The sequence below is a fragment of the Ptychodera flava genome, chromosome 1 (genome assembly GCF_041260155.1).
Source record: "Ptychodera flava strain L36383 chromosome 1, AS_Pfla_20210202, whole genome shotgun sequence".
In the NCBI taxonomy this organism is placed as follows: Eukaryota; Metazoa; Hemichordata; class Enteropneusta; family Ptychoderidae; genus Ptychodera; species Ptychodera flava.
In genome coordinates, this window is record NC_091928.1 from 34,495,733 (window position 1) to 34,556,680 (window position 60,948).

Genomic DNA, 60,948 nt, shown 5'->3' on the forward strand with positions numbered 1-60,948 from the left:
GGCGTCTGAAATGACAATGATTCTAAAATTCTATGGCAACTTTCAAGCACGTACATCCACGTATATTGGTTACGCCATGTTAACTCTCATTAGTGTATCGAGCTATTTTCTCTGTCGGTGAATAGACTTGTCCGAAGCACTGACCTGCCATATTGTTCAATGTCACGGGAACAGGGGGTTCGTCACCATTCAGAATCACCTACGTTAATTCGTTGTATAACTGACAGTGAACAAAAGATTTCAAAGTTTCAATGGAAAGTGTTTGAGGAACCACAGACTTTCATATGGACCGTAGATTATATTAAATGAAACAAGTGTAAACGCTTAGATTTTGATTTTCCAGTTCTTCCGTAATAGTTCATCATTGCAATTGGTCCGTACAATCTGTGAAGCCAGGCAGTAGATACAAACACAAATTAAAGCTGCAAGCAGCGTTAAGCTGCAAGCAGCGTTGGCGGGGCCCAAGTGGTTAATATGGTTTAAAGTTCTTACACTGATGATATTATGTGCAAAATTTTAGCTTGGAAAGGTATTTTGAATCTTTTACCTAAAGAAGGATTTTGAACATCATCTCATAGTTACTGTAGGTTTCACTGGTAATCATATCTTTTATGCATAATCAAATATGTCTGCCAAACTACTTGATCGATCGAAATGCTTTTTGAAACTTGGAAGAGATCACACTTCGGATGACATGAGTAAAATTTCATTTCAATCAGTGTTTTGGTTCTAGGGTAGAAGATTTTTAAAGATTAAATTGTGATTTTTGCAAAATCCAATATGGCGGCCAAATCCCATGACCGATCAAAATTACGTTTGCAAACTTGAAAGAGATCACTCACAGGATGACATGAGTAAAATTTCAACTCGATCGATGTTTTAGTTCTGGAGAATAAGATTTTTTAAAATTAAATTGTTATTTTTCGAAATCCAATATGGTGGCCAAATCACGTGACCGATCCAAATGTCTTTTGCAAACTTGAAAGAGATCACTCTAAAGATGACAAGAGCAAAATTTCAGCTCAGTCGGCGTGTTGGTTCTCAAGTAGAAGATTTTTGAAGATTAAATTTGTATTTTTCGAAAATGCAATATGGCGGCCAAATTAAGTGACCGATCCAAATGCCTTTCACAAACTTGAAAGAGATCATTCTAAGGATGATATGAGTAAAATTTCAGCTCAATCTGTGTGTTGGTTCTGGAGAAGAAGATTTTCACAAATTAAATTGGTATTTTTCGAAAATACAATATGGCGGCCAAAGTCACGAGACAGCACGAGATTTCATTTGCAAATTCTGAAGACCTTAGGTCATGCTTGCTAAATGAAAAAATTCAAATTGACCAGGCACCTGGATCATCAGGAGAAGCCATTTTCGTTTTTGAAAAATCCGCCAGGTCACGTGACAATCAAAATTTGTATACCCAGGTACACGAGATCTCATGGGTACCTATTAGCCCTGCAAGTTTTAGAACTTTGCGGAAAGAGCGGAAGAACCGGAAGAAGAAGAAAGTTGAACTCCTGTAAAAACGATAGGGGCCCAGGCGGTAGGCTTGGGCCCCTAAATATATGAAAGGATAATCGTTTATTGTGTTATTGTCTTTAGGCCAAAGTAATTAAATTCTTTGTTTTGCGTCCCCACCCGCTTAGGGTTTTTAAGGTTTTCATGAAAAACACACACAGTGTATTTGAATAGGAAATTTTAGGGCATGACCGCTTAGCTTTTCTGAACTAAAATTTTGCTACAATTTTTTACTTGCTGCAATCAAATTACATTGTGTTAATTTTCTTGTGTGTGTTTTTCAGCCGCTTAGACGCGTACCTTTTCCCATTTAGAGTGGACGCAAAACAAAGAATTTAATTACTTTGGCCTTATTGTATAGGACAGTTGGCTAATCTCCCATATTAAATAATACCATACTAGGTAGCATAAATCAATTCTTTATTGATGAAAAAAATTTTATGACCCCTTTTGTGATTTTGTATACTATTCAATATGTTCATATCAATATACATCAGCCAGCCAAAACTAGGGCCATGCTTAGTATTCCCTCAGGTATCATGTAAGTGTGAACACAGTCGATCTCGTTGTCCAGTAGTCATTGATGCAGGTCCTCAAAATAAATCCGTCAGGTCGTTTTCATAATGCGCACTATTATCTCTTCATTTTGCAACCGTCTCAGCCCTACCAAAATGGCGTTTGTTTGTCAATGAAGGATAAAGTTCCTTTGATCAGAAAGCGACCTATTTTGTTACATGACCCTGGTCATTCGTTCCAGAGGATGCATGAACACAATGTGGCTGCACCTACACTATAAAGAGAGGTCATCTACTTGCGATTTGTTACCCACCCTTCACCCGATTGGAAGAAACAGCTTAGTCATGACATAATGCTTCCATTCCCTGCAAGTACTAGTGTTTCTCTTGCTGCTTTACATATTCACCTACGTTTTAATCGCGTTGAATTTAATTTCACTCCACGGTGTTGACACGACGGTCGCAGTCATTTTGTGTGACATAACGGTCAGTTTTAAATCATTTGTTTATCTTGTATCAAGAAAGAAATATATTGTTGTTCCGTTTACGTTCAGAAGAAAGCCTACAATTTGTATTGATGGCAGAGGAGAATTCATCTACTTTCTTCTTAAAAAGTTTTCAAACTAAAACCTTTGTAGGAGACCTACACATCTTTACCTTTGACTTTTATCAACATTTTCAATAATATAACCTTTTCCATCATAAGATAACTAAAAAAAATTCAGTAGTATTTAAATATTTCTTATTTTCTGATGAACGGGAGTTCGCTTCAAAAGGCGAAATTCTTGATGTCTGCTACACTTTAACTCGGGAAGTCATTCTCACACAAATCATTCGATAATAAAAGTGGTCATAGCGTTGTATCCCTTTGTATTTATTTTAAATAAATCGGGACAAAAATCATGTTGACGACTCTTGATGTCGCAACGTATAGCGTTACAAATCTCTGTAATTTTTCATTCACTTCACCGTCTTCCATCCTACAGCTGATACCCATGGAATTTTCTAGAATAGATGCGCGTGTTTGCCGTAGGCAAGTGTATGTGGGAACGTGTGTGGAGACCTCAAAGGTTTCCCAATGTTTTCAGTTGAGATTTCCTTGGAATGTAATTACATTTTTATTCATATCTTGCTATGACTTGAGTTTAACCCTCTATCTTACTGGACATTTAGCATGGGGACACCTTTGAAGTCAGGGACACCTTAGAGGTTTAACAAACGTAAAACGATATCGTGTTCTTGAAGTACAGTAGTGTTATATCTTTGTCGAAAAACAACACGAGGTACTTTATTTATGCTGTACTTGGTAAATCTGCTGATGAATGTTTCTTGTTATTGTGTTCCATAAATACCACCCGCCTTTTAGAAATTGTGTTACAGCAGGTCACGAGCTATTATTTCATACTACACGTATGATGATTGTAATAATATCATGTGATGACGTAAATCGTTGAACACTTTCCCACAGATAATGCGGCAGCCAGTGAAGTGAACCTGATTTAGTCTTTTGGATTTTTTTCTCGGTGAATATTGTTTAGTCTTTAAATGAATTCAAAAGTTTATATACTGTTTCTATTTCAGTCCTTACTACCAGCATGTTGTGATGGCCCCTACACCATCATGTGTAACTGTTGAAATCTTTGTACACCTCTATAATCTCAAACCCTTTGATCGCCAAGAGAATTAGCCTGCTTGCTGAGTAATAGTGCCATTGGCTGAATTCCTTGTTGAAGTAGCCCTTGAACAGGCATTGTGCCTTCTGATGTATTTTGAGCCCCTACCACACGATTTCACCACAAGCCTAATGTAAAATCCTGCCCATAGGATTACCAATGACGGGGAAACACAACGGACTGTCATTTGTAGCAAGGCCAAGGATATTGCGCTTTTCATCAGTGCACTATCGACCAAAACGACACAGGAAGAAAAAACATAAACGCACCAACTTCTCATGCTGGATTAAAACATATTTGGTCCTGTTGGAGAAAACTCTTACACAAAGAAATAAACGCCCACTATCAACTGCCATAGAACGAAACATGTATGCTGCAGATTGACCTTCAATGTGGATAATTTTCTCGTACTATGATAAATTTTAGTCTCGCAAGACCAAAGTTCATCTAAGAGGTAGGATGCGCCTCAAGACGAAGTAAAAGGATTTCAATGCTAGCATTCTGCTTGGGCGGACGCCATCTGAAGCTTAATCAATTAAAACATTTGTATCGAAATGTGTGTGTGCTTCGTTTAGCTGTGTGAAGCTTAGGGCTGTGGTCAAAAACTCGCATCCAACAGATATCGCTTGTAGAGATCCACAATTTTGAGGTGACTGGAGAATGAAGACATGTGAATTGTTCGCATATCTTAATGACAGTTAAGTACATGTATAGGTACGGTAGGTTTTGACTCCGAACCCGATGAAGAGATCATGGAATACCTGCTACTCCACCCCATCCATCTCAACCATCTTTGTAAAACCTGACCCCCACCCCTGGCCCCTTAGCATGACCACCTCTAATTGAATGATGGGTGAAACTGAAAGTACCTGGGAAGTACAAGTAGGGATGTTTCATTCAATTGCTCAGTGGTCAAAATAAATGCAAAATTACAATTTCTTGGCATGTGCAAGGGAAATGAAATGCACAATAGACGTGCGACGAAAGCTTCACTTGGATTGCCGAGCAATGTTCAAGCTTTAATTACTGTTACAATTACTCCTCATTATGTATCTTTTGATGTATTAGATACTGAAATCTACACACATAAACACAAAATTGACTTACACTGTTAGGCAATATCAATATTGGCTTCATGTTACATGACAACCTATTTCGTTGTCTCGATAATTGGAGTTAGTACACTTTTTTGTCAATTCTCCCTGATAAGTATTTTAACTTTTAAATTCCCTTCAGTAAATCGTTTATTTACCCGAGCTCGGTCGAGTAGGATGGAGCTTATGGTAACGAACTGAAAAAACAGAGTTCATCACAATAGTGTCATACATTGCAGTGTAGTTTTAATCACTCATAGAAATTAATGCTCTTTTACAGATTTGTTAGTTATCAATAATTAAATACTTGAAAAATACCAAATATCAACCTGTAACGTCCGTCAGATCTTCAACCAAAAGTGCATACCTGTCGGAAACTTTAGAAATTGTTCTTTGAAGTCTGAGAAAGTTGCTTAAACTACTGCTCGATGGAAATGTATTTTTACATGTTACTTTATAGAGCCGTTTGGTGATAAAATGTAATATGAACATTGGATTTTGGCTTAAAAAGACGTTCCCAAGGCATATCTCAAAGGTTGACAATGTTAATACTTTTACATGCAGTAAGGTATATAATTTTGTCAATAATGTTTAATGCAGTATATTCTCAGTGATTTTCAAAGCCCTTTCAGAAATCTTGAGTCTGGTTGTGTCTGGGTCTTTTCTTCTCAAGGATTATGCAGGATATTGTCTTCAGCTGGCACCAGAGGATCAACAGCAACACCATCAATTGAGATCTTCATCTTCTGTGCTGTAATACGATACATATGCCAAGAATTACTAAAAGTATTGACATGGGCTAGCAGAAAATATTGCTAGTCTGAGGCTACCTGTAATACAACCTGATATGGTTATGTATCGGATTTGATCGAAATATTGCATGAGGTGCATCAGCATGCCAAGTCACACCTACAGACTACGGCTCGTAGACAGAAAGGGGGAAATGATCGTTTTACTGCAAAGCATGGGTTTGATGTGGTAAGCTTTGTATGGTTAAGCCTTAGCGAAAAAAGAAGTTGAAATGGGTATTCGCCAAGCTTCACTTGTCTTATGAAGGTCCTTATGTAGTTTACCACATACAGAAAAGCCAACGAGCTAAACCCAAGATTAAATAAACGCTTATCAGGGTTAAGAACCTTCCTTCAGGGTCAGATCAGCTTTAACTATTATCACTTAGAGGTTGCAGAACTTGCAAACAGTCAAAGTTGATAACAGTGATTTTGGTGTGGTCACTTCTAAAAGTTTTGATACTGATGTGAGGGGATAGTTGGAGTTCTGCTGAGTCAGAAGCTGTGGTTGATTTTACTACGGTAGTCAAAGAGTCAGTAGGAGTACAGAAAGAAAGCAATGCTCTGGATTTACTTGAACTTGAAGGTGACGGTGATTGTCATTATTAATCTGTGGATGAGAGTCGGTAGAGTTGACTTTTCACATCCTCAGATCTCAGATCTCAGATCCTAAACTTAAATCAAGGTTACACCAGAGCAAGACTTGTCTCTACATTTATACACTTTTTTGGCAGGTATCGCAAGCTGGTAGATAAATGCAATATCTCTCTTCGACAAATGATCACTGATGGCATCGCTGACATTGGGCCTTAGTTAGTGGAATAATTGCGCACCCTGTCTTCGACTGATGACGTTCTGAATCTTAGTTAATCTATCTGACTTATAGATTGATATATGGCGGGTGCCACATGTGGGGCAGGATGCGCTTACTATTTTCGAAACACCTGACATCACTTCCTGGTCTTCTGGCCAGAGGTCCATATATCTTTCTTTGTTTGTGTGCCGTCTATTTACTGTCTGTTCTGTGCTGTTTTGTGTCTATGTTTACAACTATTGTCTTACGAATTCTGACCTACTGTCATTGGATTATGAATTGGTATGATTGCGATTATTTTTCAGACGCAGATTTAGAATTCAAATTTCACAACTTTCAAATTTTGATGTAAATATGCTGATAAATAAATTGTAATTTAGATTTTAAAAGGCTTTAGAAATTATTTTATTTCTATCTTGCATCCTGAACTTAAAAACTTCGATCTCAGAATCAGAACGTCATCAGTCGAAGACAGGGTGCGCAATGATTCCACTTGTTATGTGATCACGTGTGTAGGCAATCAAGCAATCGCAGAACAGTCAATACATAGAAATAAACACACCAGCGATCGAGCGATCAAGACTGCGACGATCCGACGATCATGTAAATGCCGGCTATCGACTGTCCATATTTTAATATCGGTCGTAATATTGATTGCAAGGAAATATAACTAATCAATGTTGGAGGCCAGTGACCCCGGGCTAGATCAGGAATTCAGGGGTCGGAAGACGCAAGTTAGGTATTAATCTATAATTGTAAACCTGTGTTCGTTGAAACTTGCTGAGCGAAAACGTTTATGTAGACAATTTTTTTATTTTCATACCTGCCTTGTACACATATTCAAATTATTATTTTAAATATTGTAACCATTCTGTTAATAGAGGTATTGTAAAAGACTTGTAAATTCGAATCTGCGTCTGAAATTATGGGATCTGAGATCTGAGGTCTGAATCTGATCTGAAGATCTGATGATCTGAATCTGAGGATCTGAAAAGTCAACTCTACCGATGAGAGTCAGTAAACCACAGGGCAGACCAGGTATCTTAGGCGACTGAGGAAACTGCCCAAATTTTATAGATATAATGCTACATTGCCACATGGACTTTAGATAAAAAATTAGAATTTTAATAGTCGCACCGGCGGCTAACTGAATATACATGCAAGGTTCAATATACCATTAGTAACCGGAAGTTGGACTGGTCCCAGTCGCCCTGCTTTTCTCGGAAGCAGAGTGACTGGCTGGCCGAGCTGTGGACCAAGCTTCAAGGCATTCAGCCCACTGTCTATACAACAGCAAACCACTTAGCGCGACGGTATGCGGATGTTTAGTCCTTCAATGTATTAAATGTTTTGATATTTACATGCCTACAGAATTGGAGAAAGTCTACCGGAAGTGTACCCGACTAATTTCATGGATGGAGCCATGTTTAGTGCTTGTAAAGAAACATGTAAAGTATTATTTTTAACACATCATTTATAAAATCACTACCCTCATTAAAGTATTATTCTCCACCTCGTCATTGCTTCAAGATATTGTGATTATCACGCCTAAAATATAGAAAACTAGTAACTGTCGAGCATTATGAACGAGAACACACGCCAGGAATGCTAGCATTGAATTGAAAGACACTGTTCACATTTAGAAGAGTTCCCTCTGTGTCAGTAACCAAAGATGCCAATAATTGCCATAGTTTTAACTGAACGCTGGTGTTTGGCTTGCAATCGGTAGATGGGCAGTACAGTTGCTATTGCCAAAATGATAATGGTACAATACCCCCAAATTAAACTCAATTGGTTACAAATATGGTGAAAATTGCCAACGTATGTCCAACTTTTTGACAGATTGAACAGAAAATCTATACATGCCAGGTCTAACAAAGCGTGTGTGAACTGTTTTCATTAAACAATTTTTACGCCAGAAAAACTTCCAGAGGGGTGAATTTAAGCCTAGTTGATTTCTTCTAAATTGTGCTCAAATAAAAACTAAGCAAGATATAAAAAATCTGAGACACACTTTTGAAGAGCGTTGTAACAGCTTGTATTCTAGCAAGTTTTAGTCAGATATTTTGAAGTATTGAGACGAAACATAGGGAAAACCGATTTTTGAAAGGTTATGTAAATTACCAGTCACGTGATAATTTACGAGGGTTCTGAGCTTATTAACCACCAGAGAATTGTTAGATTAAAGAGGTCAATTTCTTGTCTTGGAACCTTAATAGACGTCCCATATGCCGATTTTACAATCTCAGAACGGATTTTAGTAGCGGATTACGGAAAACGTTGAGTGAGTACAGCGTCGTAACTCGTTCTTGTATATTTTGTTGTAGTACCAGCAGTACGAATAAACCAGTTTACAATCAATCAAAAAAGGCATTCAAATCGTCTGCTTGCATATTTTCGTTACTGGCATGACTAAATGCAACTAAAACTTGATCAAACATAACAACCTACAGGCAATTTCCCGGGAATATCTTCTACATTGTATCCTAAACTTACACGGAACATGATCGTGACCTCTGACAGTGTCACTGTACGAATCGGAAACATTACATTTGTAGCTTCTCTGGCTAGTATTTTTAGTGTAATCGGATGTTTTTGGCCCATTTATGGCTTTGCTCGATACAATTTACAACCTAGATATTGAAGCCAGTCAAGAGGTAAATAGTCGGACAACGAGTACGTCATGATGAACTATCGACAAAGAGCGTCGACAAGCACCGTACTCTTCAGCAGCGCAAACGACATGACACGGCACAAGACTGTCAACAATGAAACTTAGCTTTCGGTCGCAACACATAGACATTTTCAATACGCGTTCGTTTGTTTATTTTTGGTACTTGAAAACTGTGTATGTACTTCAATGCAGTACCCCAAAACTGAAAGCAAACAACATTTTGACAATAATTATAAATGACATTTTGGAGTGTCATTAGTTCTGTTCGCTCGTTCATTCTGTGTATGTTGACATGAAACCGCTAACGCCAATCTGCAAGTAGTTCCGGTTACAGTGGAAATATGATTCACATTTCAACATGTTAAATTACGAATTCATGTCAGTACTTTTCTTAACAATATGATAATGGCAATACAGGCAAAGCAGTCATGATAATTGTGCTCATAGTGGAAGGGAATGTAACCATACTCAGGTCATTAATATGGCCAGAACAGAACATTGTTAAATGTGTTCAAATGTTGATAAGATAACCCTCGACATTAAAGAGGCACCCCCACTTGGTAACATTTTTAAACCACATTTTTTAATGCCAACGGTCGGTATTTGACGTGGTGACTGCGCGCGGATCTTGAGATATCGATAAAAACATGTCATTTGCCGAGCGTATTTTTCACATCCCGACGTTTTACGATCGTTTCTGATTATGACCCGAAAATTCTCCGAAGGTTTGTTGTTGTGCTGATTGACGATATTCTAGGGAGTCCATAATAAGTTCGAACGACGTAATTTTACCACCCACTGCCAATACTTTATATACAGCATTATGCCTTCACTTCAGTTTTTTTTAAAACTTCTCCTTAGTTTTTGTCGTTTTCATTATTCTCAGTCAGTTCTATTATATTTTTAACCAATACCATAAAGATATCAGTTTTTACGTGTAAAATATTAGCCGCCTCTGATGACTACATTTTGTCGTCTGCCACACAGTTACGCGTATACGTAGTTCGATACATAGCGGCCGCCGCGTGGTATCCACGCGGCGACCACTATGTATCAACCGCATGTAACTGTGCTAGTCACCTAATCGAATTCTGGTGGAATCAGCAAACTTTGTTTTCCGTTTTTTCTCCGAGTCAGAAAGACTCGGCTTTCCCCCACCGGGCATGACCGATCACCGACGCGAGTGATTCTGTGGCGTACAGCAGCGTTAGCGTAGACTCGTACTCCATAGCTTAGTTGACAATGGCCCCAGTGCCGAACGTTCGATGTTCGGAAGCTGAATTTAGGTGGGCCACCAGAATTCAAACTTTTGCTTTTTGAGGGCATGTTTTTTTCGATATCTCTTGATTCGCGCATAGTCGCCACGTCAAATATTGACCGTTGGCATTAAAAAAAATTGTTTTAAAAATTTTACCAAAGGGAGTGCCACTTTGAAAGTGTACTATTCGAAAACAACACAAATTAAAATTTAGCGTACCTTTACCTCCCCGCTGCCGACGACGATTGACATTAGATCCACGAAAACCTTCCGTCTCGCCAACGTAAATAGATGTAACGACAAGGACCAACAATAGGGCAAAAACCAGTCTTCGCATTTTGAATGTTTATGGAACCTGTAATGGGAAATGGGCGTGAGTTTAATGTTACAGTATCAAATAGGTATTCCCTTGACAAATGTAAGTAAGTAAGATTGAGATTGTCATTACCAGCCTCATCAAACAGCAGTCGTTTCTCATATGATAACGCAGAAAACAAGTTTGCGTAAACAGTGCCTATTTAGAGCATGACGAGTGCCTAGATGACAGAACAACGAGTCTCTGACTAAAGCATCAAGATTTTCTATTTCAACAGCAAATGAGCTTGAAGAGCTCATTGACAACAAAGGTTCAAGTGCAACTAAGGACGTCATACCGTCTGCTAAGGACGTTTTTGTTTCTTCTTTTGTAAAGAAATTGACACTAACGTTCCCACTGGCTGTGGAGGATGGCGTGGTACACTTCTCGTTGTATATTGCTTTATTGCCTATACCTCAAAGAACATTTAAAACAAACATGCAACATAATCATATGGTGTGCTATAAAACGCTAGTAGCCCGGTCTTTATTCGGGGTATATTACACCTCACTCATTCAGCGTGCACTGCCATTGGTTAAACACGACTCACGTGACATGTAAAAGAACGTGATGATGCCCTCTGCGAACTTGATGATGCCCTCTGCATTTGATATTACATGGATGACGTCATTTTACTTACTGCGCATCCTTTCTGCGCTTAACAAATTGTCGTTCGCTTGTACTTGCTACTATCGCTGCGAAACGTCATGCAGAGCTGTCACCGGCACAGTTAGACGATATTTTGATGCAAGTAAACAGCAAACGAACGAAAATGGCAACAAGGAATGCAATTTCTGTGTTCAGCGACTATGCAAGCAACAAATTTGGATACGCGACCGAGGAGATCGGCAAACTTTCAGCGGCAACCCTAGACTTAGCACTGGCAACATTTTACGCTGAGGTCCGGACTCATGCAGAAAGGCGAACTGTACTCGAAGAAGTTTGTTCGGTGTAATAAAAATAATAACACATGAGAGCTAGGGCAAGATCGCGATTTTTTGCCTGCGCCCGGCCTTGGGCAGGCAATAAATCGTGATCTTGCCCTCGCTCTCATGTGTTATTATTTAAATATCACCCGCTAACTACCCCTTTGTGGCCTTGCGTTACCAAAACCACATCGCTCTACCCCTCAGCGTAGGGTCTCGGGAAATAGCGTGTTTCTGGTAACGCATGGTTGTCGGGGTAATAGATGGGCGCTGCAGCCCTCATGACCAGGTGATCTATAATTAATATGTAAATGACACAGGGTGGTAAAACACAACGAAAGGAAGTTGTTGCTTACTTTATAAACACGTCACGAGAGCCTCAAACACCAAGTGCTACAGTGCGATTGAAGAAATGGCCTTCTGTGCTTTACTGTTGTTTAGACACACGAGACTTTCTCTGGAAGCAATGTTTTGACGCATTAGGCGAATCTATATTGAAGTGGATAAAATCTTTGAGGGGACTATTATTAATCTCCCTTATCGGAGGCAAAAGTCAAGTTACACACTATCATCGATGGTGGCGTCTGAAATGACGATGGTTCTAAAATTCTATCGCAACTTTCAAGCACGTACATCCACGTATATTGGTAACGTCATGTTAACTCTCATCGGTGTATCTAGCTATTTTCTCTGTCAGTGAAGTGGACTTGTCCGACTTTAAACATTAACCTACCATATTGTTCAGTATCACGAGAACAGAGGGGGTGTCACTATTCAGAATCACCTAGGTTGATTCGTTATATGAATGCTAGGGAACAAAAGGTTTCAACGTTTCAATGGATAACAAACAACATACTTCAGATGATCCCCACCTTTTGCAGACAATACTGTGAAGCCAGGCAGTAGATAAAAGCACAAAATATATATGAAAAGATATTCGTTCATTGTGTTGCTATATGTAGCTTCAAATACAATGGCGTCTGAGAATCGACTGAAGTAGGGCAAATATTTATAGGAAAGTTTGCTATTCTCCTATTATATATTGGAAAAAAAAATCTTGCTAGGTACCATAAATCAATTCTTTAGTGATCAGATATTATTATGACCCGTTTTGTGATTTTGTATACTATTCGACGTGTTCATATCAATGTCAATGTACATCAACCAGACAAAGATAGGGTCGCCTCGTGTACCCTCTCAGATATCCTGAACTTAGTTGATCTCTGCAAGTCTTTTCACAGTGGCCGGAATAAAGACGGTCATAGATCTTTCAGGTCATAATCATTTACCTAGATTCACGCTGAAGTGTAAAGCCGTAAGAAAAGTGCCCTCCCATCTTCGTTAAGGTATTTCGCTCCTCGAAAGTGAAAGACAAACTTTTGCTCAAACTTAACCTTGAGGAATATTTCAATCGTTCTCTTTCAAAATCAAGAATAAAAAATCATGGGTCACCGTGCACATTTTTGTACTAGGGAAACAAATAACTCAAGATTTACCGATATTTAAAATTCAAAATGGCCGCCATACCTGTGTTAACTCTATGTAGAAAAATAATATTTTCTAATTTCAAAAAACTAAGACGGTAGAAAGTTTTCTTACATCAAGAGCTTTAAATTGACCCCCCCCCAACAAGTGGTATATCAGAAAAGAATTGTAAAAGTTTGAAAGTCCAAATTTGTGTTTCCGTGGCTCGTTCTACCTTAACTTAATGCCTGCTGGCTTTTTTGGCAAAAGCAGCCGTTATGAAGAGGGTGCCTCGAAACGCACTCTCACACCGCGTATATAAGCCTTCTTATTTTGGCTTGAGGATGACAGGCCTTGAATGACTTTCAGAACTGAAGTGAATGCACGGTTTCCATCGTCCAAATATTTTGAATCGTGTTCCTTGATGTAATTATACAAGTGATAATATGTATGACAAGTATATTCATTCAATGTTAAAAGCCGAATTTGAAAAGTTCATTTTGTACGGTTGAGTCTGTCGTCAGTTCGGGTTGTCGATATAGTACCGAGATTCATCCTGGGATTCTCATTTACCTCGAACTTTGTAGAGTTCAACGTGCTTCCTTTTACCGATAGATATCCATACAAGGGAAGAGTTTACAATGTACATAGTCAGCATAATTGGTCGTTAATAGAGCGAACACTGCACTGAGGACGGACAATAAGTGACAGGGACTAGACAGGTACCAAAATGTGGAAAACATCAATGAATACAGTGTACCTGGCATTGTGGTCATTCATCATTGTGGTAATTCATTCATGTCTGCCATTCAAGAGACAGTTTCTCACGGCCAGCAACCGTGTTTACTTCATTTAAAGGACGATGAACGGAACGACACACATTTAGGGCATTGTCCTAGTTAAATGACTGGCCATAAGTGACCTTTAATACATCGAAAGATACTACAAATGGACACACGGTATGTTTTTTGGGAGCGGAGGGGTCCGACTTTATTTACATGTTGTCACAGGAATATTAAAAGGCCGAGTAAAGGTTGACGTAACTTTAGTTGATTCATAACGAAATAAATGATTGCTCAACCACGAGAAGAACGATATTTCCAAGAATATCGGACGAAAGTTGTCGTTCATACAATGTAAATTTCAAAATGTTCGATTTATTGTTTCATGGGTAATCATATTACCATTCGACGTTTCCTCTATGTAAGATTATCTCTCAGTCTGCATTCAATAGCAATTATATAGAAGTTGGGTTTCTTTTATATGCCTTCTCTTTCGTTTTTTGATTTGTTTTGTTGTTTGTTTTTTCAGGTAACAAAGCTTTAAAACTCAACATGTTGATCATTGAAACTTCGTTTCAGTCCATTTGACGATTAACAGAGGGGAAATGAGGTCACTGGCCACGCTGGCAGGTTATAGACAGCGAATCAGTCACCTTAAAGCCGCACTTTTCAACCCAGGTTCTCGCATTAGTGGAGTTCTCCTCCCAGTCAAACCCTTGGCCAGTACGATATTTGATTTCTATTACATGAATTGCACAAACTGATTCCAACCTTTTGTCACCTTACTAATCCTGCAAACAGAGTTTATACAAACGTTTGATTGACGGTCGGTTCAAATCGCCCCATTGATTCCCCACCACAAACGCTGGAATTTCCTAAAAAATTGTCTTCCAGCCGCGTTAGACTTTGAATATAACCACAGAGTTCGATCGGCAGCAACTTCCCGCTGACCGCTTGGCAGTCTGTCTGCGTTTTTGCGGCCGGGGAAAACTAAAAAGTGGCATTTTCTGCAGCGTTTGCCCGCGTGTTACCTGTTCGGTGTCCACTTACACAATGAACGCCTCCATAGCTTCGCGTCCTTTAATCACGCCCGTAACACAGGCCACCCAATAAGTATTACTGAGTTTTCTCTGTCATTTTCTCTTCTTTCTTCATGCTCTGAATGATCGGAATAAAAAAAATAAATGGTTTATATAACCTAACCTAGCCTCTGTGACTCTTTATTTATTTTACACTCCATTACAAGGATATATATCTCTCATACACACATGCTGTAATTAATTAGTCAACACAACTAATTATGCTAATCCGTGGACTTATCAGGGATTTTACGGGTTGGTCAACATCGCGAAAGATAGGAATGGTTACTAAACTTTTTCATTAACATCACTATCTTTCCGATGTTGACCAACCTCTGATAAGTCCACGGATTAGCATAATTAGTTGTGTTGACTAATTAATTACAGCATGTGTGTATGAGAGATATACGTCCTTGTAATGGAGTGTAAAATAAATAAAGAGTCACAGAGGCTAGGTTAGGTTATATAAACCATTTATTTTATTTATTCCGATCATTCAGAGCATGAAGAAAGAAGAGAAAATGACAGAGAAAACTCACTACTACTCCATGGTAATACTTATTGGGTGGCCTGTGCCCGTAACGGTCAGCTACTCAGCCCCAAGTGCAGCGCAAATAAATCGGTAGTTTTACCACAGGCGACCCAATAAGTTCTGAGTTTTTCACACTGTTTTCTCTATCATTTTCTCTTCTTTCTTCATGCTCTGAATGATCGGAATAAATAAAATAAATGGTTTATATAACCTAACCTAGCCTCTGTGACTCTTTATTTATTTTACACTCCATTACAAGGATATATATCTCTCATACACACATGCTGTAATTAATTAGTCAACACAACTAATTATGCTAATCCGTGGACTTATCAGGGATTTTACGGGTTGGTCAACATCGCGAAAGATAGGAATGGTTACTAAAACGGGCTCCTTTTTCATTAACATCACTATCTTTCCGATGTTGACCAACCTCTGATAAGTCCACGGATTAGCATAATTAGTTGTGTTGACTAATTAATTACAGCATGTGTGTATGAGAGATATACGTCCTTGTAATGGAGTGTAAAATAAATAAAGAGTCACAGAGGCTAGGTTAGGTTATATAAACCATTTATTTTATTTATTCCGATCATTCAGAGCATGAAGAAAGAAGAGAAAATGATAGAGAAAACAGTGTGAAAAACTCAGAACTTATTGGGTCGCCTGTGGTTTTACTAAAAACTTCATTAAGAGGATCGGTACTTTCTTGTCATTACTATATTTCCCCAGAGTGGCTCCTTTCAGTGAGATCACCTGAAGTGTATTGAGAAGTTGAGGTAATCAAAACTAAGATGATTTTTACTGGCGCCTTTATTCAGCTGTCAGCTCAGCAAAATCTCAAGATTTAAGCTTAAGGAAGGTCAGCTATTGTCTGTCTGCCCATTAATTACTAGCAACTCTTGATTAATATAAAAATCAACTGTGGTGACTTTGCGTTTCAAGGAAAACAAAAGTTTGTTGTTTGGGATCGACGGATGAGCACCATGAACTCACTTAGCGCAAATCTGCTTCAGCTACAAGACGTCGGCCGTCCTGACCTCACAGGTCATGATGTGTTGTCGCGATAATTTGTGCAAAGTGTATCTTTTGTTTTTCTTGTGATTTGTCAATCAACGCACACTAGCGCTCTTTAACGACTTGGCAAATGTAGTGATTCAATTGGCACAACTCATTTTTGGGCCAAAGTCATTCTTTGGTACCGGAGATCCATATAAAATACACAATTTTATCAGTCGAAGGGATATTTATATTAATTAGATAATTTATTCCTTTATTATAAGCGCGCACATTTACTTATATTGATGAGGTTATGCCGATGCCGATCCAAGTATGCAGCGTATTTTCCCGTCTGTCAGTGTACTTGCTCGAGGCATGCAGTGTACTGTGACAGAAACAGGAATAAATTAAACTGTCAAGGTCATTGATGTTATTTTCGTAATGCCCGTACAATATGTAGTTAAAAATCAACGAAGCAATTATCAACTCGGAAACCCCGTTTTATTCTCATATTATCAAGTGCTGTCTTCATCGTCGACCGCACTATAATCTCTTCACTTAGGACTCGTCTCAGCCCTGCCCCAATGGCGTTGTTTCTTGCGGAAGGATAAAGTCTCTTTGCCCAGAAAGCGACCTGTTTTATAACATGACCCTTGTCACTTGTGCCAGAGGATGCATGGACACAATGCGGCAGCATCTGCACTTTGAAGAGAGGTCATCCACCTGAGACTTGTAACCCACTATTGGCCCAGTTTGAAAAACAGCTTAGTCATGACATACCGCCCCCTTTCCCTGCCAGTTTTTCTCTTCACTGCGACTGCCAATGGCCATTGCACGTACGCCTAAATGACATTCATTTACCTGGAGCACTAACTATTTTACACAGTACTCTGGTGGCATGCTGCGTATCAGGTCCAATTTTGAAGTTTACTGATGAAGATCGTCGTCCATGACAGATCGACAGCTCAATACGCTGAAAAACATTGACTGCTTGTGTTATAGAAACTTCAGACTGACATATAATCTGTCAAGCTGATGAATATCTTTGGACGGTGTCATTATCGGTGACACAGACTCCCCAGGACGGGCAAATTCCTTTTGAGAGTCAATGAATATACCAAATTCAGAATCTTGAACCAACACATCTAATCCGATCCAATCAACAAATCAGGTAACTTTAGATTAATATCGACAATAGAGGAAGCTTCTATTGTTATACACATGAATTCCAAATATTAAAGGGACATTACCTGTAACTGTTGACTAATTTTTCACTACTCTGTTTCAATGTATCAACTACAGAATTTTACTATAATCCGATCATCGTGACCAATGCCCGGTGTCTTGCTTGCCAACACAGCCTGTATATGTGAAATGACCATTGTTATTGTTGATAAATGTATTCTAGTCCGGACCTGAATACAAACTTTAAACAATAACAATGCAGATTATACTGATATAGGATATATTTATGAGCTAAATATTAGGAATTTCTCCATGGTTCAGGGATTCAAACCAGAAACTGCAGATGATACACAGAAACAAACAAATAAGAAAATGATCAAAGTTACAGCCAATGGATCTTTAATGCAGCAGGTCATAAGATTCACGCTTAGGTTTACCTTATCATATCGAGAGTAGTTCTCACATTCCAAACCAAGTATTAACATAGGAAGTTGTTGGTTTAGAAATATTTGATGTTGCATTATTGTCATATCATAGGCATCTGTTGAATATTCTCCGGTTAAAGTTATTCATTAAGTTGCTGACGATTTTCCTAGAATGAAAATGATTGAATAAATAAGTGTTGTAATTATTGGTGAGAATAAGATTCTCAGACTAGTCGACGTTTCGCCAATTTGACTCTTGACTTCGAATTAACGCCAATTTCTTATCAACTAATTTCAAAACAAGTGATTTGGTTTTGACATCACCGGTAATTTGTCAGACAAAAGTTCTTCTAGTGGAGGAATCGCAACTTAGACTTTCTTCATTTGTACGTTTTATCGCAATCAGAGTCATCTGGTGTATAGAAGCGCCCTCATTACGAGGTCTTGGTCCGTACTTCGGCTTCCCGTAACTGGAAGATCCGTCGCTCGAGGGCGCTCTCTACGCTCCTCCCTCTAGAGGGGAGCGTGGAGAGCGGACTCGGGCGACGGATATTTCAGTCTAGGCTTTCCGACGCCAACTTCATTAAAGTGATTAGTTGTTTACCTTCCTATTACTTCATAAGAGAACGGTGGTCAAAGTCCCCGTCAGTCACACAGGACAGGTATTATTTTATGAAATTTCAGGAAATGTTCATTACACATGTTCAGCGAGGATGCGTCACTGTTCTTTCGTTTTCAGTCCCTGTTTCGACTTGAAGTAACACACTACATCGCAAAACCAGGTGAGGAGGCATGTGCCCTGTAAGACAACAACTTCACGTGACAATGTCATGAAAAGAAATCGCGACGTTAACACTAGTATTTTCACTTTGAGAAGGAAACTTTTCAAAATTTAGACAATGATAATAGAGAGATAACAGACAGATTGAATAACGTTTTTAACAGTGACAATCATAGTATTATATTTATCCGACGGGTAATGAAGAAAAGCTACATGCCCAGACGAAGAAAAGAGCCGCAACAGAGAAAACAAGCCAGTACTTGAATGTCGTGTTATCTCTCATACAAAATTTGAAATCGCTTTATTAGAGTCCCTTGTTTCAGTTACTGACATTCAGAAATCAACAGCTTGGAACAAATCCTACAATTGACAGATACACGTGTTTCCATCGTGTTTTCCAAATTAATGTATTGCGTGTAGTACGGCATCGGCACGGCCACTGACTCATGATCATATAATGTGTTTTACTCATAAATAATTATTTTTTTTTCTGACTCATATTTTACAAAATTTTAAAATTTCAAAAGGGAATGTCACAGCTTGTTTTGACAGCTCTCCTGCAACGATTTACAAATTCCCCTTCTGGAGTGTCTGTACGTTTTCCCTCTCCTCATAAGGAATATCGCTTCCCATGGAGAAAACTCCTTATTGCCCTACACTAACTACAGACTCCCAGTTGGCATTTCTTTACCATGTGCTCATCCCCCCCCCGAAAAAAAATAATCAAATTCCCTCAAATCCCCGCAGAGTCCGCCTGCTAATAAAAAAACTTGCCAGCTTCCCCTGACAACTTATTTTACGATGGTTTTGCATGAAGAGCTTTGTTAATAGCCCAGTGGTTGGCTTGGCCATCGAGGTAGAAAGAATGACTCCCTCCATATGGTTTGACCTGCATATTTTAAATCATAAGGCATTGTCTAGGAGGCGCTGTGTTGATATGCACACTTCTGTAGTTGCTCTGATATTGGGTCAAACGTTTTTGTTTGATTTGCTTGTGAATGTTATCGTCTGTTTGTTTGTTTGCTAACTACCTCCTCATTTACGATGACATCTCATCTCATTTTCTACTTTTGTGAAAGACATTAATGTAACCTGCAGAAGTTAATAGGTCGTGTAAACCAAAGATAATGAATGGGTGGACCAATTTCGTTGGTAACGGACTTTACTCTCAGAGCTTGGCCAAATAGTCCACTTTGCTTACTCAACAGCTGCACCCTGTGTTTTACTGTTTACAGAAACGCAGTCATATCCGACAACAGAATGAGTTCACAGTCCTCCTTACTCTTTTCTTCGGAAAATGACCACGACGAGGACAGTTTTGGTCAACCTATACATGCGTGTGAAATTCAAAGTTATTTGACTGATATATGTCTGCATGTATACATATCGGGGTCAATGTCGCTCGCCCAGGTAGCTCACGCAGGTAAGGCGTGAGCGCGGTGGCATGCAAACGTGTTCTCGTCAACTTGGTGGCTTGCAACCGATATTTCCGTGTCGAACATATATTTCATGACCACCTGTTTTGTTGTCCGCCTGTCTGTGTTTCTCTGCTCGTCTGTCTAGACTTACATCCTGTCTGCGAACTTTTGAAATGTCTGTCTGTCTGTCGGTCGGTCTGTCTGTCTTTCTGTCTGTTCTTTTATCTTACTTTCGCTCTTTCCAAACGCCACAACAAAGTTTAAGCCAATTTGTCCCATGAAGGCGCGACATAGGCTTTTTCTTTATTATCGGATAATATCGTCTAAAATTTCTAAGTTAGAGAGTTCCAGTAACATGAGATCAAAGTGATCTAATAGGGAAAATATTATCGATTTCATCCGATAAAACAGTGTTTTTAGAATTTTCCACCCATCTGCTTCTAATATTAGACTCTAACTTAGATTTTAGACGATATTGTCGATTTTACCGGATATTATTCGATAAAACAGCACGTCGGGCATCTGCCCCTTCCCCACTCGTCTAATATTAGACTCTAATTTAGATTTTAGACGATATTATCGATTTTATCGGATATTATCCGATAAAACAGCACGTCGGGCATCTGCCTCTTCCCCACTCGTTTAATAGTAGACTCTAACTTAGATTTTAGACGATATTATCGATTTTATCGGATATTATCCGATAAAACAGCACGTCGGGCATCTGCCTCTTCCCCACTCGTCTAATATTAAACTCTAACTTAGATTTTAGACGAAATTATCGATTTTATCGGATATTATCTGATAAAACAGCATGTCGGGCATCTGCATCTTCCCCACTCGTCTACTATTAGACTCTAACTTAGATAACTTAGATAATATTATCCGATAATGCCTATTGTGCCAATGTCGCGGTATCCTCAATTTGTCTACTTGCTCAAGACGTAACGTCTTTATCTATATGCAACGGTCAGTCTGGATGTGCAGGTATGCAATCACGCTGATGGGTGAAAAAATTTCTATCGCGCTCTTGGTTATAAGTCACATTCAAAGTTAACAGCAACAATATCATAGAATAATGACATTGCGCCACAAGAAATGCCAAATGAATCCCTCGCTCTCACAGTTTCATATCTCAAAGCACGAAGATAGTAAGCGATAACGACAAAGTTGCTATGGCGTCATTATGAACTCTGAAATTTGAAGAACACGACATTTCGAGGGTCTTACGTTGACATAATTTTGAGTTTATTTCTGTCCACAGTCACATCAGACAGTGGGTAAAAGGTAACGTGGTTTCCTAATGTCGGCATGTGCGATGACCCTTCACATGGAGTACAGAGATCTCCTATCGGTAGTCGAGTCGGGTGCACACACTTTTTTGCAGGTTTTATTGTCCGCAGTTACACAACGTATGTCAACCTCCATGCCCTGGACGCGGTACAGTGCCTTGTTTCGGTCCCGTAAATCGCCTCGCTGTATCAAGGACGCTGTCACATTCTGCCGGGAATTGGGTTACGTCCGCCCAGTGCCGTGTGAGTAGCACGCACTGTTGATACAAGATTTTCACGATTAGTTACGTGACCCGCGGTGGAGACCCGTGTCTGTTTTAGCGGTGACCCCAGAAGGACGCCGGCAGCGTACTCGGGTGTTGCTTGTTAGATCGGCGAACTCTCCTGCAAATCCGCAGGAATAGCCATCTCCTGATCGTCTCCCTGGCTTGGCGGTATCTTTTTGAAGGTGAGGGCCAAGTGCTGGACGACCAGTGTCCACTCGGTGAGTTGTAGTTTATCCGTAAAACATGCCCTGTCCAAATTTGATGTGACGCTGTACACAAATGTCCACGCGCTGTCAAACTATGTCCTCATTTCCGTTTAACGAAGTACTGAACAATGTACGTGTGACGCACGCCACCGTATATGACTCTACAAAACAAACATATTTCCACCGGTATTGTGTGCGGCAGTCATCTTCCTATAAGAGTCTGACCAAAGTCACTCTCGAAACAGATCGTTTATGAGGAAATGTTGTAACCGAGTTTTTCCATAATTGAGATGTATTCTTACCCGATAAAATGGGTACATTTTTAGAACAGAATCGGTGAGTTTTTGACAGTTGCGAATGTCGCTCGAAATGATGAAAATATATGTTTACATGCTCTTGGAATGTAAACACATGCGATATCAAAACTGATTTGCTCGGGATGGGACTGGGGAGCGAGGCACCTGTTACCCCACCACACATGTCAATTTGACGACTTGCCGGTGACCAGTTCACGATAAAGTTCATAGTATTACAAATTCATGTGATATTTCCGGCTTGTCCTCTAAATTACCTGTTTTGAAAGACAGTTTCGTATGTGTGCAATTTAAAATATCTTTTTGTTATATGCATATTTTGACGCATGACTGCTCGTTGAAGTTACAAATAAAAATAAAACAAATTCTGTATTTAAGACCATTATGGCATAGCATAACTAAATTTCACAAATGTTTCGTGTTTCCTTTGTCCTCGGAGCGTTACGCCACTTCCAGATGTAATAGAGGATGTTGAAGAATGGAGTACAGCTTCAGAACACACACAAGTAGTGCTGCAACAGATTCTTAAGTTCAGAAAGTTTGAAGTAGATTTATATTTGAACATTATTCTGCGACTGGAAATTCATACAGAGTTGGAACCGCTTTTGTGGTCCCCTGGGGACTAACCAGCCGTGTTCTCGGTAACACTGGGGCAGACAAGGCCGATGATACGGTCCCGCCAGCATAGAAAGACCGTGCACAAAATTTAACGTAGAAAAATTCCAAAGCAATATGATGCTAGGGGTGCAAGCTGCTTCAAAATAGTTTTGATAGTCTCCGAAGGAAACGGCATTCTCTTCATGGTGAAAACTGGGCCCACTGTTTTTCAGGCTCGCCGTCACGGTGTTTTCACCACACTACACCTTTGCATAAGATATGGAAGCGTACATCATTGAGTGTACCTTGAAAGTCCGGGTGATTCGTCCTTGGCCGAAAACAAGTAAGGTGAACGTTCACTCTAGCTACAATCGGCGGTGACCTTGACAGATAGCATCACAGTCGATCACAGGAGTTAATTGTCTCATATTTGCGATAGCGCTGTTGTCTTTACGGATTTATTTAAAGATTACGTACATCATTTTAGAGTTTATGAGGTCAACGATCCACTGCTGACAGCTCGTCGTTGAAAGAACAATTAAAATTAAAAGACTTTAACCTTTGCTCAAACTTTCCATAAGGAAACTACAAACCATCCAGTTTGAAAGTAAAGGATAAAAGCTTGGGTCGCATAATTCGTGCAAAATTCGGTACAGAAACGCATTACGCAATATTTACACAGGCTTGGCATTCGAATGGCCGACATTCCATAAGATTTTGATTTTCACAAAAATGCTTCGAAGCTTCAAAATGAGCCCCAAAAAGCATTTGACCAAAAAAGTTATTGTTGGAAAGTCAGAATATCTGTCCCCGAGGTGCATCATATCCTGAGTTAAATTTGTCGCCAGTGTATAGCTTGCACGGCCCAGAGCCACCGTATTGTCTATCTAGTAAAAGATAAGGTCCAAGATAAGGTCATTTTCAAAAGATAGCGAGATAGCTACTGCTGTCAGTGTCCCCCACAGCAGTGGTTCGAACATCCCAATGGATAGACAGTAAGCATGTAATTTGCTTCAACATTTTCTCTTGTACTTTTAAGCGCTCAGTCGTCATGGGGACAGTTGCTATGATTTTTTTCTATTCTTTCTTTTGTAATGATTATGACATGCAGTAATCTAATAGCCCAGCAAAATATTATTCTTGTTCTGGGAACTTCCTTCTCCACCAGTGAGTGTTAACGTGACGTAAACACATTTTGTACGTGTATCAAAATATTGTCAAAACGCTCGTTCGGGAGCGTCATTTTTAAATCGCTAATTTTGCCTGCCCACATTTTCCTTTCAAAATAAATTAATAAATTCCTCCCGTAAAGTTATTCCAACTTCAAGTAAGGAACATTCCGTGGGCACTCAATGATGGTAAGAGCCTACAAAATGAAAGTTTTAAACTTGTACTCATATTTTACACAAAGAGTCTTTCAAATATCCGCTTTCATCAAGAATTACAATCAGGGGTTCGTGCAAAGTTTATATTCCTCTGAAAACTTTCCGAGGCCGGATCCAAAGTCTGTAGACAGCAAAGTTCTCTGCACAGTTGGCCGGCAGATACCTTTTGGGTCGATGTACGGGGAAATACAGAACTCGCAAGCTGTCTATTAGTTTTATCTCAAAGGAAATATATTCGAACGATAAACAGTTCACTGAAGCCATGTTAAGAGTAAATATCACTGATGAGAGAAATTGGGATTGTAAGGTATCGGCTTTAAACTAATTTTTAAAAAGGTTAATTCTGATACGACCAGCTTCACAGCACGTGCTGTGCGAATTGATTGTCCGAAAATATTTTCCTTCAGGGCCTGAGCGAAGTTCTTGGTACATTAAAACAAGAAAGTGTCCAAACGACGTCTACGTACACTTTTTTTGTTTGTTTGTTTGCTTGCTTGCTTTTGGTTGACATTTCTGAAAAACCATTTTATTTTAAACTCTTATCGTTTCAGGTTTCGACGTTATCGGCACGACACGTTTTTTTCACCCCGAATGGCACCCGAAGACACGCCCGTGAGAAGCGCGCATGTGCAGATCTCTCGTTTCAAGGAATGAGCACAGAGGGTGAAAGGTCACTCCATAACAACAATGACTATGACTTTTCTTCAGTGTGTCCTTATCATTTGGGTCATCTACACCGCTGTCGTGATACCAGTCCAATCCAATAATAGGAATTTCACTTCTTTTGGTAAGTTTTATCTTATTGTGATGCATGTCATGAGAAAACGATTTTCACAGAACTAAGCCGTAAAAAACTTTATCTACTTAACAACCCCCACAAGATATAAGCACCCCCACCCCAAATATTGTGTTTGAGCGTTCGAATATCTAGACACGCATTGTACCTTAAACCGCACTAAAAAGGTATAATTTTCTTTGGATACATGTTTTCAGACACACATTTAAAAAAAAAAATACCCTGCTTGTCTCCTGCTAATATGGGCTTCCTTGCACTTTTATATCCTTCCCAATAATATCAAACACTGCCGGTCTTCGGGTGAAAAGCTCATTTGAAATAAAAGAAAACTGCCGAGATTACGATCTACGCCATTTCGCAGATCACGTTATTCTAACGTCACGACAAACAAACGCATTGGTTTTTTCTCAACTTCAGTACAGAGCAAACGTTCTATTGTTGTCTTCGTCACTTTTGCCTTTTGGCTATTTTCCTAGTAGCATCTTATCAAATAGATCTTACGTTAGTATCTGGAGCATCATCTTGGCTAGTATTTTCCCGCCCCGACGGAATAGAAGTCTGGCAATAGAGAACTTCAGTCGCACAGGCAAAGACCAGTGGCACGAAACAGTACGATTAACCCTTTGAGTGCTGTAATTTTTCCCACCAAAATTTTAGTGCAACATTTTACCAATTTTTATGAATTTTTCTATATTTGTTTTGATAATTTTAAAGAAAATGGATATAACATTTAATTGGCTACAGTTTTTTATCAAAATATTGACAAAACTCTGAAAAAATTTTGACTGCAGTATACTTTTTAACGGCAACAAAAATTGACTTTGGCGCACAAGGGGTTAAATTACCCGTACAAGGATCTGTGAATTTCGACATATAACTACATATTTGAGTCATCGTTAATTCTCTTCTGTTTGTAGGACTGCATTCAAGTGACGGTGCACTGGACAGACTTCAGAATGGTAGCTCCACGGACACTCCGATTCCTTCAAAAGGTAAATTGCAAAAAAAGTAATTCGAATCTGACTGTAGAGTTAGTTGTTTGGAAGATCCTGACACATGTGGCGTGAAGAGTTCTAGGATTAGTCTGTTGCAAGCTAAGTTCACAAAACTCTGGGCGAATTCATTAACGTCAATGAGAAGAGAAAATGCATGATCTCAGAGTGGCTCAAATTTAGAAATTGGTTACAAAAAAGACAACAGGACTTTCGTACACACATTATTCTATCGTTAATTTGTACACTGATGATGAAACGAGCTCGAGATAGAGCCACGTAGACTGGTAACTCGTAAAAATGTGTAGTAACTCTCTCCCTCTCCTTCCCAACCCAGCCACTTTTCCCGTTTTATTCCCAGTCTCGCAGCTGACTTGACTTAGAAACTAACTCATATACTAATGAACTAAGTATACCAGAAATTGACCGACTGATAGTGAATGGCTGGCAAACAAATGAAACTCAAATACAAAAATTCCCTAAGAGCTGATTATCTACACGGTAGGAGTTCGAAATTCTTATGATATCCAACATATAGACAACACAGAGAAAATCTTTCTAAGCTCAGACACTGACTTCCCCGACTATATAGCTGGGTATCATTTAGGCTGGTTCTTTAGACTTGGTTCAAGTCTGTGATTTTTGAACGTGTGAGTGGGGTGAACGCGATGATTTGTGTTCTATTTTCATGTGAAACGTGTGAGTGGAGTGAACGCCATAGGGTGAACGCGATACAGCGCAGTTTCACCCGAAGTCTCAAATCCGGTAGAAACTAACTCACTACTGCGCAGACTCAAAGGTAAGGCGTTCGATCGCTACGGAAAACCTGACCTGGGCTGCCAACTTTTCAAAAAAGGTTTTGATGAAAAGAAGAGACACAAGAGAAGCTGTTGCAAATTATTTTTGGTTTTGAAAATCCATCGACTTTAGCCAAGCCTATTATTTTATAATAGTTTGAGACTACATTATGACCTTTATCTGTCTATGCAAAGTCCAAGTCCAAAATATCACTCATTACACAAAACACCATATAAGCCTGTTCCCAACTTATCCAGAAAATTGGAGATTTATCTTTTAACCGTAGGTAATCATTAGCAAGACAAACTTGACTAGGCAGCCATGTGTTAAATCCCCAATTATATTTGTTTACTTCACACGGATGGAAAAAAATGTTTAGATTAAAAATCTAAACACGTCAAGAAATAATACAAGTGAAGGACTTTGGTCCCAATTAAAAGCCTACATCCGATCCTCCAGAAAATTCCCTCACAGTGAAATTTTCTTCAGAGTGCAACCAAATCAGCGAGACCGTACTACGGCTGTGGTCTTCTCGTTTCCCTTTACTTTTGAATATAACTGTCATTTTTGCACTATTCTAATCAGCACAAACGTCATATTAATACCGAATGTTTACACAGGAGAGGACAAGGATGGCCCAAGCGATGGACATATTGGTGACGACGCTGCAATTCTCAAAGGCTCCGGGAGATCTGAAGGGTACACCACCGATTTCATTCGAGTGTCGGTGAAGATCTTCATCATCATGTTGATTCTCGCCACTGCCGTGTTCTCCATCCAGTACTACGTTGAAAAGAGGCGACGGGCATCAAATGTATTTCTCAGTTCAAGTATGGAAGGTGTGTCTTGTATACTGACCTTCATTTAGAATGTGTTGTTGCAGCAACCCCAGTAGCGCAAGCGACAATGGGATATACGTACTTATAGCGTAGCTGTAAAATTTGATGGTATTGTCACTAGTTTCTCTTGCCAAGTTCTTGTTCTACCACTCCATAAAACACCTACTATTTAGTTTGTTAACACAGCCTGTATATGTGTAAAATACACTGTTATAGTGTAAGTTCATTTGAAGTCTAGCCAGGGAGAGAGTTCAATTGCCAACAATAAGAATGCAGTCTAGATATGTACAGGCTGAGTTGACAAGCTGAATACTATGCATCACAACACGGGGTGGGGAGTAGAACAAGAGACTGTAGTTTACAATAAGAACAAAACTAGGTGAAAAAATCACAACAAGCTATAGCTGCTGGGCTCGTAAATACAGTTAAAGTTGTTACAAATATATTGCTGACTAGTGCCTAAAAAGACAACAATGAAGAGCATTAGATCGGAATGATAAGGCTCGGGTTTTGTGAATTCATAAACGGGATTTCGCATGATAAGCTCTACCTAATGTCTGCAATTATACACATTTGTACAACTGTTACTCTTGCGTCCTTTAATATGGTCACCGAAAAAAACACGAGTCCAGAGCATTGACAACTTGGACTGACAAATGACTGCAAATTTAGTCACGGGAAATTCTGACTAAAGTTTGAACCGGTCACAGATAAAATTTTTGCGTTTGGTCGTCCTTGTTAGAAAGACATGAGTTGATACAAAAAATACATATAATTACAGCTACATTATCAGTTAAACGCAATTACTACACGTGCGCGAGCTGCCACCTTTTGAACTGTGACAACGCCTCTATTTAGTCCTACCTGTTTTCGTCGCGGTGGCTCTCAGCCCCGCTTCTAGTTGCAGTGGCTCGTAACTCCAGTAATTGCCCTATTACAGATGATCTAGCAAAACATTCGATTAGGCCGTCACGCGATAATTTGGATACAAAGCGCAATCCTAGTTTCTTCCTAATTTGGTTGATAAGGGTTGTCACGTGACAGACTGATCATGTGATCGGTCGGTCCTATTTGTGAATCGTGTGACCGCTTGGTTGTTTACCATGGAGTCAACGCTTCATCAGCTAGGCCTACGTTTTCTAATACTGTTTGTAAAACACAACGTTCTGGTCAACTCCTAAAATAAGGTCGGAGTTACCAGTTGCATTCAAGTGTCAACACGGCCAAGCGTATATGGCGCAATGTCAAAGTTGACGACTGAATTTTCAGTCTAGTCTTAAATTCATTTGATTGAGTCGGATCTCGTACAATACGGTCACGCCACATGTGAGTGGCGTGATTGTGGGTACACAGCGCATTACGTGTACAGGTACAGGGCTGTTTATTTCTACTAAGTTATGTGTACAAGATATTTTAATAAGGAGAAGGAAGAGGAATATACCTGTTTCCTGCAGAAAATAAACTTCCAAAATATGATCAAAATCTACAGCTATATTGCTCCTTAATATATTTGTACTTCGATGTTGAACACTCCTTATTTATTTATTTATTTATTCCATATTTCTTTATTTAGCTATGATTTATTATTTATATCTATACATTTATTTATTTGTTTATTTATTAATTTATTTACAGCAGCATGTGCGGAACCGCCTTCCGAACAACAATTACTTGACAGAGGTACAACAATTCATATGTATATTCTTCCCAATGGCCGCCGCATCACCAGAACTTATCGAGAAATCGATGCGCCGTCCGACGATGATCGGTCCTCTAGTGCGCCCTCTTGTGACGAGAGAGTTGACAGCGACGGCCACGAGCACATCGGCCTTGTCCGACCGCCCTCATACAAACCCCCGCGGAAATATGAAGATGTACCCCCTCCGTCGTACGACAGTCTTGACTGCGCGTCAGAGGGCGACAACACGGACAATGGTGAGGAAAGAGAACCAGAATTGCCTCCGGCCTATGGTGACGTCAGTTAAAGTGACGTGTAGAAACCTTATGATTGTAATCTTATCTTGGTCGTAAGCGAAGCTGTAAGCATGGAGGCAGAGCTGTGAAAGAGTTTAAGTTGACGACATTACACAACCATTCATTCGTCGGCTGAAATACTCGCTTTTTAGCGAATTTAAGAGAATTATTTATTTTTGAACGTACCTTCAACTGGTCTCAACCAAGTGCAATAAGGATGGCGCTGAACGGCCGCCCTTCGAAGATCATTCTGAGCAGACGACACAAAACATGCTGCTGGCAGCTTCCTGGACCCGGTCCATACGTTTACGCACGATAACATTTACACCGTGGAGAGTAATGAGAAGCGACGTTACAGAATGAAACATGTCCGGCACAACATGTCAGACGCAGTCATTGTTAAACTATTCATTTGCGCCTGGTTCGAACTGAAATGTTGGCTGTCTATTTTCTTAGTAACTTTTGGCTGTCTCGTTTGGTTGGTTTCATTCGAAACCCATTTCTGCATGTTGTCTATCGTTTTCTAATATTACACTTTATCTATAGCTTTCCTTTGTTTTTGATGGTCATGTGTCCGTTGATAGCAGGCAATATCTACCGATCTGACTATGAAGTATTGATTTCGATAATTTTCGTACCGCTACAAGGTCGGTTATGCTGGAAGTAGTCTACATAAACTTGCAGACTGCTGTAGGATCGGAAAACCACTCATGTTTTAACGTTATAGTTACCAACAAACTGCATGTGAATTCCTGATACACTTTCTTCTTCAATCAGCTGAATGGTAAAAGTGTCGGCACACGTACGAGTGATGGTTGAAGTCCTTGCTCTTTTACAATTCAACATGATTATTTTACAGTGGTACTAGTATCAATACCTGATGTGTAAATTGTACTTGAACGTGAAAATAAAATTGTGCATTTCTTTGGAACAAGTGTTTACCGCTCTCATTTACCATTAGCAGTTCAAAAATGGCAAATACTGGCTACTACAGGAGAACAAAACTGTTTGTAAACAATTTGTAAATTTTTCAATACAGTTTAGCTTTCTCTATGAGATAATTTCAAGACATTTGATGAATTTCCGTAGACGGCAGAAGTATGTGTTCTCTCAAATTTTGCATTATAAGAGCCCATAAATAAAGATATTTCAGATTTTCAAAAGCGGTCATTGCATAATCAATCATGAATTCAAAGTATGACAAAGCCCTTGTCAGGAGCATTTGAATTATAATATTACGATTCATGGCATTGCTAAAATAACAGGCACAGTTGCCATTCAGAACCGGACCATTAAAAAAATACACGTTGCTTTACAAAAGTGTGTACACAACACGATCTGAGGGAATTCTAGAACATCACAAACTACTTTGGTATACTTTGTTCTCTGGGTGTAAATTAGATGTGTACAAATTTTGTTTCAAAAGCATTAATCATCACTTCAAGAACGTTACAGTTAGCTTTGAACAGGTGATGGGTTGATACTGAACACTTTGGTTGCATTACAAAAAAACGTCTTCGAAGGAGAAATAAAGAATAAAGAGCTATTCTCCGATAACGTAACCGGATTTAAGATCAAATCTGACTGTTAAATCACACCTATCTTAACTTTCCAAAAACAAACAAAAAACAAACAAACAAACAAACAACAAACAAACAAAATGAAGCTGATAAATTTTGTCGTTTGCTCTTTGCTCTGTGATCAAAATAACTCGAAACATATGAACAGTTCCTTCTACCTTCCTAATCCTTGTAACTCACAGTTTTCTGAGATTTCGTAGGTACTGGGTATTTAACAGGTCGGGTTTCGGTGCATACAGATATATGGCGATCCGCCAAGTTGTATTGTAATGGCCGTAATTTCGTTGGAGTTTTACATAACCTTGTTAATTTGTAGACGCTGTTACGGCTCCCGAAATTCAACAATGAATACAACAGCTCTAGTTGTACAGTCACGTTATACATATTTTATGAATAGTAATGAATACTCAGGCGAATAGACATCAAATGATCATGTACCGACAGGTCTGATGCCCACCTATGAATGCACAGCTCTGAAAATGTCTTCATGGTTGGTCCCTTACAAAGGTTACTAAAACAATCTGTAACGGAGACTGATAAGGATCCGTTGGAGGCACATTCTGTAACTGCTGCATCGCTAGGTATATATCTATAATTCTGTGTGCGAGTGCTCTCTGACCCTTGACCTCGTTTTATTAAAAGGACACTACCTTCTCCTAATTATTAATATTGTCGTATGTTTACTTTTTATTGTAGCACGCATTCTATTTTCTGACATGATCGTGCGTAACAACCAATATCAGCGGTGCAATTCTTATCTTTCTCGGGTAGGAAGTGCACCGACCTCAGGAATAGACAGAGTTTGATCATGCACCTGCTTTGGATCGGAACCGTTGCGTTTTGCATATAAAACGCCTCGGAGACATATATTTGGATTCTCAACTTGTTACTAACCTACCACTGCTGGGTGTTTCTCATTTTCAAGCTCTTGGACTGAGAAAAAAATTCACCGTCGTATACTATAGTTATTCGAAAATCGAATATGTTATTTTTCCTACGGAGTTAACACATGGATGGCGGCCATATCGGTAAATATTTGGTTAATTTGTTTCTCGAGTACGCTATGCACGGTGGCCAGAGATGTTAATCTTGATTTGGTAAGAGAATGGTTAAAGTATCGGTCCGGGAGTAAAGTTTGAGTGAAATTTTAAGGATTTTATTTTCCAGGCGCATACCACCTTAATATAAGGTTTTAATCGACAGGCAGATGAAAACGGGCCAAGGAAAACTTTTATTACGAAAAGAGTGTTTCTCGGCTGGCAGGTGACTAATTACAGGCGAATAGCAAATATTCCTTATGAACAGGCTTGGAAATTTCATTCCTTTGCTCAGTTGACATCCAGGAAAAGGTCCCGTGGGCTGACTCCTCGGTCTCGGATTTGGTTGTTCACCGAACTTTGCCGAGGGTGTTCCCATGATGCTTTCTAGTAAGAATGCGCCCCGGGGACAGTTTCTTCAGACATTTAAGTTTGTTCAATACTTTCCTGATATGCTGCTTGGTTCGACTTATTTTAAAGATTGAAGAGCGACTGAAATTGTCACCATCTTTTAGGTAAAGTCGAAACTGAGATATTTTCTTTAAATCCATTAAACCAGGGTACAGTATGTCTGCCATTTGAATTTCAAAATTATGCACTTTTTAGCTCACATGTTTCTATTATCTTATGCTTTACCCTGTAAGGCCTGATCTTGTATTCTTCATCATGAAAGAGAATAATTAAATAATTAATAAAAGATCGATGAAGACAATTTGAGCAAAAGTCAAATATTCTGTTTAGAGGCGCGTAAAACTCATTACGAACGCGGTCTCGGGACAAAGAAGAGGATACGCGCCATTGAGCGCGCGGGACTGGGTGCTCTAGCTAGGCCATCACCGTGCAATCATGATAAATATAAAATTTTACAACCAGTCACGATAAGGTGTACGGTGATTGTACCCTTACTAATGAGGTCATAGGATATATGAAACGGAAATTATCATTATTTGTGTATAGAAGTTGTAATTTGCCGGCGGGTGTTTTGTCAAATGTGTAACTTTACGATTCTCAGTTCAGAGTGACCCAATTTTGCCGACTCTTGATTTTCGTTCCCTGAATATCACGTCTATACCAGCAAAACACCCTGAAATGGGACCCCTTTTTGTTTAGTTTTATCGTAAGGCTTCTAAAAACAGAATTTACCGTCCGTCAGAATGAGATAGCTGTACGGGGCAGGATGTATGATGATTGGTACAACAAATATCATTTGCGCTGTGTGCAAATACAGAGCGAAGGACAAATTATGGATATGCTAATTTGAAAATGTTCTCGAATCGCAAAATTTGTCGATTCTTAAATCTGCTGGTCCACAGCTGGCCACAGCGTCATTGGATGAGCACGTCTAACAGCGCCATTCAAAGCATACCACCAAAGTAATGTTATAATATTGCTACACTTTGCCATTATACAGGAAGATTTTTGAATTCATATCGTCCGGATAGTTTATGATTTCAACAAACACGCCAGTTAAGTAATGTTAAGTGTAAAATATTGTTACCTTGCTACCTATTTAGCGACCAATCGGTGGTTAGATCTAAACAGACTTCGATCAATATTGATTATGCGCTGACGTCATTCCGAGACAGACGAAAGCAGTGTGTGATCAAGTCACAAATTCCCGTACACCCCTTTTTGTCTGATCATGATGCCGTATAAGGAGTGGTATCGTTGATAACTCTCTTCTCCCAATGAAGATCGTCGAGAAAGTGAAGCAGGTAGGTGTTTTGGTGTATCCCGTATTTCACATTGTTTCATGGGTAGAAGGTTTGACTGAGCGTCTTTTTATTTTGTCATTAAGATTTCTTTAAATTTGTTGTTAAGACTTCCTCCATACTGTACTCATATGCATGCCCAAAGAACGTAAATTCACAGGCAGCGTGGATCGTAGTCTCGTTGAAAAAACGACTTCTCATGAGGGGTCCAATATGGCTGTATTGAAAACGCCATTAGTAAAATGTGTAAATTTCAAGGGAACAGAATGGCTGTACTCTCCATACTGAGTCTCAACGTAGGCGAGATAATGTTTCTAGCAAATCGTGCAAAATCAAAAGAGAAAATTAGACATTTCACAAAATTTTATATTTTCTCCATAGGCTCGAGAGAACCGAAAGACTTCGGACAATTCAGCCTTTTTTCATGAAGCAATGCCGAAGAAAATGCATGTTTTTAGTTATGTTGGTTATTTTTGCTTTGGCCAGGCTCGTTTATTTCTGACGCTTATCACTGCGTTCAGTCTGATAACGAATATGACCGTGCGAAACTATTACGTCACTACAATGTATACACCAATGCGCACGGATCCTCTATGGCGGTAATACGTGCGTCGAGACTTAAACATTTAAATTTTGGCTCAAACTTGCCGCGAAGACTGGAAAATTTAAACCATACGCATTCAAAATCAAGAATAGAAATTGAGTTAGGCTACAGTGTAATTTTTACTACTAGAAAAAAAGTCCTAAAACGTTGAATTCTATTATTTGAAATTCAAAATGGCCGCCACCCTAGTGAACTCCTCAGTGCAATTTAATTTTTTGATTTTCAAATAAGCGCAAACCAGAATAATTTACTCCGAATTCTTCAAAATTGGTGCACACAAAAAGCATATCAACAAAGCGTTGTGAAAATCCGAGAGTTCGAATATCTACACACGGGGTGCATTCCGTAGACCTTTTCCCGGTTATCCCACAATGCATTGCGGTGGTTGTACCAAACACCGTATACACACTACAAACAACAAAAACATACTGATCTTGTTTTGTACATCGGATTGTTATACAGAAATGATACAAATTTGCAATGCCAAAAAAATGGCTCGTGTACTTTTTATCCGTCGGCGAAGAAAACATATGTCTGGGTGTAACCAGCCAGTGTTCTACGAGGAACATACCCTACGGTTAAAAACGTTCAAAGAGTAATGTACGTTTTCAATATCCTAGCGCGCACTGCATCATGGAACCGGTAAAAGAACTATAGCTGTGGCGGCAAAGCTTCATCATATCATTAACTACATTACCGTATTATTGTGTTATGCATTTGGACGTGAATATTAAACACTTACAAGCAAGCGTGATCGATGCACACCATATTATATTGCCGCGGTGTGTAATATCAACAGTCCATAATGAAAAAGTTGATATTTATACCTGTAAGTAATCTTGAATGACCGTGAATTGAGGTTGTTCCATCAGCTGGACACACCAAATATCCCCCATAACCATCGCTGAACAAAGAAAGGTCTTTCCCCTTTCTGATCCAGTGCTGCGGTAGAGCAGGTCGTATTTTTTAAATTCTCTTGATTTATGCAACGTTACTGTAAACCACTATTTTTATTTCAAGCTACACTCTCTCAATTTCGTGGGGGGGGGGGGTGTATTTCGTGTAGTTTCTTTGTGCTGGAAAATATATCATAAATCTTCCTCTTAATTCTAACGCCTATGAAGTGAAGTTCATGAGCAATCGAGAAGCTAGATGAATCAGTCAACCCCTGTAGAGTTGAACGAATTATTGGAGTGATGAAGAAACAAACAAATTATATCGAATCAAACTAATCCAATATCAAAACCATCCATCAACACTCTTACACATTTTACATGTACTTTTCAAGAAGTTGTAGTTGATCTGAAGAAATGTTTGATTTAAAATAAAGACGGAATTATATAGGCCTATTCTTTTTTTGAAGGGATGGGGTATCAACCCACATTTACCGATAAAAACGTATAAAAAAGCTTTGGTCAGAGAGTTGAAGCGACCGTTTTTTTCTGAGAGAGAGGGGAGGGAGACGGAGAGATGCTCGTCTAGTCTGTCTTTTTGTCTATCTCTCATTTTGTCTGCCTCTCCTTTAGTTTGTTTGTTTGTTTGTCTGTCTGTCTGTCTGCTTGTCTGTCTGTTTGTGTTTACTTATGTGTGTATGGGTTGATTGATGAATGGATGCCATTGGATGGTTGGATTATTTCTCCCATAGTCTAGGGTTATTGCTAGCGAGAGGTCATCGAGATACAGGTACTTCCGAATCGATAGTATGTATGCCCAAATTGTACTCGCTACTTCTTGTTAGCTGTTATGTGAAATGTTCAAATAAGTAATTTTAAAAACTGAAGGAGGATGAAAACAGGAGATTTGGTAAAGTGATACATACAATTTCAAAGACTATTACCTTGTCACGTGACTTCTCAGTTATTGCAGTATTAACATCTTTATGAATATAATTTAATGTAAATGCAGTGTCATTTCGATAATATAGGACTTTGGAAAATCCATCACAACGTATTGTGAAGAAGACAGCGTTGAGACTTCTCCGAGGTTGGATGCCTTGACAAGAGTTATCAACCGTGAAATATGAAAAGTTTATGGATCGCCTTGATCAAGGCCGCTGCACTGGTGACCCTCGCAAGGTCAACGGAATGTGAAAAGCTGAACATGACCTTAAGTGATGCACGTAAGTGTGCTCATCAGGTAACGGCTGAAAAGACATGTCTGCATATTATTACCTGTGATGCAAACACGAAATTAACTTATCTTTCTGTCATGATGACCTTTCCGTCCCTGTTGCATAGAGTGGAATACTCTACTATCTTTACCACTGATAATCACATGCGTATATCCAATGCCTTATCATGGTTATCAAACTTTAATTCAAAAGTGGATAACTTCAGTCTCTAAAGTCGACACGATAACATATAGTGTAGAAAAATGATGCAAGCTTTCTTTACACCCACACTCTCTCAGTTTGTAATTTGTTTGAACAAGGATATTGGCATTGAGCGATGAACATATGGCGTATTCAAGAGTAAACATTGTCATACATATGACACTATGTTGCTTTGTGAAATCCTAACAGATAATAACGGAGCACATTCTGCGAAGGACAGCCCAGCCACACTCAGCTTCGATGACTTTGCCGTGAAAATGGTATTTCTATTGACATTGCTAGCTATTTATACACTCCTGGCGGTTGTCTACAATCGAACACGGAGGAGGGCGAGTGAAATGCAAGTAAATGGTATGTAGATTTCTGATATCACCACTGTACTCTGTGTGTGTCTGAGAGAGAGAGAGAGAGAGAGAGAGAGAGAGAGAGAGAGAGAGAGAGAGAGAGAGAGAGAGAGGGGGGAGAGAGAGAGAGAGAGAGAGAAATTTAGATGGGTCGATCGACACAGACAGGGATATTTAAATTGGTACAAAGTTACAGATACGTAGAAACACAGATGCACAGATAGATATGTAGATAGATAGAGATCCAGCCAGCTCGGGAGCGGAGACACAGATGCATACATACATACATACATACATACATACATACATAAATACATACATACATACATACATACATACATACATACATACATACATACATACATACATACATACATACATACATACATACATACATACATACATACATACATACATACATACATACATACATACATACATACATACATACATACATAGAACACATACATACTTGCATGCATTGATTGATTCAAGTACGGTTCGTGTAATACAATTATGACGAAGGTTTAAGGTTTTTTGCTTAAATTGTTCGTTTTTTTTTTATTTTACAGCAACAATACACGACAATCAACTTGCCTGCAAAAGAATGTACGGGAATGATAGAATACCGTACAATAGTCATTTATATCGACAAATGCAACCCTTCGTTTGTCACTGCTACCGGGACATAGTTTCTAACACCCAAGACATCCAACAATCGGCCACAACTTCGCGTGACATCAACAGCTTGCAGGGCCGTGAAATGTTTGTGACTTGCTCTCGACCCGTTATACTGCCCCCATACGAACTTGAGACGGCAGGCACGAATACGTCACCTCCGCCGTACTCTTGAGAGTTAGTAAGAATTGTCTGGGCTCCTTCAATTCGCTCTATTAAACCAGAGTTCATGTCCAAAAGAATATTAATGAACGCCACCTATTGTTTTTGTGTCACAACGCCTTTTAACTCAACTTCTGTCGATGAGTAGTTTGAATCTTTTATTCTTTAGTTTTTTGTTCCTTTATATATTGTCGACTTGGTTTCGCATTGGGACAAACTCTGAAGTTCAAAGTGAAACACAAGCCGAGCGCATAATTACATTAACTATATATCAGCACGTGGTTGGATCATGCCAGGAACTCGAGGAACTTTGCCAAAACTGGTGGCGCACTAATCTGATGCACTTGTCGGGTTCACGAAATACACGGAAATTAAATGCTATTCCCAGATATGATATTGTTCTTTTTTTTTGAAACTATGCCAGGTTTAAACAAGCTCATTACCACAGTCAGATGGAGGAGTTGGGGTATCAGTGAATTTCACAGCTGTGCATATCGTCTGTCGTTATAGTTATTCTAATTACCGTTACTTGCTCATTATCTAGTCTAAGACAAATCTTGCAGAGGGGTGTAATACTTTTCAAAATCGTTGGTATGATGTTGTTAGCGACGATACGAATTTCTTCCTGATCGCTGAAGTCGGTTGTAAAGTTACTGTATTTGCGTAATGTACAGCGCCATAAACAACTTGTGATCAATAAATGAAACAATATATAGCTCAAACATTCTCACAGTATTGTCATTCTGTCTTTCAAATATAACTTTGCAATATAACGTGGAACACAGCTTAGTTAACTTTTACGTTTTCATCTTGCCTGCTGAGCAGACAATACAAGGTCACTAATCAGAAGCGCTCATAGGTCATGACTCACTCAGAGAAACGATTGTGTTTGGTCAGACCTTGATACTTGAGTCAGTCAAGAACCTTTTTGTCCGGATGTCACAAGATTGCCAAACCGGACGTTTTGACGCCTAAAACTCATCGATACACAACTAGAACAATGAACTATCTCACGTCTGTAGTTAGAATTGGTTCAAAATCGGTGAATTTAAAAAAAATCAGTTGCAGCAGTACTAGTTTCTCGTGTGTCTCTCCTATTTCATCAAACTTATTCGAAATTTGGCAGCCCAGGTTTGCTTTTCACCATCATTTTGTAAACATCAGTGTCAATTTCAACCATGCATTTACAGGACAAGATTTGACCGTGAGGTAGGTAGCTTTGCCCGAATTCAGTAACGCACAAACTGTGTCGCGTGCAATCAAATCGGTTTCGAAAAACTAATCTAAACACGCCATTCAGCAGGATATATACTTAAAAAGTTTAGGCGCAAACAGTCAAGTTACAATTTCTGACTAAACCGAACCGATGCAAACTAAAATCCTACCACGGTCGGCGTGAAACTTCATTTCCTGTCATAGAAACCCATTCTTTCCTTAGACTGGGAGCGCAATCATAAAAATCGAGTAAATCTGTAGTCGAGTGGACTCCATGGAGTCATGGTTCGTGATTCAACAGGCAAACCTTGGGGTCACAGCTCATAGAGACATAGTGGAAAAATGATGACTTCGAAGGTGCTGGCAGCTGTCGGTTGACCTCGGAATACTGACACAGGTGTCCTAATAGAGTTCTTATGAAAAACTGACAAAAGGACTTGAACCTTTCTAGAAACTGCTCCTTTAACCATTGAGCGCCAAAGTCTTATTTTTGTCACCTTTATAAAAAGTGCCCAGTCAATTTGTTTTTCAGATTTTTGCCAAAATTTTGGTGAAAAACTGTAGCAAATGAAATGTGGTGTCCATTTGATCCAAAATTATCAAAAAAGAATACAGAAAAATTCATAAAAATTGGTAAAACGTTGCACTGAAATTTTAGTGGGAAAAATTACAGCACTCAAAGGTTTAAACTTTCGAAAACAGTAAAACAAAGTGGTATTCGTTTTCCAACCAGTTCCTCAGTTCCATAACAAAAGGTATTCATTCACATGTATATCATTGTTTTATTATTGATAAGAAGAGCATCATAGACGAGCTAGCACACCCATATTATGGTGATTTTCACTGTGGAAAGATACTTTTCCAGTGTAAGTGAAATATTTAATTCCAGATACCGCGAAAGTTTGTCAAGCGTGCCTATATCGCCTTACCAGTTATTATATTTTTAACTTCTCTACAAAAGTACTCATAACAACACTCTAATCAAGACCTTGCTGTTATACCATATATCTATAAAGTGAATAGATATAGTAGGTTTTTTTTTCCACACTGTACTCACGGGGGTATCAACCTTAAACCAGACTTCGGATAACGGTCGTCTGGCGTTCTCAGGAGCCTACATCGATATTTCACACATTTTCTCGCTGTATGGAAATGAAAAGGAATCTGTAAAGGTGTGAACTCATAATCCTATCAACGTAAATATTTTGTGAAAGCGCAAATGTCAACTTTGCTGTCACGTGATACGTAGACATTGCTTACAAATACAAATCTAACATTAATTAATAATGTCTAGAGGCTTTCAGAAAATATAGACTTTAGAGGGGTTAAGAGCCCAGTTGTCGACACAGATTTCATTGTTTGAAACCCCTCCCCCATCCCCGTTTCACGAAATGAAAGTTTGGAAGTGCGAAAATCTAACGACAAAATCATGATTTGAACCCCCTCTTTCTCCCCTTAACAGGAGGAAATTTCCAAACCGGTCGTAGGGTTGCTGTGATGCCACACTGTTGACGGATTTTCGAACACAACGAATGACTTGTGCACGCATGAGGTACGCGGAAAAGAAATTGTACGATCATTTCATTTATAAACTTAAGAGCAGTACTATAAAACCATTTTTGAGACCACGTGTACGTGGTTTTTATTACTACTAACAGTAACAATAGTGAGCAAGTAGAACCGACTACCTCTTTTGATGCATAAAAGAATAAAAACACATGAATTTCAAATCTACATTGTCTTTGAAATGGAAATTTATGATTGGATTGCGATTTTAACAATACAATCTGCATAATAATCTTCAATCATCCGATTTGTTCATCCCGACAATTGATTGTGATTACAAAGACAGCTTTTGTGTGATGACCGTTAGACCCACCGTATATTAGCAGCAAAATGCAAACTAGCTCTCTGTCTACACTAAAGAGGTCAACTGGTCCAGACGTAGCAGCTCATTAAACCATATTTCAGAAGGCAAGCACAGACGGAAGGTAAGCCGATTATCAGCGATTCATCGCTAGAGTTTTCCCATGCTTTATCATTTTATTCTCCGTGAAGGTTCAAGATATCTATATCAGGGAGAAGCAAAGATGTCGCAAAACTTGGGCGCACATAGTATTTTTACGGGATATTAAGGGAGCACTTCTGGAAACTGAGTGGCGGTTAGGACCGCGACCGTGCAGCCCCTGCTTCAGGTTTTGGTTACTTTCGTAACAGGACAGTCTGATGTGTCAGTGACATTCTGTAACGAGATTAGATGCCAAAAGTCAGTCTATATATGCTGAATCAAAGCTAGCTTCTCTATGCCAACTGGTTCGCAAAACGTGGCAGTTCTTACAGTTTTTAAGTTTAACACCTTCCACCCAGTCTGTCTCTATGTATGGAGCCAGTATGAACCTGGAAAATGTGAAACAGGGAAACGTACCGGTCAAGGTCACTAGTACTGTTATGATCACTTTCCGAAATGTCAGAGAAGTACATCACGTCAATCCAAAGCTTCGACTCAAATGAAATTGAGAACTATCCACGTGTACAGATAATTAAGTTAACCGGGTGTGCTTCCTAGCGGACCAATCTGAAATAGACCTCCGAATGATGTATGTTTCCTGCTCAGGTTACCACTAATCCATATGTAAATAAGTATCGATCGTTGTTTGTTGTGTTTTAATTTACTGGGTTTGTCAGTAAGATATTGAAAATGATAATCTTCACATGTAGTATATGTCGGAAATAGCACTCTTTGTTGTGGTTTTTACGAGAGAAACCTCACAATTTTGGTCAGGGGCTTAAAAACATCATTTGCCCTATGACCTCTTGAAGTTTACAAGTTTCAGACCAAAAGCGCGAGGCTTCCATCGTAAAACCATTCCGACGAGAGCTATTTCCTATACTGAAAACGACACACCATTAAAATGACAATCCCTTTCGATCGTACATATCGACTGTATTTTCTTTGTATATAACACTTTATAAAATTGATATTTAGACAGGCCTTTTAATATTTTGTAGGTGGTGAATATAGTTAGTCAACGCGTGCATTAGCCCTGATAGGGACTCTAGGTTTGCCAGTAAATATAGCTGGCATCGCGTTCGCCGGGAATTGATAACTGCCGGCGATTCTTTGATATGTTTTCAAAATAAAGTCAAGTATAGCGCAATTTATTGCGCATTGCCCGTCTTTGTAATGGTGCTACGCGCATCTCAGGCTTATGATGCGTTGTTTTGCCTCATCCCAACCAGAAGTAACTGTTGACGTCACCAGGTATCATTTACATAACGTGTTCTTCGTGTACCATTAATTTCAGAAATCCAAAGTTGTCAAAAAATAGGAGAAAAAAGTCATATAACTGACAGTTTACAGGTAAAACTTTATTTAAAGCAGCTCCACCGCATATCATTTGACATGAATTAGAGCTGTGAATCTACATGCGCCGAATACCGGACGTCGGTGAGAAAATATACAGGTCTACGTAGTGAACAGTTGCAATGCAAGAAAGCTTTCATTCAACAAGTTGTTGTTTTCCATTCCAGATCACAATGGAAGGCGAAATCAAATTCCTATTGGACCACGACAAAGAATATTTTGAAAGATACAGCCTAGTTATAAGCAAAGGATTTCAACTTTCAAAGGATCAAGAATATGAAAATCATATCAATGTCTTAAAGAAGGGGAACATCAACAAAGATTCCGTGGTGAAGGTCCTTGCGGTTGGAACGGGAGACGGTAAGATTAATGAGCGATCATGGCCATCAAAGTGTTGATCGAACATTGCAGTTGAAAGAAGCATAAAGAAAGTGCACTAAAAACACGACACAAAGCATTGTTATACATTGTACTAGGTTGTGTCTTTAGTGCGGAACGCAGTGCAATGCGAAGTCTAATTCCCGGAGATCAACCACGAATCTGAATATTTTTAGCTTGGTCGACGCTCCCAAACATTTCGCTCACAGTAAACACAAAATCGGTGGTACTTGCAATGTTCTTTAATCAACGATTGGATGGCCACGTTTAAAATGTACCACCTTACAACATGGCAACCTTGCTATTCCATGCCTACCATTGTAGTGAATTCTCAGTCAGAATACGCCTCGTGGGCGGCCATTTGAGCTTAAAGGCCAGGGACTTGATACCCGGGATCAAGTTAATGCCGTTCACCTTTGACATTCACGGCGGGATCGAATGTTTATGTCTTTGCAAATTACGGTCACGATTAGTGTGCACAGGAGGTTGTAAACAGGCCAATGTGTTGACATGCAAACAACAGATTATACGTAACTGAATATAACGGCGAGACCAGTACACTGAGAAACAACGTTTCGTGAAGCCGCGGTGCTTGTAGCAATAACAGGTGTACTTCAACGACTTCAACTGTAATGACAAAGGTACAACACCACGCCGCCGCTGCAACTAACGACGTTATTACTAGGGCTTGACAATTTTTTTCCACTTCACTCGTCCGTCGGACAAGTGGATTTTCAATTTCACTTGTCCTCACAAAAATTTTACTTGTCCTCCATTTGTAATAATCAGGACCAAAATACTTGCAGCGAATTCCGTAGCCGCTTTCAGGGCTTTCTTATTTTAGTAATTTTCGCCGATGTTGACGCGGATTTTTCTCAAAAGTTCACATTGAAGTAGCCCTGCGTACGGTCTGTGTGCCCCCCCCCCCCCCCCCCCCCCCCCCATCACAAGAGGCTGTATAACGCCGGGAACACACAGACCTGTAGGCTGTACGCAGGTCAAACATCAATGAAGGTACATACATCCGGGCATATCATACATCGGCTTCCCGTGTTTGGCAAGCATAAATGCCGTCGTAAAAGGATTGGTCAGTTTCTGTCGCTGGTCGTCGTCATTCGGTTCAAGCATTGCGAGTGCATGCGATCAGGGTGTTGGCAAGTGAAACCGTATCGGGTTCAGCGGGACCCACAAAATTTCCACAATCATTGTCCCCGTCACGATCTCATCTGTGATGCACCAAACAGTCCAAATGCGGTTGACTATTACGCGTGAGACCTTATCGATTCAACGCGAAACATGCCGCATCCGTCAAGAAAAGCATTTCGCTTTCCCAGTGGTTTGGCAATGGTGGGGTATTTGAGACACGATGAACAAAACATTTTGGAACCGTCATATTTCAAGGCCACATATGAAGGCCACTGTGCTTTCCACTTCGGGAGATAACATCTATGGCGTTTTTCCTCTTACCTCATATAACGCTTATGTTTAGATCTTGTGTCAAAAAACATCGTTCTAATCATCACATCGAGTCGTCGATTCTCTGTTCTCAGACGATCCCACTCACGCTGGCCCTCGTGGCGCCGTCGTAAATCATCACAACGTCGTTTCTCAGAGTTACACAATGCCCATCGTCGTAAACAACGCACCTCTTTACCGCAACAGCTTTGCTTGACTTGTGCGTAGGTCTACGGAGCGGAAATAACGCTCTGGCTCGCGAAAATGCACAATGCCTTGTTTGCGCTAGTGCAAATATTACCGTAAATACTCATATTTACAGCGATCACTCCACAAACTATCTGCCAAAAAGTTTGCCTACCTCGCGAGGCCGCATAAGTGATTTTGAAGTACTGCACGGTCGGCAAGTGAATCTTAGAAGAACGTCACAAATGTATCTAAAAAAGTCAGTGATTGACATTTAGTTTGTGTGAATTACGACAACGCAGATTGGGCGACACGTGCACAAACCGCAACTTAGGTTCGCGTTGATTGCGCCAGAAGTTGTGTCCATGGCAATGGAACAACACACGATGTCGTTTAGGTCATCAAAATGTTTAAAACGGCAAGACGATAATAGGCCTAATAATACTTTTCACGACAGAAAAATCTAAAAGAACTTGAATCTGAACTTTAAATGACTAGTTCTGTGGAAGAAACGATCGGAAATAGCGGCGTGTACGACGTCTACGCGAGAACGCGCTATGCCCGGGCGCTATGGCTTGGGTGGCACACTTGCAGTCACAGGGGCTCGAGCTGGGTAGTGTGCTCGCTTTTCGGCTCGATCTATCGATCCCGTAGTCGACATGCCGGCACTGCAATCTAAATGGGTGTTTTAATAGGTGGGCATATCGACTACGGGATCGATAGATCGAGCTGAAAATCGATCTATTTAGCAGACTACCCAGCTAAAGAGTGCCTGTGCATGCGGCTCTGCACTGCGGTCGCCCCATCTAATTACATGGCTGTGCGTACCTAACATGTTGACATCGCAAACGTTTACCGATTCACACCTGTATCGCGTCCTTTTTTGATTGACAGCTTGCAGACCTTTGTTGTGGCCGCTTGCCACGCAAGTTGAAGACAAAGAGAAATACATTCATCGACCAAAATCAGCTTTATTTATGCTCAAATAAAAAAAAATATCTATATATTCAATCACTAGACATTCATAGTTAGGTACATGTGCATGGACGCCTAAGTTTCTTCGCCTGTGACCCTTTTGGCATGGTTTTTACGGAGCGATCGAGCGTGACGCCACCCAAGCCACGCTTTGCATAAACTAACTCCAACAGGGGCAGGTTGCTATTTATACCCAGCCCTGGCCTTTAAGGTGACATGCGCCCGGAAAGTGAGTGACATAAACCTTTGCCCAAATTTTCCTCAATTAGACGTTCAGCCATTCTCTTACCAAATAATATCTACAAATCAGGGGTCACCGTGCAAAGTTGCACTGTTTGCGATCCCTTGGATCACCTTTGTTTTAGTCTGTAAGAGGATTATGGAGGTGTGAGAGCCTTTTGTTTTACATTGAAATTGTAATCTGGTGTGTAAATTTTCTGATGAGACAATCTGGCATCAACACATTAAGAAATAAATGACCTTACACTTACCGTTATTTGAAATTCAAAATGGCTACCATCCCAGTGTCGGAGAAAAGTATATACAAATTTCGATTTTTGACAGCTGAAATTAGCTCGCCTGTAGTGTATTACAAGAGTGGTATTTATTCATAATTTTTAAGAAAATTTAAATGGTTCTCTTTGCACAACATTGGCATTGTATAGGTAAAATCATCGTCTGCTAAATTTACAAAGTGTGATCCAGCCACAGGTTGAAGCCACCTTTCACAGTTGTCAAGTTTAGATACCGGTAGTTTATTATCTTCCTTTACGCTATCGGCAAGTGTAACTGCTCTTGACAAATTTTGTTACACATAAATGGACTGAAATAAAATTCAGTGCAGTGGGCTTAGAACCCAGACACATATTGAGGACACATCAACTTTGTCGGAACACTGAAACACCAGTCCCTTTACTGGAGGCTGCAAGAGATAAGTGAAGTTCATTATTCCGTTGAAAAACTCATCCGTCCATCTCACAATGCGGGAGTCTGAGGAGGAAATTGTCAACAGATGCGAAGCATTTAATCTCAGCCAATTGGAGTGTGGGATTATTTTGTCCTCCGATAATTGCAAATGTGCAGTTACATATAGTTACTATGTGATACCGTTAGCAAAAATTTGCAATTCCCATAGCAGGCCATAGTCCGCATTCATCCACGTAAACTGTCGTGTTGAACAAGTTGACACCGATGATCTTTTATTATTCTCAAACCTTTCATAACAGCGCTTAATTAATTCTTTTGGGAGGCATAGCATGAAGAATGCTTGCCACTGTGGCGGAGGGACAGGAAGAGAAGTACGCGCATGCTCGTCCCTCGGGAAAGAAAATGAGCGAAATGGCGCCCGCAGTAAGTCAGCCAAGTAGAATGTTTGGGTGCCGGTGGGTAATAGACCTTTTCCCGGTTATCCCACAATGCATTGCAGTGACTTTATCAAACATCGTATATAAGCTCAAAACAGCGAAAACATGCTGATTTGTGTTGTACAACGGATTGTTATAGAAGAATGACACAAATTTGCAATGCCAAATAATGCCCCGTGTATAATCTAACCATCAGCGACGAAAATATAGGCCAGGGTGTAATCTGCCATAGAGTTCTATGAGTAACGTACCCTGCGTGTACCCTACAGCTGAAAAGTTCTATGCGTAACGTACTACGCTTTGTATACCCTGGCGCGCACTGCATCATGGAACCGGTAAAAGAACTATGTCAACAGTATGAAGGTTGAAAAATGACTGAATCAAGGGAGCTGAAGATCAGTACACTTAAACTTAAAAGCAGCTGTGTTAAATGAGCCACACATGCGGAAATTTCAGAGATGTTTTAGACTCAATCATAACGCTGTTCTCATCTGATAACAGAAGATACATAGTAACACGAGGAGGGATACTTGTGAGGCACAGTAAGTGAGGCTACCCACAATTCTCCATGATCTGTACACACGGAGATCACTCGCTGAACTGAAGCAAATTTCTTCTGTACAGAGAACAACTCGGTCCATATTTCAAAATTCTGGCAACATATAGTTCTGATCATTATAATTTTCTGATTTCTCACTGTGAATAATGAGAAGATCAACCCCTTTTCCGCGGAGGAGATAGCAATTTTGTAATTTTGTCGACATAGATTTTTGACAGCCATACACAATATTTTCAAGGAAACTAAGGGAATAAGTTGCATCTGTGTTGGCAAAAGAAAGGGTATTGATTTATTTTAATGTTCGTAACAAAGGAAATTTGCATGTCTGACAGGTGGTATTATGAGACCATCTTAGTTGCTGATAACTTTATCTTGACAAGTGTGCAATTTTTAGCACCTCTGAACATCGACTTCTCATTCAATTTACTCTTGAATTTTAAGCATAATCAATAATTTTGGAACATAGTTTTAACAAATAATCCTGAACTTAAATTGTAAGTTAAAATTGTTACGAAACTGATAAAATTGAAAAAGCCTTTAGCAAAAAATGTCTGAGTGAACAAATCAAGGGGAATTGTGGGTAGCCTCACTTACTGTGTGAGGGCGCTGCGAGTTTGTAAACCACTTAGCGTAAAATAGAGGTTTGATTCTCATAGTTGAACCATTCATAACGGCACATAATTAATTCATTTGAGGAGTATAGCATCATAGAGTGATCTTCATAAAATTTTGATACCGACGGGGAGATTAACAAAGTGAGAAATGTGTTGTCTGTTCTCACTATCGTTCCGGTTTTACAGTATGCGAGTTAATATACAGGGAAATTTCAGTTGGAAAGCAATATCTCATATTGCGATAAAACAGAAGTGCACACAATTGTCACAGGATTCATGGAAACGAGAAAAAGACAGCGTTTTCTCTCCTGCCGATAGCGGCAAAGTTGTCCGTTGTTCAACCTGATACAAATTATAGTGGTTTTTTTTTTGCAATCAACAGGGCAAGCGGAAAGCATAGCCGTGGATGCTGCTCTGAGTACGTTCAACACCCTCCACTATACCATTGTAGAGCAATCTGAAGCGGAAATCAACAAATTCAAAACACTGGCCGAGACAAAAAAGGCGGAGGGCCATTGGAGAAATGTGACGTTTGATTTCCACCATATCACCGTGCAGCAGTACCTGCGTGATGCGCGGCACAACGGGGAACAACAGTGCTTCGACATTATTCGCTGTCCAGAAAGTGCCTATTTTTTCACCAACGCAGGAGACATCTTTGTAGAACTGTACAAGATGGTAAACAAGGGAGGAATGCTGTGGAACGCTATGACCGGTGGTAAGTGCCGTGAAAAGTAAAAAAAAATCGATGTTTAAACATGAAAGGTCGCTAAGTGAAATCACTTGGGGATATTCTCAAAATTGAGCATAGATTGTTGGTAATATATATCATAAACATAAGTGTGCATTTCCCCCAATACCGTTAACTCCAATATTCAGTGTAGTGACACAAAAATACCCAATTTTCCACTTGACAATGATGATTAAGAGCAGACAAGGGCAAGTTGTATTGAATCTAATAACGGCCTTCCACTGAGCAACTTTCTTGTCTCTCAAATGTTTACTCCATCAGCAGTTTTATGGCCTTCCTTTACATTGGCACATTTTAGTGGGCAGAATATAAAACGGCTTCTCTCTAACAAATCCTACCCTTCTCTTCCGGCAGGCGCCGGCGAGCAAATCACGATGGAACTAGCAAGACACTTCCCCTTAACGGTAAGCTTGTATGGCTCATCCACTCTCCGTGGAATACTGGGAAAGAGATTGCCAGACGTAGACTTCCAGGTGGAGACCACGAATTATAACATAGAGTGCGAGGAATGCTTCCAAGAAGATTCGAGCGACGGAAATATGGCGCTAGATTTCCTTACACAGATACTTGACTTCAGAAAGCACGCTTCGAAGGAAGTTGTCGACAGCATTTTGGCGATCATGGATAAAAATTCCTCCCGAATGGCCGATGGCAAGCGCTATTTAGCCGATTGGCAGGAGAACGTCATCATTTTAAAGAAATGATTAAATGTCGGTTTAACGTGAAATACACCGCACTTTGCCGTTATGGTAATAGTAAAGCAAATAAGTTTTTGAATAATACAACTAATATGCAGGTAGTTTGGAAACACATAGTAAGCTAGCACCGACGCAGTCATATTATTGTCTTTTCGAAAATAGACCCGTTGAGAAAAACACAATATTTTGCACGCGTGGTGATCAAATTGACAAATCTAATCAACAAAGATTCTTGAAATGATTTATAACCTGATACAATGATATAGAAATCCACAGATATTTGAATATTAAGCTTTGTCAGCAAAGAATTGGCCTGCTCCAAGGCCAAGCCTTTTGCTATTTAGAAACATGTGTTGGTATGAGTTAGTCACATTACACATTTTACATGTTATGCTTGTTTCAATTTTCCACCTTAGAAGATTTATGCCATTCGGAAGGATATTGTGCATAGTTTTAATCCTTTGGGCGCCAAAGTCTATTTTTGTCCCTTATATAAAATAAAACACCGTCAATTGTTCTCAGATATTTTCGCCAAAATTTTGTGAAAAAACTGTAGCCAATGAAATGTTATGGCCATTTGGTCCAAAATTATCAAAACAAATTACAGAAAAATTCATAAAAAAAATGGTAAAACGTTGCACTAAAATTTGGCGGGAAAAATTACAGCACTCAAAGGGTTAAGACTGTCATGTCAAAATGTGTTAATAATGTGGTAATAAACGTCATCACCTGCAGTCAAACTACCAGAAATGAACTGAAATGTTCACGTGTTTCAGTATACATAGCAGTTGTCTGTAAATTCAAACACGTCCCACTTCTGATCAACACCGTGAACAATATTTACCACGGATTAATTCCAAGGTCACTGATTAAGTAAATAAATATGTAATTAGCCGAAATAAAAATACTAAATGACTTCAATAATTTTATATCGTAGTATCTTCAATGTACATAACACGTTTGATCAACTTTGATTAAGCCAATCCAGCTATAGATCCCTAATAAAGAAAGTTCGTAACATATGCAAATTGTTATAAGTTTATCTAAAACTGATAAAACAACTTTCATGATTGTTATATCAGTGAACCTCAAATGTACATGGCATGTTTCGTCAACTCAGATCAAGCTAATCCACATATATGTACCTAAATGGAAAAGTTTGTTCAATATGCAAATTTGCTATAAGCTGAAGTAAAAACGCTAAATTACGTCCAATATTGTTTAAACCGAGTATCATCAATGTACATAGCATGTTTCGCAACTTGAATCAAGTTAATCCAGGTATATATCCCTAATTCGGAAAGTTCATTAAATATGCAAATTTGTAAATTGCTAAAGTAAAAATGCTTAATTTCAATTATGTTGTATCATAGTATCTTTCATGTACGTATACATGGCACGTTTCGTCAACTTTGATCAAGTCAATCACGATAACCCTAATTAGGAAAGTCAATTTAATATGCACATAAGGCATTGGTTTAAGTAAAGATTTTTAATGACATTCAGGAATGTTAAATCATAGTATTTTCAATATACATACCAAGTTTTCGTCGATTTGATTGCGTCAATTCAGATATATATCCCTAAGTAGGAAAGTTTAACAAATATGCAAACTAGCAATTAACTTTCATGTCGCAGCTTTATGTATTTCATGGCCATTCTTATTGTCTGTTTGTTTTTTCTAAAATTATTAATTATGCAAATGACCTTGAAATATGCAAGCCACGATAAACTGATAAGTGCTTACCATTCTAAAACAAAATCTATCTACCAAATTTGATACTGATCAAATAAGTCGTTCTTGATATTGCGCCAACAGACAGACCGACAGGCTGACAGACAGACAGACAGGCTGACAGACAAACAGACAGACAGGCTGACAGATAGACAGACAGACAGACAGACAGACAGACAGACAGACAGACAGACAGACAGACAGACAGACAGGCTGACAGACAGACAGGCATTGCTGTGATATTACCTCACAATAAAAAGGTAGAATTCGCCCGGCGACAGATATTCGGACATTCAAACTTTTACAATTCTTTTCTGACCTGTGACTTGTTGGGACTCATTTTTAAGCCATCGGTGTAAGAAAAGTTACCAACGACTCTGTTTTTCAAATATCGAAAATGTTATTTTTCTACATAGAGCTAACACAGGGGTGGCGGCCATTATGAATTTCATATCTTGGTAAAGCTTTGGTAATTTGTTTCTCTTGTACCACTGTGCACTGTGAAACCTGATTTTTATTCGTGAGATTGGACAGTTTGAAAGAGAATGTTCAAGGCGCGTACTACCTTAAATATAAGTCCCACCTTTGAAAAGATCAAGAGCGAAAAGCATAATTTGTTTCTTTTGTACCAAAATGTGTACGTGACCCCTTAATTTTATTCGTGAGTTCGAAAGAGAATGGTTGAGGCGCATGCTGCCTTAGAAAAAGAACAAGAGCAAACAGCATATACTTTTTTCAGTACTTTTGCCTCTTTTTCATTTTTTGTGCCACTCCCCAAAACTTTATTGTATACGCTACCCGTATGTCATGAGAATTTGACAGTTGAATTCAAGCGACCAATGTCGATGAACCTATATAAACAGGGCGTGTTATCGACTGAACTGATACGGGTCATTATTGAACGCTCAGCCTTTCACCATTTCCATCAATACAGGTCGAGGTAAATAGGAAACAAAACGGAGGTTGATTCCAACAATGATGATGAAAGGGTTTTAGGAAAGTTGTCAATGAAACCAACCAAAACAAAAACCTTTAAGGTAGTATGTGCCTCGAAAGTGAAAGACTTAAAATTTTGCTCAAACTTTCCTTAAGTAATCTATCAACCATTCTCTTTCAAAAATCAAGAATAAAAATCGGGGTCACCGTGCACATTTTGGTACTAGAGAAACAAATTACCCAAGATTTACCGATATTTAAAATTCAAAATGGCCGCTATCCCCGTGTTAACTCTATGAAGCAAAACAAAATTTTCGAATTTCGAAAGACTAAGCCGGTGAAAAGTTTTCTTCCGCCCAGAGCTTTAAGATTGACCCCTACAAAGGGTATATCAAAATTGCAAAGGTTTGAGAGTCCAAATATCTCTCCTCGGGGTCTATTCTACCTTAACAGTTTTGAAACGTTATAGACACCAGTCCCTTCGAATCAACACTCGAGTGGCAAGGTACTTTACACAATTTACATTTTCTTTGTTTTTCTCCAGCATTACCATCATTTTACTGACGTAAAACTCTATGATAGGGTTAAAAAAGCCAATTCACTGCCTCTGTTGCTTTGTCGGATAAAGGAAAAATGTTTTCGTCATGTGACCAAAAAAGTTCAACGTCCGAAGACTACTAAATGGTGTTCGGTCGGGCGCCCCGCCGTTTCAATCGATAGGTAGACATCGGAGTGTGAAAGGCGGCGACCATGATTGTGGTCTCGCAATTTAGAACCCCGAAATCCTAATAATCACGTTTTACCGAATGTGCAGGTCAAGGTCAAGGCGTTCCTTCTGCTCTGCCGGAAAATACTTGTATTGATCACGTGATTGACTTTCTTAGGCATGCGGCCACCTACCGCCGTTCGATGACCCGACCTACTTTAAATTCTTCAGTGATGTTGGTCTACGATATCGGCATGTGCAAGTCTGATGAAAGCTCCATAGCAACCACCGGGATACGAGGCTTTTGAATGATATAAAGACATTGTGCGCGACCATACGACATCTGCCTTTCGCAGATGAATGCTAAGCCAAGCTAACATTTGGATTTTTTTATATTACTCGGTATACATTTGCCAACATTGGCTGAAGTGGCTCGTAAGAATGCAATCTTCATTCTATGAAAACTTAAAGATATGTCTGAGGTTATCGATGTGTCACAAAAAAGACACACAAAATGTATGTTATGTGACAAAATACGCTTATAAACATTTACGTAAACATGACATTCTCTTCTATCGAGCTTTTGTAATATTATAATAATGTTGGGTATCCATACAGTGATTTTGAAATCAGTCGAGCGATATTTTTTTCTTTACCATGGCAACAAAACGAAAAAATTCTGAAACTCACTCGAGACTTCAGTGTAAAGTGACTACTGTGCGAAATCAGGTCAGAACTGCGAACAGCACAGTCGACTGTCGAAATCACCATCTATAACGGGTAAGAACATGATAATCATAAGCTTACACATCAAATGCGTCGCCAATCTTGCATTATGACTTTCCACGCCTCTATTCATGGTCGTTGAAATGGTCGAGCTTGGGATACAGCGAACTGGTTGTAATTGTTGAACTCTTTGTTAGAAAAAATAGGTATTGTAAATTATGAGTTCGAAAGAATTTATTGCTTAAAGAACAAAACGACGCCGATCCTTTTATGTTTCACATTTTATGTGCATTGTCCATAGGGCAGTACCACAGGTTGTGACCTATTTTCAGCGTTATTGTGTATTTATCCCTGTCGTGGTTCACGGCGTCAGGAAAATGATCGTGTGTCAGTGAAAGGGTAACTTGTTGATGACGTAGCAGGCCACATAGTAGTAATTCTACTGAAAGTAACCCGGAACTAATTTCAAGTTGGCATGTAAGGGAAAACATGCATTGGCAACCTCATAACAGTGATTCAAATATGTCAATGCGCCATTTGCGGTTGTAAAAACCGTCCTGTTTTTTAAGTATTCTGCCCCTATCATGGAAAAACGTATACTATAAAGGTAGAGTGAATACCATCCATTAAAGGCATATCATAGAAACAGTCTACCCCAAACATGGGACTATGTATCCGCGAAGCGGGAGACCATTTGCCCGACGACAGTACGGCCATTGGTCACCTGTCCCCGTCCATTGTGTGGCCAAGAATATATATTGTGTCGCAGTCAGAATTAAGCTCAAACACTGAAGCGACACAAAATGGATGTACTACGCGACCGCGATGTCGCCATTAGATTCGGGACGACTCTACAAGAAAGACTTGGCGACGAAAAGCTATTGGAAATGGAAGACCAGATCTTAGTGGCGACGGAGCAGGAAGCCGCGGAGTTGGTCTCCAAGGCTTCAAAGTTATTCGGTAAGGTGATGACGGAGGTGTTCGAGGAATATGGTATAAGCATGGCGCAAGTTCTGATGTCGCCTGAGCCGTTTCACGAACTCATCGCGGAGTGGCATGGAGAAGATCAAGAGGTTCATATTCCACTTATTACCTTGACCTTCATTGACTCATTTTCTTGTATTTGATTCAAACCAGTACTCGCCGCATTTATGCAAATAACCATACGTACTGTTAGTGAGTGTTTGAAAAGATAATAGAGTAAGGTACCATCTTAAAAAATTGCCATTTACAAAGTTACATTTTTCAGACTATTTTTTCTTGACTAACAAACCACGGAATAAGTATTGGTATAATTAGTTCTGATTAAAGTACTCTAATAACAGCGTTTGTGATTCTGCAAGCATATACTTCAATTGTATTCGCTAAAAAATTGCAGAATGCGCAACTTTCAACAATTCTTTCACCAAATCAAAATTAAAAATCTGAGGTCACCGTGCAAAGTTTGTGGTACAAGAGAAACAAATTACAGAGTATTTGAAATTCAGAAAAGCCATCATCCCTGCAACTCACTGGATACAAAATAAAGTGCTCGATTTTGGAAAAAAATTTAAGAAAGTGAAATATTTTCGTATTGCGAGAGCTTTAAAATGACGCCCCTAAAGCTGTACATAAAAATTACACAACTTTGAAAGTCAAAATATGTGTCCTCGAGGGGCATCTTACCTCACAAATGTGACTCTTTGATTATTTCAAACTATCTACAGTGGGTTTCAATTCGGTGCCACAAATCTGGATGTGATACGGACACATTGAGTGTCCAATATGAACCATTACCTTCGGTATCACCCATTGATTAATTGCTGTCAGTAAACCAGCACGGGGCAGCTCTGTCTAGAGCGATACCTGATCAGTTGATTACACTTCATCATCTATGTAGCCGTTTTTAAAGTCTCAGTTGAAAATTAAAACAGGAAAATATGTGTTTTTTTTATTTTGGTTTCAGCTGAAAACCTCTTCAGCTCTTCAGCTCTTCAGCTGAAATTATAAAAACATACTTCGTCGATCAAGTATAATCAAGTGTTTATCTCTCAGTCCAGACAGACCTACCCCATGCTGGTTTTCTGTAATTAATCGATGAGTAAAAGTTACTTTGAAATGTGTCGTGATACCAAAGCTAACAGTTTGTTTTGTACACTGCAATGTGTTCGTCTCATTTACTGAGTTCTGGCACCGAACAGAAAAAAGCAGCGTACAAGGGAAAGCACACAAACAGTATGATAATTTCAAATAGTCTGTAGGATTACGTTTTTCTCTGTCATTGCCCTCAAACTTCACCTTCTGTGGTTGGATACAAAACAGAGACGACATGAAATTCAAATCCATGTACGATGCACGATGTTATTTGAGTAACCGTTGAAGTATTGGAGCATAGCTATTATTAAATTGCCGAAAAACCTGCTGTAGGATTTATGTTCGTTTACATCTTCTGAGAATAATCTTTTCTTTGACAATTCCCGGCTCAAAATTTCCAAAGCTTTTGTTGTGTGTTATGCACAATCTTTTTCACATAGACATTGCTGTGCTACGAAGATATTCATGATCGTGACTTGTAAATGGTCGGAAATATCTGCAGATATAGTATCTCCGTAGACTGGATGTTTGTGGTTGTATAAATGTGAACAATCGATGTCGTGATAGTGTTGTGTATTCCTGCAAAGTATTCTCAAGTGTATTCCTTGGAAGACGCTTCGCAAGCGTACGTGATGTTTTCGCCCTTTTATCGGCCTGACCCTGTGAGAAGTTTGTGTGTGCCTGTTTGTATCTACGCATCCGTTTCCTCGACTATATACATTGTATTATATGTTATTGCCTGAATACGTGGCTTTATGTGCCCGAGAGCAGGTGACAATTTGCCCGACGCCATAGTCTCCTGCTGCGAGGGCACATAAACCCATGTATTCAGGCAATAATATTTTTATTACATGTCTCTTCACAGTTAATGCTATATGACATTTAGTTACATGCGGGACATTTTCAAACAATTTTACCATTATGAACCAGCATCGAACAGATTTTAACGAAAGTCAAAATAGCAGCGGATACACCGACACATTCTAATGTTGATGACACTCAAGTACACACCTTATTTTTGGTTTCTTGTGGCCGAAACCACGTCGGTCTGATATGAATCACTTGGGATGAGAAGGCATTTTACTTTTACAATCCGCCCGTCCGTTTTTAAGCAATTCCGCGCAAGGTGTGAGAACCGAACAAAATCTTGTAACTTTGAAATAGTCCGCATGCAGATCCAAGGTGGCTTTATTTTGGAGAGAGTTAAATTCATAGAAACAAACCGAAGATTGGTAGTTAGCCGTAAAAGTGAGCAAAGAATATCAGAATTGCGTGATCGTAGTAGGTTACTACGTAACTGTACAAGCGTGAACCAGATATCAGATTAACTGAATTAAAAAATTTGCAGACATATTCAGCTGCAGCGTTGTAGCCGTAAACGTATTTCCAATAGTCTCCTTCGCTCAAAACCCGGGTTTGTTTTCAAACGGAATTTCAGCCTTCTGTAGCTCTGCCGTCACGCTTTTAATGACGTCAGCTTTGTTACTTTGCGCAGGTGATGCAATTCTACCAGAAACTTGTCTTCAAAATTTTTTAATAGAGTTTTGAACATCAGCAATTATTGATGTAACACTTTTGATGTGGTCAACGTTTTTACTTCATACAGGTGATGCAAATCTACGAGCATTTGAACTTCCTGGAAGAAGGTTATGTGGCAAAGAAGTTCAGAAATCCCCTGAAAGTGGGCGACCCGATGATAAATAGCAGCCTCGTCTCTATTGATACAGAAGAGTCGGTGTCTTTGGAAAGTCTTCATCTGAATAAAGACCGCCCTCTAGCGATAGTTGGTTCATCGTTATCCTGACCTCCGTTGAGAGTAAGTTTTAACAACCTTTCCAACGTGGTAAATTGTTAAAAACAGTCACCGTAATGTTTGTATATCTGCATCGTACCAATCTCCTCCCTCATCCATCCGCCCACCCATCCACCCATTGCTCCATCCACCCATCCATCAATCCACCGATCCATCAATCCACCGATCCATCAATCCACCGATCCACCAATCCACCCATCTACCAATCCATCCATTCACCCATCCATCAATCCATCCGCCCGCCCACCCACCCACCCACCCACCCATCCATCCATCCATCCGTCCATCCACCCATCGCTCCATCCATCCATCCATACACCCACCAACCCACCCTCCCAACCATCCGTCCATCTATCAATTCATCCATTCATCCTTCCATCCATCAATCCGTCCATTCATCCAACCACCCACCCTTGAACCCACCCATGCACCCATCCATGCACCCACCCAGGCAGGCATAGATAGATAGATAGATAGATAGATAGATAGATAGATAGATAGATAGATAGATAGACAGACAGACAGATAGATAGATAGATAGATAGATAGATAGATAGATAGATAGATAGATAGATACATACATACATACATACATACATACATACATACATACATACATACATACATACATACATACATACATACATACATACATAGATACATACATACATAGATACATAGATACATAGATACATAGATACATAGATACATAGATACATACATACATACATACATACATACATACATACATACATACATACATACATACATACATACATACATACATACATACATACATACATACATACATACATACATACATAGATACATAGATACATACATACATACATACATACATACATACATACATACATACATACATACATACATACATACATACATACATACATACATACATACATACATACATACATACATACATACATACATACATACATACATACATACATACATACATACATACATACATACATACATACATACATACATACATACATACATACGCATAGGTTCGTGAGCATTTACATACAGAATCACATACTTGATAGGTTTATACAATATGAAAATAGGAATATAGGTAAGACCAATTGTACATTTAAGGACAAATCGTGGCATTCCTCGATTGCTGTCAGCTTATTTTCCTGCCATTTCTGTTATTCTCCTTCTGCGCCCATTTTTTTTTTATTCCTGAAAGGCCATCGTCAACAGTGGCTCTCTATTCAAGCTATTTGAAGACTTCAAGGGCAAAGCGGATTTCGTGATGGTCTATCAACCTGAATCGCATCCGAAGAATGGATGGAGCATGGGGTCGCACTTAAGTCTTCTCGACCAACACAAGACGTTGGAAGAGAGACGAGAGGCAGCCAGGTAAGTTAGTGACGATGTGCAGTCAAAGTCACTCGCACTTCCCGGTTAATGCTCCTACATGCCGTTGATTACGTTGTTTTATTGTACAATAAAACAAGAATAATGCGCCAGTCACATGTCTAGGACGAAATTGTAAGATGGAAAGAAACACTAAATAGTCTTTTCTAAAAGTCACAAGTACATGTGATATTTTATCTATCAAATGCGAACAAGTATAAACACGCCTGAGGGACAGATAATCGGACTCCGAAATTTTTACAATTCTTTTCTGATCTGTCACTTGTGAGGGCTCATTGAAAACTCTCGTAGTAAGAAAATGTTTCGCCGTCTTTGTCTTTCGAAAATCGAAAATTTGATATTTTCCCATTTGGGGTTAACACAACAGTGGCGGCCATTTTAAATTCAAAACATCGATAAATCTTAGGTAATTTTGTTTTTCTTGTATCAAACTCTGCACGGTGACCCATGATTTTGGTGGGAGAATGGCTGAAGGTTTCATTGAGGAAAGATTGATCAAAAGTTTAAATCTTTCATTTTGGAGGTGCGCCACCACCTTAAAGATAGGTTGCCACTCTTAAGAGGTATTGCGAAAATCGCCCGCATCATATTACAATACTGTCATCTTCAGGTCACCGACCTTCAACCGTAGGAGGATCCTTTTCATTCTTTATATCAATTGGTATGTACATATATTGTGAACCAATTCAAAATCCAACTCTTTCGTGTGCAACCTTTGACCTTCGCAGGCTTCTAATGGAGTTGGACACATTCCACACCTTCACAACGGATCTCGCAGACCAAACAAAAGTTCGGTTGGTACTTGACAACATGGAGAAATCGTTCTCCTTGGAGTACGACTCATACCCTAGCCGTGCTTTCATCATCAATGAGGGCAAGGCAGCCCTGATTGGTCGGACCATCGATGACCAGATCAAGCCACGCCAGACCAAGATACTTATGACTGATGAGCTCAGAAAGTGGTTGAAGAAGCATTGTGGCAGTTCATTGTGTACAGTTCTTTAAATACGCAATGAGTTGTCATAATACGTCCATTTACCTAACATTTCGACTTTAAAATTCCTCTTTTAATTTCGTCTCTGAAATGTTTCGGTATTTTGCGAATGAATATGCTGAAGGTTCTTGTTTCACTGTTGAATTATGCAAAAGATGTTCCCAAAAGACTGCTTATAACTGAACCAGTCAAAGTAGAGTCTGTTAAACGGAGCAACTGAATTAGTTGTTATAATTTGTTTTGATGTCAAATTGGCACAACAGCTGTAATTTTTCACATTTTCGTTATCTGTGTTCTCTGATCATGAGCCAGTACAATTTCCTTTTCTTTCTGTACTACGATGAAATGCTGCACAAAATAACAATCGCAGAACATTGCGCTCAATATCCAAGATTATTTAGACTGATGAACCATAGCCAAGAGTAAATTTCGATGGCTGGCATAATTTGAAATAATTTTTACACATGGACAGACCGCGATAACTAGTTAAACATGAAGTTGTTAACCATCCTTTGTAGGAAAAGAACGAGACCTATATTTTGCAAACAGACGTTATAAACGTGTTTGAAATACAACATCCCAAAAGTTACCGCTACTGAAGCTTTCTCGACAGACATATGATTAAAAAGTTGTTCGTGGACTTGAGCGGCTACGAGACTGAAAAGAACCGGCTACGTGAAAAAGTTACATGAACAGTTGTTTTTAAAACTCCACTAGACTTAGTGTACATTCCTTCTCTCTAAAATGAACAGGATGTTTTCTATGACTGACATTGGTAGAACATTTATCGTTTTAGACTACTGGTGTAGTG

General features: G+C 39.3%; 4 protein-coding genes and 3 long non-coding RNA genes across 9 annotated transcripts in view; 5 read left to right on the forward strand and 2 right to left on the reverse strand.

Annotated features, from left to right (window-relative positions):
- LOC139138233 (uncharacterized) overlaps positions 1 to 49 on the reverse strand; it is a 6,487-nt gene extending 6,438 nt beyond the window's left edge. Inside the window, exon 1 of the long non-coding RNA XR_011553567.1 lies at positions 1 to 49. This exon is cut by the window's left edge and continues 231 nt beyond it. This is a non-coding gene — a long non-coding RNA (uncharacterized lncRNA).
- A 4,980-nt stretch (positions 50 to 5,029) lies between these two features.
- Positions 5,030 to 13,028, reverse strand: LOC139135874 (uncharacterized). 3 transcript variants are annotated; one of them, XR_011553051.1, is made up of 4 exons: positions 13,010 to 13,028; positions 11,972 to 12,072; positions 10,560 to 10,689; positions 5,030 to 5,551 (listed from the first exon to the last, which is right to left on the reverse strand). It is a non-coding gene; the product is annotated as an uncharacterized lncRNA (long non-coding RNA). The 3 variants fall into 3 exon arrangements; XR_011553050.1 differs by lacking the exon at positions 13,010 to 13,028 and having other exon boundaries at positions 11,972 to 12,091; XR_011553052.1 differs by lacking the exon at positions 13,010 to 13,028 and having other exon boundaries at positions 10,554 to 10,689; positions 11,972 to 12,091.
- A 12,349-nt stretch (positions 13,029 to 25,377) lies between these two features.
- On the forward strand, positions 25,378 to 30,673 carry LOC139144256 (uncharacterized). The gene is made up of 4 exons (XM_070714928.1): positions 25,378 to 25,381; positions 26,054 to 26,128; positions 27,547 to 27,765; positions 29,401 to 30,673. The coding sequence occupies exons 1-4, from the start codon at positions 25,378 to 25,380 to the stop codon at positions 29,748 to 29,750; spliced, it is 648 nt and encodes a 215-aa protein (XP_070571029.1). The 3' UTR covers positions 29,751 to 30,673.
- A 3,311-nt stretch (positions 30,674 to 33,984) lies between these two features.
- LOC139138286 (uncharacterized) lies at positions 33,985 to 38,268 on the forward strand. Its single transcript, XR_011553572.1, has 4 exons — positions 33,985 to 34,071; positions 36,597 to 36,791; positions 37,194 to 37,355; positions 37,921 to 38,268. It is a non-coding gene; the product is annotated as an uncharacterized lncRNA (long non-coding RNA).
- A 2,983-nt stretch (positions 38,269 to 41,251) lies between these two features.
- LOC139135884 (histamine N-methyltransferase A-like) lies at positions 41,252 to 50,671 on the forward strand. The gene is made up of 4 exons (XM_070703656.1): positions 41,252 to 41,394; positions 42,935 to 43,127; positions 48,681 to 49,016; positions 49,404 to 50,671. The coding sequence occupies exons 2-4, from the start codon at positions 42,941 to 42,943 to the stop codon at positions 49,751 to 49,753; spliced, it is 873 nt and encodes a 290-aa protein (XP_070559757.1). The 5' UTR covers positions 41,252 to 41,394; positions 42,935 to 42,940; the 3' UTR covers positions 49,754 to 50,671.
- Positions 50,672 to 54,458: 3,787 nt separating this feature from the next.
- Positions 54,459 to 59,122, forward strand: LOC139135891 (uncharacterized). The gene is made up of 3 exons (XM_070703668.1): positions 54,459 to 54,923; positions 57,530 to 57,739; positions 58,953 to 59,122. The coding sequence occupies exons 1-2, from the start codon at positions 54,654 to 54,656 to the stop codon at positions 57,725 to 57,727; spliced, it is 468 nt and encodes a 155-aa protein (XP_070559769.1). The 5' UTR covers positions 54,459 to 54,653; the 3' UTR covers positions 57,728 to 57,739; positions 58,953 to 59,122.
- LOC139144267 (thyroxine 5-deiodinase-like) lies at positions 59,019 to 60,148 on the forward strand. Its single transcript, XM_070714936.1, has 2 exons — positions 59,019 to 59,125; positions 59,872 to 60,148. Exons 1-2 carry the CDS (start codon positions 59,019 to 59,021, stop codon positions 60,146 to 60,148), a joined length of 384 nt encoding a protein of 127 aa, XP_070571037.1.
- The last annotated feature ends 800 nt before the right edge of the window (positions 60,149 to 60,948 follow it).

Bases quoted from the DNA above. Each gene is read 5' to 3' on its own strand.
- LOC139135891 (XM_070703668.1), top strand. From the start codon at position 54,654: ATGGATGTACTACGCGACCGCGATGTCGCCATTAGATTCGGGACGACT. The intron at 54,924-57,529 runs GTTCATATTCCA...TACTTCATACAG, and splicing joins GGCATGGAGAAGATCAAGAG to GTGATGCAAATCTACGAGCA.
- LOC139144256 (XM_070714928.1), top strand. The intron at 26,129-27,546 runs GTAAATTGCAAA...ATGTTTACACAG, and splicing joins CACTCCGATTCCTTCAAAAG to GAGAGGACAAGGATGGCCCA. The intron at 27,766-29,400 runs GTGTGTCTTGTA...ATTTATTTACAG, and splicing joins TCTCAGTTCAAGTATGGAAG to CAGCATGTGCGGAACCGCCT.
- LOC139135884 (XM_070703656.1), top strand. From the start codon at position 42,941: ATGGAAGGCGAAATCAAATTCCTATTGGACCACGACAAAGAATATTTT. The intron at 43,128-48,680 runs GTAAGATTAATG...TGCAATCAACAG, and splicing joins TGCGGTTGGAACGGGAGACG to GGCAAGCGGAAAGCATAGCC. The intron at 49,017-49,403 runs GTAAGTGCCGTG...CTCTTCCGGCAG, and splicing joins GTGGAACGCTATGACCGGTG to GCGCCGGCGAGCAAATCACG.
- LOC139144267 (XM_070714936.1), top strand. From the start codon at position 59,019: ATGGTCTATCAACCTGAATCGCATCCGAAGAATGGATGGAGCATGGGG. The intron at 59,126-59,871 runs GTAAGTTAGTGA...TGACCTTCGCAG, and splicing joins GAGAGACGAGAGGCAGCCAG to GCTTCTAATGGAGTTGGACA.